The following is a 72089-nucleotide window of genomic DNA, read 5'->3' on the forward strand; positions in this document are numbered from 1 at the left end:
TGTAGCACCGTAGTAGTTGCGCAGGCACCCGCACTACTACTAGGCTTTTCCCTAGTAGTGATGGCAGCCGAGTAGTCTTCGTGCATGTGCCCCCAATGACCAGCGCCTTGGAGGAACTCAGTTGTCACTGTTTAACCCTCGCAGTGATCCGAAGCACATGACACCTAATATTGTGAGATGACAAGAAACCTTTTTTTAGATTTCTCATTAGAACTACAACCCTGTACAACACAGCCCGCACGATATGTAGACGATAGCCAATCCAGCCGTGTGTTGGAGTCTAGTCACATGCATGGATGAATTGATCTTCCGTGTCATGCAGGGATTGTCCAGTCACCGACGTATGTACAACACTGCTCCAGTACTATCTCTTGTCTCTCTCTTCTATCAACTCAGCTGACTTGTGGGGCCGGGGAGTGTGCCTATGGTCGGTTCTCAATTGCGGCCCCACATGTGTGTGCAAACGCAATATGATGTGTGTTCCATTAGGAGAGCGGTGTGCTAGACCGACCGACCGTCTGGGGTGCGAGACGAATGCGACGGGCGTGCTGTGTACATGTGTACCGCCATTTTCTTGAGGCTTTGCTCCATGGCGCAATCCATGGATACAAAATTATATTTAAAAGTCAAGGGCGGGGCTTTTCCTGCGCAGTAGGCGGGGTAGTTCCACCTAGTCGGTTCGACAGAAAGGCGAGAAGATGAGGGAGTAGGCTGCTGCAAACATAGAGCTATGTGATTTGACCGCGAGTTACTGCTAGACGGGAGGGGCCCTGTGATTTGACTTGTCATTATCATTTTAACTGCGGCGCTACGACCGGCATGAGTCTCCTGATTTCTGACCACCTCCATGGTATACAGGTGCCAAGTACTGTACTCTTTACTCCTTTTGGCAAATGCAAGAAATACTACTCACTCTCTCTCAGTTTACAATGCGTGCGCCTAGCCCTAGGTCATCAATTTGACCAACCTAATAGAAGTCAAATATTACAAAAAAAAACATACCATTATAAACTTCAGATGTTCTATTTTCAAACGGCATAATTTTTGTGTTATATAGTTTATATAAAGGTGATAAAATTGACAACCTAGGTATACGCGCAGGACTTGTAAACTGAAACGGAATGAGTACGAAGAAAGAGATAGAGAGAAGTAAAAAATTACTCTTATAGCTAACCTTGTTGTATGAGTGACCAAGTGATGACTATGTATGACATTCCAACATTAGATAGCCTAACGCACCTGGACGAAGGAAGTAGTTTCATGCATGTGAAGTAGACAAAAAATGCTCATTTATAGCGGTCTAAAATCTCCAATGGTGTGACTGCACGAGCGAGGCGACGGTCGTGGTAGGCGCGACCATGATACAGGCTGTTGATAGCCCTTGGATCTGAGATTGAACGGTCGCATGCTAAGTTGCTAAAAAATTGCAGAATAACCCTCTAGGATAGGATATTCACCCATAGGTCTAGAATCATGCCATGCAACCGTTTGATCTCAAATCCAAGGGCTCTCGGAAGCCCGTATCATGGGAGCATGGAAAGCTTCGTATCACATGTAATTTTCCCGATGCTTGATGTGCGAACACGCAGATGCATGAAGCCATTTAATTGGGGTCTAGTAGACATGACATCTAATTGGACCCCCATAGTATTGTGCATGAATCCATTTATCCATTGGGCAAGCCACTACCCTATTGTTCGCACGCCCCACTCAGCGGTTTTACAATCGGAAAACCGCTAGCAGTTCACGCCTACTTGTCCCCGGCCGTCCTTTAACATGACCGTAGTTCGCTCCTAGTCGTCCCGTCCTTTCACATTACAGCAGTTCCACTAATCCTAACCCTCCTCCCAAATTCATGGTGTCCCAAATCTCCATGATCGGCGGTGAGTACAAGATTAGAACCATCATCGGCGATGAGTTCGACGTCATCTACACCCGTTCTTCCGTGACGGTGAAAGTATGCCTTGCTCGCTTCAGACGCATGTTCGAAAAGTCAAAGGGTGACGAGTGGGTCACTGGGCTAGATGTTGAGTACACCACAGTCCTGGGAAAAGAGAAGAATCTAAAGGAGGAAAAGAAGAAGCCCGCTGTGATCCAGGTTTGCGTGCATCACTTGTGCTTGGTCTACCGCATATGCCATGCCGACGTTGAGTGTGAGGATTTTAAGAACTTCCTCGGGGCGGCAAAGTCAAATTCATTTTTGTAGACTTTACGAAGGACAAAGAATTTCAGGGTGCTTAGTTTCTTATATTGTGTGTCTACTGCATATGCCATGACGACGTTGAGTGTGAGGATTTTATGTTTCTTATAGTTCATCTTGTAGTTGGTAGTACTACCACTCGTTTCTTCACATTATAGACATACAATATATATGGACAACATCATATAGCCAGCAGTTTAGTTGTCAAAGAATTTTAGGGTGCTTAGTTTTTATTTGAGGGGTGTGTTGTGTTGGACACCATTATTGTGACTCAAATCTCTTTTGCCATATTATAATGATATAAATACCTATGAACCAACATGCCAGCTCTCCCTCTATCTCACTACAGTACGATAAAGTGTGGGGCCTACTTGATCCAATAGCGTTCTTATTTTCCTGTAAAATTATTCACTTGCTTACTCCTGACAAGCGGGGCCACACTTATCATTATGAGATAGAGAGAATCGACATGTGGGTCTTGGCTTATTTTTATCATATAACATGGTCAACGGGTTTGATGTGAAAATAACAATGTCTAATGGCATTTTTGAGCAAACATCTAATGGAACAATGGCATTTTTGAGATATCTAGTTGCATTTTTGAGCAAGCATCTCACGGATCGATGGCATTTTTGAGTAGTTGTAACTTCTAACTAGATCATTGATGGCACGCATTGCCGCGCCCGTACAGTTTGGCAATTGAATGATAGAAAACTACATAAAATACACACAAAACATGGATGTTAGATGGCTATATGTTTGCAAGACTCCCATTTGTATCATGTGATGGAATAATACTCATAAGAAATTCATAAAATATGGATTCATAAGAAGCACCAGTTTTGGTTCTGTTCATTGAGCAAATAAGATAATAATGGAGAACACTATTAGCTGTAACAACATACAATTAAATACAAATGGTCGATTTACATATAATTCACACTGTCATATAGTGGAAAATCAGACAATACAGTCCAGAATGCAAAACCTAAATCAAATTCCACAAAAAGGATAGAACAATGCCTCAATAGTGTCTCACTGCCTAGTTTACACTGCTTCATTACTAAAACTCCAAACAGGTTCTATCACCAAACTGTGCTATTCACACTCCTTTAAACTTGGAGTTGACGATCACCCACTCGTCTATGGAAACAACGTTAAAATACAACATCATCACTTTGGGAACCACAAACATAGATTAAAACCTACTATCTATCAGGATAACATAACACCTAGTCAATTTGTATCACTTGTAGTGTTTGGTAGTGTGGGTAAGAGCGCCTTCTACTATTGTGAGATTCTCCATCATTGCATATCAAAGGAGAGAACATAGAAAAGGATTGAGGTGATTGATGGCAATTAAATTAGTAGCTTGATTTCTTCAGCATTACCTTCCTTACACGCAGCGAACAGTTCCATCGAACATTGGTTTTACTAGCAAAAGAGTCTGTGTGTTGCAACGGGAGAGAAAACATAACACACACTTTTAACTCAACAACCATCACTCAAGACCACAATAGGTTCATCTTCTTTATTTTTGCGAGGCATCATATTTTTGTTGCCGCTTATCCTCCTTCTCACCCTCGCCGGCGATGGCCTCAGTGTTCACACAAAACAACAAAAAATGCGTGTTGAATATGGTTAATCCTAAGGCGTCTCTCTCTCCCTCTCTCTCTCGCCCGCTTTCTCTCGCTCTCGTGATGAGAACTCTATTGTTTTCCCCTGCGACATTTTTCAGAGCTATGCATGTGTAGTTATCGATGTTTTCTTTTCCATACGTGGTTATAGTTGGGTGTTTATTTGCAATCCGGATCGCCGCCGGTATGAAAAAAACAAATCTTGCGCTATAAATTATAAGGTTGCTTCCATAACAATATTTAAAAAATATTTAATAGGTAAAATTAACATCATATTTAGATTCCACACATTTTTATAAGGGCGTTGCTACGCATCCGCCGGCAGACGTATTGAAATTATCCGCCGCCTGGACAGCTGTTGGATCACTGAGCTGTTAGCGGTCCGATCTAGTGCGTGCGGCACTCTCTCATTATTCTGGCAACATGCGCGTTGTTGCAAAAACAAGACAACAAATTTGCTCCCCGCCATTACTGAGCTGCGCCCAGCGCGGCGCCGTCGCTAACCCACCCCCAAAATCAGCCCATCGCCATCATGCAGGAGCTAAATCAAATTTTCTGCAACACCATGGTGCACCATATCACGCGTCGGATGCTTGGATCAGGCGCAAATCGAGCTCACTGAGCGGCCCTGCTTGGAGACCATGTGCGACCTCTAGCATGACAGTGACAAGCTCCCACGCCGGGCACTCCTTTGATGATTTCTGCAACTGAATCTATGTTTCTGAAACATGAGTCGTGTTGCAATGCTTGGCCTCGTACGCTCTAGCATCATACACTCCTCCAACGCTTTCTGCAACCGGGGCTATGTTTCTGAAGCAAGACCTCTGTTGCGGAAGAAAAAATATATTCGCTGCCAAACCTTTTTTTTGAAACAAGACCTCTGTTGCAGAAACTTTCTAAAACTAGACCCTGTTGCAGAAAAAAAGTTTCACCACCGACTTATTTTTTCTGAAACAAGATCTCTGTTGCAGAAACTTTGAAATAATACGGCTGTTGCAAAAAAAATTGACTGCACTGAACTTGTGGCCAGCGTGAGCGCGGGATCAAGATTGATCCGACGGCCACCTAGGCGGCGGATGCTGGGCGTGCATCCGTCGGATGAACAATAGCATTTTCCTTTTTATAATGAAATTTCATATATAATATATTAAAATCAAAGTTGCGGTTTAAAAGATACAGATAATTTAGAAAATCATTTTGTTTGACTCAAATATATTTCAAATAATATTTAAAAATACTTAACAGGTAAAAATAATCTCATAATCATATTCTACATATTTTTCTAATCATATTTCATATATAACATGTTCAAATCGGAGTTACGGTTTAAAAGATATGGATGATTTTAAAAAGCATTTGTTTGACTTAAATATGATCCGCGGATGAATTATCTAAAACATCAGGGGGGGTTTCGAAAAATGTAAAATAACGGTTCAGATGTGACTTAAATCCGGATGGCGGGTTGATTTTAAGAAAAGACAGGGACTTTTGTGTAAATACAAAAATAACGATTCGTTTTAACTTAAAACAGGACTGTGGGTTGAATTCTCTAAAATGAAGGGACTTTTCTGAAAAATGCCATGACGGAAGAAAGAAACTCAATTTGCTTTATTATTAGGTAAAGATTCACATATCAGAAAGCCTTGAACCATGCAATAGATCAAAGGATGAGAGAAAAAATAATTTATTACATGCCAATGTACTAAACGTCTAAGGCCAATGCACAAAGGTAGATGATGATTGCACTCGGGTAAGCCTGCACATACCAAACCACTATAATTAAATGCTTTTGGCATTCAAATCATGATTCTGTGTATGTAACAAACAAGATCAAATACGTTTTCCATTGTTCAAATGGATATTTTATTAGAAGTAAACTTTCAAGATACAAATAACATGTTATTATTTATTGAGAAGACTTATTAATTTTGACTACATAGTCTTCCTACCTTGCATCAGAAGTACAAAATCTCCTAAGGACATTTTAGTGTATATAAATATTACCATGCATTGGTTGGTGATACATGGAATGCAGCAGCATCTACCTGTCAGAGGTAGCCAGAGATTGAATGTAAGATGAGTAAATTGTTAAGCACTTTAATGGAGAAACAAATCTAGATATATGCAAAGTCATTCATTCACCCCTCAGTTTTTATCGAAAAGAAGTTCCAAAAACTGACTCGTCGTGTACCATCAGCATCTTGCTTTTCCAGCCATTTAGCTGCAAGCAATATGAATTATGTATATATTGCCTCCTGGATTGGCTCCTGTCAAGAATCATTCACCCATTGGATGCCAACAGAGAGTAGCTAGACTGGAGCCACACCAATAAAGAAACATAACGTATCCATCGAGAATGTAAGCTTCATGCAATATAGCTACAATCGATTTAAGGAAAAGACAAAAAACGTGTAATTAACTAACGAATTAGGTGTTAGGATCCACACGATCCAAACAAGGACGAGGGTAGGGATGAGGCACACCTTGACTGTCATGTAGAACCAAACGGAGTAGAAGAGATCAAGCGCATCGTCCTCCCCCATATCCTCCTCGCACAGCTGAGTTCTTGCCTTGCTGAACCTGGCATTTACATTGTTACAACTCGCACCGAAAATAAGAATCGAGTACGGAGAGGAGAACATGTGTGCAGCTAGGATTCTTGCTGCAAGATCGAGATAGATGGGGCGAGGGACAAGATAAATGGTAAGCTCCAAACTTAGAAACTACATTAACAAAGGGCTTACAACATTTACATATCCAAACAAAGTGTGTCGTTCATGAGCTGCACAATTGTATAGAATTTAACAAAATGTAATACAACTCTGTCATATCAATGGCGAGCAGGTCCAAGTTCTTCAAATCATTTGGCCTATGCATGAGATGAAATTGCATGGCAAATGTATGCATACGTGAAGGCACATCAATAAGCCAAAATCAGAGTTGAACCTGCACAATTTCTGCATTTCTTTGCCTAATTTATTGTTGAGTTTATGATCAGTTTGACATCAATATGTTGCCAGAGAAATCACTGATAAATTGATGATACACTAAGGGAGCACCAGAAGAGTCAGGCAGTGGTTGCCGCCATAGATGCCAAGAAACTGTGCAACGAGGATGTCGCAAGTCTCCTTGACTCAAAGTGTTCTCATGCAGCTCCAAGGATTTCTCCCCCTCTCCTCGAAACTACCGACTTTTAGCCCACTTTAATCTCTCCAAGAATAGTATAACTGAAGAAAAATGGATAGCAAGTTCTACTTTTCTCCTTTTTTACCCCATGAAGGGAAGAATCAAAATCATTGGCACATGCACAATCATGTTACCAGAAATTTCTTCGTAGATCGCTCATGCAGCAGCACAAATGAAACAAGAATACATGTCAACATTTGAATAGGACACTGACGGGAAACAAATGAAACAATCAATCACACTTTAGGAGTTGAGGTGTGGGAAAAGAAGACCAATAAGTCAGTGTTGCTGCTGGGGTCGCCCATGAAGCTAAAGCACCTAGTCTCGGCGCAGCGTCGTGAATTCAGGTGATAGAATCGTCATGGTGTTGCCCAGGACCTATAGGATTTGGCTGTCATATGACAAAAGCAGGCATACCAATGTGATAAAGACGGATGATGGTGGACATATCATATATAAAGAAATGGCTGAAGATTAAGAGGCAAGGAACGCATCTGCACTTACCACCTATAGTTACGGAAGAAAGACTGTCAAGCTTCAACCCCGTCATTAAGCCACCGCTGTCAGTTTCAGGTCGGACAGTACACAGCGGCAAAAACGGAAGGGGCGCTCAGGCGCTGGGCTAGTAGCGGCCCTCAAGGATGAAGGTCGAATCGTGTGGAAAAAGATAAACATGGGATGCTTCGCATAAGGCTTTCACCGATGTGGTCATGCGGCCGTGGTGGCACATCAGGATCTGCCCCCACGCGAGAGACCTGACCTAGTGTCTTTTTTTGGATGCATGGACCGATATTGGTACAAGCCCATTAGGCCCAATTTTATACCAGATGCCCAAAAATGCGGCTGGAGCAGCGGCCCAACACGGTTAGCGCTTAGTTTCTAACGTGCGTGCGATTCAGAGCCAAATCCAACGGGCAAGAATGCTCAAAAATAATGATCGAACGACCGAGAATGTTGATGGCCTCAGAGGGCTGGAAAAGTGCGTAATTTTAATGTCTCTAAATGGCGAAACTGAGTAGTGAGACACAATTAGTGGCATAAATAATAAAAACCCAAGAATTAAATAGGTATGCTAATTTCTTTAATAGAATTTAGCACCCCATCTAAGCATGTACTAGCTTTTTTAATAGTATGCATAATTTGGCGACGAGCGCTCTCTATATGTACCACATTTTTTCTTTAATTTCATCTTGTTAGTTTTGCTCCATGGCGCAATCCATCGATACTACTACCGTACAAAAGTATACATTTATAAAAGGCTAGAGGGCGGGCAGTCTCGCTTGGTCGGTTTCACGAGAGGCGAGGGCCTTTGTGACTTGATGGCTCATTACTGCTGTAAGGTGGGGCCTTGTGTTTTGACTGCTCGTATAAATGTTGTTGACGACCTAAGGAGGAGCAAAGAACCATGCGGTATACTCAAGTTTTCCACTGGAGTACTAGTACGCCGGAGGAGCACGAAACACGGCAGCCTAGAGCGATATGGCGATAAAAATGATCTAATTTGCTAGTCATCGATCCCACGGTGCCGCTCATCGTTAGCGTTGTTCTATTCATGTCTCACAGAGAATGTGACATGTGCGGCGAAACACCTGAAGCAAAAGAAGAAACACAGGAGCAAAAGAAGAAGGAATATTACCGCCCCCCCCCCAATAAAAGAAGGAAGACGCACACTCAAGTCTGGGGCGCTGCTCTCTAATATATAAAGGGTTGCTGGCCGCGGAGTCGTAACTGCTTCATCACCTCCACGACCTCCATATGCTCGCGGATCTCCTCCGCCATCTTCTTCATTATGTCCATGACGCGGGATTTCTCGACGCGAGCCTTCATCATCTCTTCCACGGCCACATTATGTACCTTGACAGCAGTTGGGTGCTCGATGCGGAGCTTCGCCAACTCCTCCTTCTGTTCCATGATGAGGGCATGCAACATCTTCACCGAGGAACTACTCTTCTCATGCAGCTTCTTCCAGCCAGCGTTCTCCTCCTTCAGCAGGTCGAGTCGCGGCAGAGCTTGACATTGTCCTCTTGATGTTGAAGGATTTCGCCGGTCGCCTTCCTATCTTGGGCAATGCTCTTCTTCAGCAGTATCACCAAGCCGGCGGTCAACTCCCCCTGCTCATTGAGCTTAATGGGCATGTCGTCGAGGCTCTCCTTCAACAGCTCCACCAAGCTATCGATGAACTCCTTCTACTTATTAAGCCGATCGGGCATGTCATCGAGGGATAATGACTCCTGCACCACCAGCTCGGCATCTCCGCCTCCGCGGCTACGACGCTCCTGGGAGCCCTCACCTACCCATGAGAGATCTTTCGAGGTCTCTGCGAGGCGGTGAGCCCTCTCTTTTTTTCTGCGGCATTGGTTGCCGCTGCCTTGTTATGAGTAGTACTCGACCTAGAGCTTTGCACACCTGCCATGGCAAGGACGGACGAACAAGAAAGACTTATGAGGAGGAAGGTAGAGTAATTTTTGACTAGGTAGTTCCCCTTTTTATAACCTAGTACTAGCACTAGTACTAAAACCTGCATAGTGGAAACACGTTCAGGTTTGATACGTACTAGGTGTGAGTAGGTTTGCACTTAATTATAGCATGGTAGGCTAAAGATTAATGGATGTTTTGATTTCCAGGCCCAAAACGGCTCCCGATGAGTTTAGTGGAACATAAATTTCAAGTACTACTGCTCAAATGCGGTCACACAAGTCAGTGATGTAACTAGTCATACATGTCAGACCAAGCCAATACGTGTCCCTTCGATGAGATGCGGGTCCGACCGACCGTCTGTTGGTGCGACCGACCGTAATATTACACGATGGAGACTTCTGATTGTGGCTTCGGGTGATCGTCACGACCAAGCATTCAAAAACTAGTGATAAATCAATTACCATCTTTTTCAAAACGACCAAGTATTCTCACAGGAATACAATACATATGGATGGAGTGATTGACAAGGTTGCAAACCGACATGGCGTTGCAAGTTCACTGCAGCAGCAATCGAGTAGGTCACTACATCACTGGCGGGGAAGGAGGGCAGCTCACCTCGCCTATGATGCATGCCCAACAGCGCCGCTGGAGCTGGTCCCTGGATTTGGCTTCTCCTACCGCCCATTTGAATAGTTGCACCGGCTGCTCATGCCATTCCGCAAGCATGCACGTTCTTTCCTCCGCAGTCGACTATGAGAATAAGATCTTTGCCAATAGCCCTAGCTCGAAGTCAACGCAATGCTGCCAGATGCTGACATCCCACAGCGTCTCTCCCCTGAGATCGACTTGCGCCTCCGCCTTGTGCTTCGCCAGGCGCAGCTCCTTCGAACTTGTCTCCAATCGATGCGACGCTTCCTCGATCCGATTTGCCCTTGTTGCCCACTGATACGTCTCCAATGTATCTATAAATTTTGATTGTTCCATGCTGTTATATTATCATTCTTGAATGTTTTATAATCATTTTATAGTCATTTTATATCATATTTCCATACTAACCCATTGACATAGTGCCAAGTGTCAGTTGCTGTTTTTTACATGCTTTTTACATCGCACGCAATCAATATCAAAGGGAGTCCAAACGCAGCGAAACTTTTTGTGGATTTTTTTGTACTAGGAGACATCCAATGGGTCGGAGAAGCGCCTGGGGGTGCTCCGAGGGGAGCACAACCCAGCAGGGCGCGCCTGGAGGCCTAGGCACTCCCTGGTGGGTTGTGCCCACTTCGGTTGCCCCCGAACCACCTCTTTACTCTATGAATACCCCAATATTCCAGAAACCCTAGGGGAGTCAACGAAAATCAATTCCAGCTGGCGCAAGTTCCAAAAACACCAGATCCAATCTAGACATCATCATAGAGGGATTCATCATGTCCATTGGTGCCTCTCCGATGATGCGTGAGTAGTCTTTTGTAGACCTACAGGTCCGTAGTTAGTAGCTAGATGGCTTCCTCTCTCTCGTTTAACTCTCAATACAATGGTCTCTTGGAGATCAATGTGATGTAATTCTTTTGCGGTGCGTTTGTTGGGATCCGATGAACTTTGAGTTTATGATCAGATTTATCTCTTTTTATCCATGAAAGTTATTTGAGTCTTTGATTTCTTATATGCACGATTGCTTGTAGCCTCGTATTTCTTCTTTGATATTTGGGTTTTGTTTGGCCAACTTGATCTGTTTATCTTGCAATGGGAAGAGGTGCTTTGTGATGGGTTTGATCTGACGGTGCTTGATCCCAGTGACAGAAGGGGAACCGACACATATGTATCGTTGCCATTAAGGATAACAAGATGGGGTCTATTTCTACATAAATAGAGCTTGTCTACATCATGTCATCGTTCTTATTGCATTACTCCATTTCTCCATGAACTTAATACACTAGATGCATGCTGGATAGTGGTTGATGTGTGGAGTAATAGTAGTAGATGCAGGCAGAAGTCGGTCTACTAATCTTGAACGTGACGCCTATATAATGATCATTGCCTGGATATTGTCATGATTATTTGAAGTTCTATCAATTTCCCAATAGTAATTTGTTCACCTATCGTTTGCTATTTTTCTCGAGAGAAGCCACAAGTGAAACCACGCCCCCGGGTCTATTTCTCATATTATTTGCCTTTGCGATCTATTTGCCTTTGCTTTTATTTCCAGATCAATTAAACCAAAATGACCAAAAATACATTGCTGCAATTTATTTTATTTGGCATTCGATCTATCAATCTACTACACTTTATTCACGTCTGTTTGCCAATTTCACGCGCCATTACCCAAAAGGGATTGACAACCCCTTTTATACGTCGGGTTGCGAGTATTTGTTATTTGTGTACAAGTGATGTTTACATATTGTTGCTTGGTTCTCCTACTGGTTCGATAACCTTGGTCTCATCACTGAGGGAAATACCTACCATCACTGTGATGCATCATCCCTTCCTCTTTGGGGAAATAATGATGTAGTCTAGCAGACATCAAAAGGAATTTCTGGCACCGTTGCCGGGGAGACATCATCAACATCTACCGGGTTCCTAATCACAAATCTCATCTCCTCGCAATTTACATTATTTTCCATTTGCCTCTCCCCCACTTCACAAAAAATTGTCGTTTTATTCGCCCTATTTTTTTCATCATTTTCTTGCCGGATCTGTTTTTGGGTGCAATCTTGTTGCGTAGTCACAATGACTCAAGAGAACACCAAGTTTTGTGATTTCTCCAATACTAACAACAATGATTTTATTGGCACTCCGATTGCTGCTCCCGCCACTAGTGAGGAGTCTTGTGATATTAATACTACTTTGCTGAATCTTGTTATAAAAAAAATCAATTTTCCGATACTCCTAATGAGGATGCCGCGTCCCATATTAACACATTCGTGGAATTATGCGATATGCAAAACAAAAAAGATGACAATGATGTTGTGAAGTTGAAATTATTTCCATTTTCTTTGCGAGATCATGCAAAAATTTGGTTTTGTTCGTTGACTCGCCATAGTATCGATTCGTGGGATAAGTGCAAAGATGCTTTCATTACTAAGTATTTTCCGTCCGCAAATATTATTTCCCTTAGAACCCAGATCATGAATTTCAAGCAACTTGAACATGAGCATGTTGCACAATCTTCGGAAAGGATGAAAATGATGCTAAGGGATTGCCTAACTCATGAGTTAAATCTTTGGATGATCATGCAAATTTTTTATGCGGGGTTGAATTTTGTTTCTCGTAATCTTTTAGATTCTTCCGTGGGTGGTACTTTTATGGAAATTACTTTGGGTGAAGCAACCAAATTGCTTGATAATAATATGGTAAATTATTCACAATGGCATACCGAAAGGGCTCCAACTACTAAAAAAGTTATTTCGGTTGAAGAAATTTCTTATTTGAGGGAAAAAGTTGATGCTCTTATGAAATTGGTTGCTAGTAAAAGTGCTCCTATTGATTTTAATGATGTTCCTTTGTCTACCTTGATTGAGCAAAATAGTGAGGCCGTAGATGTGAATTTTATCTCGCGAAACAATTTCAATAACAATGCTTATAGGGGTAATTTTAATCCTAGGCCTTTTCCTAGTAATTCCTCTAATAATTATGGTAATTATGGTAATTCTTCTTCTTCTAATAATAGGAACACCTCTAATCTTTATAATAATATTAAAGAATTTATCAACACTTAGAAAGTTTTCAATGCTACAATGGAACAAAAAATGAATAAGATTGATGATTTGTCTAGAAGTGTTGATAGAATTTCTCATGATGTAGAAAATCTCAAGATGAAAATTTTTGTGCCTAAGGTTGAGGAATCAATTAAAGCTCTTTATGTTTCTATGGATGAAAGTAAGAAAATAACCGCTATGCTTAGAGCTAGAAGAGAATTTTTAGAAAAAGCGTTTTCTAGTGATTTCTTTCATAAAAGTGATGAAGATCTTAAAATGATTGGTGTTTCTTCTATTGATTCCTTGTTTAGTAAAATTAATATTGATGAAAAAGGGACTAGAGAAGAGTCAACTTTAGCTAGGAGGCGTCCCGATAATTCGGAGGGTGAAAATCTTGTTGAGAAAATTGATAAAAGTGGGTTTGAAGAGGTCAAAACTTTAACTAGTGATGTGCCCACTCTTTTGGATTACAAAGATTTTAATTATGATACTTGCTATTTGATTGATCTTATTTCTTTGTTGCAATTCATGATGAATTCACCCCATGCTTATGAACAAAATAAAGCTTTTACTAAACATATTGTTGATGCTTTGATGAAATCTTTGGAAGAAAAGCTGGAATTAGAAGTTTCAACTCCTAGAAAATTGCATGATGAGTGGGAACCTACTATCAAAGTCAATATGAAAAATTATGAGTGTTTTTCTTTATGTGACTTGGGTGCTAGTGTTTCTACAATTCCGAAATCTTTATGTGATGTGCTTGGTCTTACGGATATTGAAGAGTTTTCTTTAAATTTACACTTGGCGGATTCTACTATTAAAAAGCCTATGGGAAGAATTAATGTTTTTCTTATTCTTTCAAATAGGAATTATGTTCCTATAGATTTTATTGTTCCTAATATTGATTGCAATCCGTCTTGTCCAATTATTCTTGGTAGACCGTTTTTACGCACTATCCGTGTCGTGATTGATATGAAAGAAGGCAATATTAATTTCTAATTTCCACTAAGGAAGGGTATGGAACACTTCCCTAGAACAAGAATTAGGCCACCATATGAATCAATCATGAGGGCATCCTATGGATCTAGAAACAAGGATGACAAAACTTAGATCCTTGCTTTATGCCTAGCTAGGGGCGAGAAACAATAGCGCTTGTTGGGAGGCAACCCAATGAATACAATTTATTTTTGCTTTTTTGCTTCCTGTTCTTGAGTGTTAGCACAGTTACGCTACTATTATGATTGTGTTTTTCGTGTTTTAATTAGTGTTTGTGCCAAGTAAAGCCTTTAGGATCTTCTTGGGTGATAGTTGACTTGATCTTGCTGAAAAATAAAAACTATCATGCTCACGGAAATAATTTCCATTTTTAACAAAAGCGCGATAAAATACCAATTGTTCTTTCAGAAGATTAATATACAAATTTCTTAGGCCATCCTAATTTTTCAGAATTTTTTGAGTTACATAGCTATTCGGAATCTCCAGATTGCTACACTATGTTCTGTTTTTGACAGATTCTGTTTTCTTTGTGTCGTGTGCTTGTTTTGATGATTCTATGGTTTTGTTTGAAGAGTTTTTGCCATAGAAAAGTTGGAATACGGTAGATATAATGCAAGAATAAAATATGATGGGTTGTAATAGTACTTATAGTAGTGATTTGTTTTCTTATACTAACGGATCTCATGAAGGTTGTGTTGAGTTTTGTGTGATTGAAGTTTTCAAGTTTTGGGTGATGTTACAATGGATGAAGGAATAAGGAGTAAGAAGAGCCCAAGCTTGGGGATGACCATGGTATCCCAAGCTATTATCCAAACAGAAGCAAGCAACTAAGCTTGGGGATGCCCCGAGTGGCATCCCCTCTTTCTTCTAATGACCATCGGTCTTTTACTCAAAACTATATTTTTATTCGTCACATACTATGAGTTTTGCTTGGAGCGTCTTGTATGATATGAGTATTTGCTTGTTTTATTTGGTGTTTTAAGTCTTGAATCCTTATTGGACACACCTATTTGAGAGAGCCAAAATTATGCCATGACTTGTTAGAATTTCTCTCTATGCTTCACTTAAATCTTTATGAGGTATGGAATTGCTCTAGTACTTCACTTATATCTTTTTGAGCATGGTGTGCTTTAGTATTTTTAAGAAATTCTCTCTTGCTTCACTCAGATTAATTTGAGAGAAAGAAATATTATGCTCATAATCTTCACTTGTATTTTTTAGCTTATCAAAAGCAACACATAAAAATTAGTTCCAAAGTGATAGATATCCAAGAAGGATATAATAAAAACTTTCATGAAGATCATTGGACAAAATAAACTTGGTTCCTTGTAACAGTTTTGAGATATGGTGATGTGATTTGTGAGTCATGTTGATGAGTAATTATGCTTTAGTAAGAATATTGATGTTAAGGTTTGTGATTCCCTATCCAAGCACGAAAGTCAATAGTTATGCAATGAAATTACATCCTACTTGTGGTGCATTATTCGGTGTTAATTATGCTCAATGCTCGCTTATGAGATTATTCATTTCTTGGTTGGCCGCTTCTCAATCTTTTGCTGGCCTTCATTTTGCACTAAGTATGATCACTACTTGTTCATCCAAAATCCTTTAAACTAGTTTTGCCACATGAGTCCACCATACCTACCTATATGCGGTATTCTTTTGCCGTTCTAAGCAAATTTGCATGTGCCATCTCTAATTTTCAAAATAAATTTCTCTTTTGTGTGCTCGTACCGCTCATGAATCAGTAGGGGGTGGATAATATATTTCCATGCTAGATATGTTATTCACTTGTCATTGCACGAGAGTAAAGCAAAGGTATTAGGGATGCCCAGTCCCGAAATGAAAAATGAATTTACTTTATGTTGTCAAATAATAAATTCCTTGGAAAGTGTTGGTATGGAAGACACCCGTGGATACGGCTAGCCATGGAAAGTGAAAGTATGGTGGAAAAAGGAATAAACTTTAATTTCTTTTTGGGAACCGCCTATGATATATCTAGCATAGAAAGTATTGGGAACTTCTCGATCAATCTCGTTGACACGAAAAGCATGCCTCCCAAAATGTTTTTATCTCTATATTTTTCGCTTTGAGCTCTGGCACCTCTACAAATCCCTACTTCCCTCCGCGAATGTCCGTTCTTTTACTTTATACAATTTTTATTGTTTTTAATTTGAGTCTCGGTCTTCTCTTTTAAAGCACCAACTAGGGGGCACTATGATCGTACTTGAGCATTGGGTGTGGCTAATATGCGAGTGTGTTTGATGAATGGATCAATGATTGAGCTTGATGGGCTAGGGATATCTTATTTTATCGTTGATATTTTGAAAGACATGGTTGCTTGTTGATATGCTTGAGTATTTAAGTCTCATGTCAAAACTAGACTATTGCTTTGAATCATATAAAAGTCCAAATGTCCACACTATAAAGAAAATGAGATGACATGTTAGACATCATTCCACATCAAAAAATCTATTTTTATCATTTACCTACTCGAGGACGAGCAGGAATTAAGCTTGGGGATGCTGATACATCTCCAATGTATCTATAATTTTTTATTGTTCCATGTTGTTATATTATCATTCTTGGATGTTTTATAACATTTTATAGTCATTTTTTGGTACTAACTAATTGACATAGTGCCAAGTGATAGTTCCTGTTTTTTGCATGTTTTTTACATTGCAGGTAATCAATATTAAACGGAGTCCAAACGCAGAGAAACTTTTTGTGGATTTTTTTGGACCAGAAGACATCCAATGGGCTGGAGAAGTGCCTGGGGGTGCTCCGAGGGGAGCACAACCCACCAAGGCGCGCCCTGGTGGGTTGTGCCCACCTCGGGTGCCCACCAGACCACCTTTTTACTCAATAAATACCCCAATATTCTAGAAACCATAGGGGAGTCGACAAAAATCAATTCCAATAGGCGCAAGTTCCAGAAACACCAGATCCAATCTAGACACCATCACGAAGGGGTTCATCATGTCCATTGGTGCCTTTCCGATGATGCGTGAGTAGTCTTTTGTTGACCTACGGGTCCGTAGTTAGTAGCTAGATGGCTTCCTCTCTCTCGTTTGATTCTCAATACAATGGTCTCTTGGAGATCCATGTGACGTAATTCTTTTGCAGTGCGTTTGTTGGGAACTGACACATATGTATTGTTGCCATTAAGGATAACAAGATGGGGTCTATTTCTACATAAATAGATCTTGTCTACATCATGTCATTGTTCTTATTGCATTACTCTGTTTCTCCATGAACTTAATACACTAGATGCATGCTAGATAGCGGTCGATGTGTGGAGTAACAGTAGTAGATGCAGGCATGAGTTGGTCTACTAATCTTGGATGTGATGCCTATATAATGGTCATTGCTTGGATATTGTCATGATCATTTGAAGTTCTATAAATTGCCCAACAGTAATTTGTTAACCCACCATTTGCTATTTTTCTTGAGAGAAGCCACTAGTGAAACCTACGGCCCCGGGTCTCTTCTTTATTATATTTTCCTTTGCGATCTATTTTCCTTTGCTTTTATTTTCAGATCTATTAAAACAAAAACACAAAAATGACTTGCTGCAATTTATTTTGTTCGAGATTTATTTATCCCATCTATCATATTTTTATCATGTTCGTTTGCCAATTTCTGGCACCGTTACCCGAAAGGGATTAACAACCCCTTTTACACGTCGGGTTGCGAGTATTTGTTATTTGTGTGCAGGTGTTGTTTACATAGTGTTTCTTGGTTATCCTACTAGTTCAATAACCTTGGTCTCATCACTGAAGGAAATACCTACCATCGCTGTGTTGCATCATCCCTTCCTCTTTGGGGAAATACCGACGTAGTCTAGCAGACATCACCCACCACCTGAAACGCGGCCCTGGCATGTCCTCCAGCGCCACCGATTTGTGATTCCAAAGCAATGGATCCCCTCTGAAACACATGTGGGTTTCTCTCAAAGGCGGTAGTGCTGCGGGCCATAGCGAGAGGGTAGGCCATAGGATCCTGGGATCTACGAGATTATCCATGGCGGGATCCTCCATGCCGGGATCCGGTGGGCGAGGCGGGGAGGCGAGCGTAGGCGCTAGGAGAGCCCTATGAGGCTAAGGTAAAGATAGTACTACTCCGCTCCATCCATATTTAAATACAAAGGCCATCGACAGTAACCCAGACAAAATTGATCATCCTGCCTACATCCTGGTTTATTAGCCACCTTTTTATTTTGTGCCAATTTTTGACCAAAACTTTAACTAAAAAAATTCAAGCACTAGAGCCAAAGTTTTAGTTTGTGCACTTTATAAACCAAACAAGCAATCTAATCATCCTAAAGGCAAATCTTGGCACATTATTTTTATAGTACAAAGGATTTGTACAAGGGGGTAATTATTTTTGTTGAAAAGTTTCTGTAATCAAGGTTCACAAAGTTTCCATGGGCATGAACAAAGTTCAACGCTAGCACCCACTTTAACAATGCTCATCTTTCTCACTTTCGTTTTTATTTTTGAAAAGTTTTAGGTCCCCTCTATATTGTTTTGTTTTTAAACTTTTGAAAAGCACACAACAGAAAAAATGACTCTCTAAAACTTCTGGGTTGTCTCCCTGGCAGCGCTTTCTTTAAAGCCATTAAGCTAGGCATATAGTGCTCAAGTAATGGATCCACCCGGATCCCAAGGTATATCAAAGCCAATTTTAATTAACAATGATTTGTGATTTAGTAGTGAGAACAAAGTAACATATATCATGCACAAACGAAGTCTAACTCTCTTCCTATGTATCGGCATGTCATAAAAGAACAATTTAGGCACACGAAGTAAATGCCAATGCATAGTATAAACAGTTTCTTGCAATTTTATCATATTGGAAACATAGAGAGGCAGAGATGTAGTTCCTCACTCATAATAATTGCAAGCAGGAGCAACAAGCACATTCCTATTATATTTATGAAAATCATCATGTGCAATAGTAGAACACAACCCATCAATATAGTCCTTAATAAGCGCAAACTTCTCCGATATAGTGTAGTTGGGAGAATTCAAAAAGATAGTAGGACTATCATGCGTGGGTGCAATAGCAACAATTTCATTCTTAACATAAGGAACTATAGCAAGTTCATATCCATAAGCATAATTCATATTGGCATCATGGCCTCAAGCATAGCAAGCATCAAGTTCATCAAAAAGGGATATTTCAAACGAATCCAAGGGATCATAGCAATCATCATAGAAATCATCCTTCGATAAGCATGAAGGGAAATTAAACAATGTATGAGTTGAAGAGTTACTCTCATTAGAAGGGCACATGTAGCTAATCCTCTCTTCCTCCTTTTGTTCTTCGCTCTCCTTGTCATATTTTTCATCTAATGAGCTCACAGTGTCATCTATTTCTTCTTCCATAGATTCCTGCAAAATATTAGTCTCTTCTTGGACAGCGGACTTTCTCAATAAATGCATCAATATCGGAATTATATTCATAATTCTCAAAGCAATATTTAAGTTAAGCATAATTTCCAGGTCTGCAAACATCGTCATCATAATTTTCACACTTTTTAAACAAAGATTCAATTTCATAAGCACCCTTAAAAACAATGAATTCTTCTATTTGTTCCACATCATAGTAATCATATATACCATTAGCATAAGAAGCTAAGGTTTTATTATCATTAAATTTACATGAAAAGGGAAGGTGTGGAGCCTTCATCCTAGCACTACTGGCCGTTGGATATCATCTACATTTCACCAGATGTTGCCACATGTACAATCTGGAAGACACCATGGTTGAACTTAAGCATAATGCACAAACCTCAAAACACAAGCACTTCTCCTTTGTTCTAGAATCTTTCGTATCATAATTGCCCAATTTGTTTCTACATGAATTGCCATTATTTGTTTCTACTTTATGCTTTACAACGCACAATTCCATGAATCGTAAATTAGATTAGCTTTTTTATAAAAGCAAATTGATTTTGAATGAGATGAACTATAAGAATTAAACGAACATCTACATCATGCATATATGACTCAAAGCTTAAATGCTATAATGTGGTATTTTATTTATAATTTGGTTGCCAAATCTCATGTGTGCAATGCACGTGTACCTTACTAGTCTAAATGGTGTTTGTGTGTGTGTTGTGCGTGTTAAACACATTTTACGTAGTATCATACATGGTTTAGATTCTGAACATCTAGATAGAGCATACATGTACTATGATTTGAATTCAACATAAAATGGATACATATATTTGAATTTGAGATCGTATGTACATGTAGTTCGTATTTATATATGAATTTACTACTCCTATATTCATGTCATGTGTTGTGAAGATAATATTTAGATGGTTCTATAGCTAACCCAAGTACAATCCCATTCAAATAGGGAAAATGTACTCAAATTTAGTGCATATGCTAGACAACATGAATTGTTTCTTTATTGTGGAGGGAAGTGCAAATTGATTTGGTACTATACATGTTATGTTTGCTGTCCTGTTTTTTTTTAGTTTTTTTGTTGTTGTATTTGAATGCATTTCTAGTAATATAGTAAAACGGGACATGACTCTCTATAGTGATGAGGTATGAATTGTCTTTTTTTGTACACGTTAAGCTTGTTCTCCCGAAATTTTAAGTCGTGCCTTGTTATGCCAAAATTTCAAGCTAGCATATCTGTCTATCGTGCTACGAAACTCCCGCCTCTTCAAACCGCGCATTGTTACCCCGAAATATATAAGATATATATTTGTCTCGTTGTGCTCCAAAAGCTCCCTCCATCTCAACCCGTGCCTTGCTATCCCAACATTATAACGTGCACGAATACTCCCACCTCCTGCGAAATCCCGACACATGAAATGCCCATGATACCCCTGAAGCGAAAGAACCGCCTAGCTCAAATCGGTGGGGGTACTTTCGTTACTTACCCCACATTTTGGACAAGCGCATATTGAAAGTGCATTATATCGACTAGAGGAGGGTGAATAGGCAATTTTTACAAATTCTTCACTGAGAAATTTCATGGTGAGGTAATTCCTAAGTCACGAACAACTAGCAGTGAAATACGTACTCAGATGCAAGCATAACAGAGCAGTAGCACAATCATCGTGATGAAATGAAAACAAGCACATAGTACAATTAGCATAAACACAGGATAGCAGGCTGAAGACAAAGTGACTGAAGAAATAGGATTGAGGAAATTGAGGCAGTCTTTAGTCAAAGTCTTCAAACAGTAACGATCAAGTACTTCAACATATGAATGAGGAAATGAAAGGGTTGAGGAAATAGAACCAGTAGCTCGGTGAAGACAGTGATTTGGTAGACCAGTTCCAACTAATGTGACAGCCGTACGTCTGGTTGGAGTGGCTAGGTATTTAAACCTGAGGACACACAATCCCGGACACACGGTCCTCACCGTATTCTCCTTGAGCTAAGGTCACACAGACCTCGCCCAATCACTCGTGGTAAGTCTTCAGGTGACTTCCAAACCTTCAGAAACTCGGTCACTCGGCGATCCACAATTTCCTCTTGGATACTCTAGACCATGATGCCTAACCGTCTGGAGGATGCACAGTCCTCAAAAGTAACAAGCGTCGGTTCCACACAGGAACAATCTCTTCAGTGATGCTCAATCACTATGGGTTTGTAGGTGTTTGGGTTTGGGTTTTCCTCACTTGATGATTTTCGCACAAAGTCCTCGGAGGATGAGATGCTCTCGATGACAAGTGTCAGTTTCTCATGGAGCAGCCAACCAGCTAGTGGTTGTAGGGGGCGGCTATTTATAGCCTAGAGAGTAGCCTGACGTGATAAGACATGATATGACCGTTAGGTGGGTAGATATTTTGGGACAGCTGACGTGTAGCACAACAATGGTCGGAAGTTTGGCTATCAAATTCCTCAGGGCAATCATGTTCCTCGCTTGTAGGCAATCCGCACTGGCGAATTCCTAACTCCCGAGTCAGAACAAATTCCTCGGAGATCAGAAGATCTTCGCTCTGTCACTGAAGAAATTGACTGAACTGTATGAGATTTCCAATGGCTTCACTCGAAAGGATCGGGTAGGTGTAGGATTTTGAGATGAGCATCACCTGGAAACTTTTCCTTAGTTTTACCTCGACCCCCTTTAACAGTACGGTGTTTCCTATGACTCAAGAAATAGAAAAACGAAACTATGGAAACCAAAGTCTTCACGCTTCATAAACCTCGCATGAATATCAAGTCTTCAAGGTCACACCAAATTCTTCACTTTCAAAGTCTTCAGAAAGCCAAAGTCTTCAATTGAAGACATTCATTTTTAGGGGTCGACGTTCACTGTAAATATCAAACTCCTCATAGACTTATAGACATGTGTACACTCACAAACGCATTAATCCCTTAACATATAAGTCTTCAATACACCAAAATTACTAAGGGGCACTAGATGCATTTTCAATCTCCCCCTTTTGGGTGATTGATGACAATATAGGTTAAGTTTTCAACGGGGATAAACATATGAAATGTAAATAATGATATTGAGGAATTTGATTACAAGATATAGAAGAACTCCCCCTGAAGATGTGCATATGTGAGGAATTTGCCTTGAATAGCAATTGCACATTGTATAGTAGAATTATGGAGATCTCCCCCTATATCTTGTAATTCATACGCACATTTAACATGTGATATGAAGAATTTGAAATGCAAGATGAAATATGGTGTCTGATGAAATTCAGCATGCGTGCATTAACATATATGAGGAAATAGCATGCAAAAAAAAAACAGAGCAAAAGTATCAGACCACCATCAAACTTAAGTTTACAACTCGATCCAATAAATACTTCAGAAGAACGAGAGTTGTAACTTAGCAAAAAAAAGCCCATATATAGAGACCCGCTTGAAGACTAACTCAAATTTCTCCCCCTTTGTCATCGAATGACCAAAAGGGACGAAAAATGAGGACTAACGCCCCTGAAGAATATCATCATGAAGTCGATGGAGGAGCGCCAGCATTCTTGGGGTCGTCCGTTGATGTAGGGCCTGCCGTAGTGTCAGTTAAGTCTTCAGCTTCATCTGTCTCGCGTGATGAAGAATATGAGCTGGACACCAAGTCAGGAACATTGACCTTCTTGAATTTCTTCGAAGGTGGCTGAGACCAGTCAAAGTCCTACTTGAAGCCCATCTGCTTGAGATCTTCATCACCGTAGAGGTGAGACAGTACAGCCCAAGTGCGGTCAAAGACTTCATGCAAGTAGTAGTGGTTCTTCTTCACAGTGTTTTGCATGATTGTCATGTTCTGAAGAATTGAACCAAACTGACGCTTGACCCACTTGTGATTGTGATCCACCTTCTGATGAAGACTAAGGAGAAGCTCACGGCCAGTCATCACTCTTGGAGCAGTGGCTTGATGATATTGCTTTGAAGCATTTGTGGCAGTGTCATGTGTAGCAGAGTCATCATTGGTGGAATAAGATGCAACTTTGCGAAACTGTCCATCCAATGGGCGAGTGCCTTCATCGATAACAGCAGCCTTGCCCTTCTCATCAGCTGAGGAAATAGTCCTTTTGACGACTTCAATCGGGGGCAAGTAGTTGAGATGATTTTGACAATCAGCCTTGTAGTTGATTGAAGACCTTGATCTGATGAATCTCATGATCCAGGGAGCGTAAGGCTTCAACTCAAACGGTACAGAGCTACATTTGCCAAAGTCCTCATGAAGAAATCATGGTAGTTGATAGGAATACCATGTATGATGTTGAAAAGCAGATTCTTCATGATGCCAACAACTTCTTCATCATCAGAGTTGTGGCCCTTGATTGGACTAAGGGTTTTTGTCAATATCTTGTAGATATTCCTTGACATAAAGTAATTCCTTGACGAAGAATTTGGTTCTCGGAGCTTGGCCTAGCTTCAAAGGCTTCATCAACTCTTGCATCGGATGGTTTCAGAGCTCGGGTTCATCATAGATGCGCCTTGCACCTTCAGTTGGTGGACTGATTGGGACGGCGTGAAGCAATTCATAGGCCGGAGCTTTGTAGTGAGTGTTTTCAGTCATCCATTCCAGCACCCATGAATTGACATCTTCAACATTTCCAATAATGTGCAGCGTGGCAAAGAATTTAAGAATGAGTTCTTCATTCCAATCGCAGATGTCGGTGCAGAGGTTGAGCAGCCCAGCGTCATGAAGAACACTGAGGACTGGGTTGAAGCACGGTAGAGACTCCATATCAACATGAGGAATTTGCTCATGGTCAAAGATTTTGTCCTTATCAAATAGCAGCAAGGAATAGAAGTTCATTTGACTTGTTGTCCACAAGCACTTGCGTCGAAGTCTTGCAGAGTCATATGGATTGTAATCCATGAAGAAAATGTGCTCAGCAAAGAAGTCATCAGCCTTGAACTTCTGCTTCTTGGAGTGAGGATTCTGTGGCTTGGGCTGAAGATTTGCAGTTGATGTCTTCACAGCCTCTTGAATCATAGTATCTGGAGCCATAGGCTGAGGAATTTAAGTGGCAATCTCTTCAGCAACCTTGGCCTCCATTTCTTCAGCAACATTTTCAGCAGCTCTAGTGGCTGGAGCTTCTTCGGGAATAGACAAAAGTGAAGCTTGATGTCCTTCAGAGCCCGTATGAATTTCTTCAGTGTGGACAGTGGACTGGGGAATCTATTGCAGAGGAGTGAACAGTGGTGAATTGGGGTGATGACTTTCCCAGCAGTCATCATTCAGAATCGGTGTTGTGCACCCAATGTCCACATCTTCGTCTTCATCATCTATTTCTTCACCGCCTACCTTTTCAGCTGTGAACCGAGGCATGGGCGATGATACCAGTGGAGTTGAAGGGATGTTATCCACTTCAATTTCTTCATCCAACTGCTCTGTCGAAGCAGCAGAAGGATCTTCTTCATCAGATTCACTTGGAATCACATATTCCTCACCAAAGGGAATAATCTCCTTTGATGGCATGCTTGATATGGGAACACCATCTATGGGATTTTCATAGGAGCTTGTCAAAGTCTTCACTTTCTTCGGAGCTGAAGACTCTGAGGAAGCATATGCTTTCCTTTTATTAATAGCTGCTCGCACCGCAGCCTTGGTTTTCTTCGCTTCTCATGTAGAAGGAAGGTTGATGCTAGTCTGTGTAGGAGGAGCAGAGGAAATTGGTGCAATTTCTTTAGGCACAACTGATGCAGTTGTCATGGCTTGTTCAGTTTCTTCAGGCACAGTAGTAGATGCTTCAACTGGCCTGGCTAGATCTTCAGGCGCAACACTAGAGGTTGCCCTGACATTTTCTTCAGCGGCTGGAATTTCTTCATCAGCCCTGGTGCTCTCATTTTCTTCAGCAGCCTGATTTTCATTAGTGGTGCTAGCATGTTCTTCAGTAGGCTGAGCAGATGCTTCATCCTAAGGAATTTCATGTTGCGTTGGGGCAGCAACATTTGAGGTGAATCCCTTGGTCAGATTGACGAATCTGACTTTGGCTCCTAGCCAGTCAGCATAGTATCGGTCAAACTCATCACTGAGACCCTTGATTTCTGATCGTAGGGCTACAAGGTCATCAGGTGATAGCTTCAAAACATTTTGCTTCAGAAAACACTCTTTCTTGTACTAAGCTTTCTTCACCCTCCTCCCCTGTTAAAATTTCCATTTTTCCTCATCAATGAAGGTCGTCAACACATGACTTTCGCCAGGAGTGAGGTTCAGCTCAGGCGAAGGAGTGTTGGGGTCCTTATGCCATAGGTCGATGAAGTCTAGGATCAACTTGGGATCCAACATCAATGGCACATTACTGCCTTTGGCTCTAGCAGCCCCGTGTTGTCTGTCTATGATGATTTTAGCTAATTCCTCATCATCAGCTTCGTCTTCACCCGACGGCACTTGGTAGGCAACATGCTTCTTGTGAGGACTTGGCCTTGTGCCTCGTCTAGCAGTGGCCTTTTTCTTCAGCAGAGTTGGGCCTGTTGAGGACTGAGGGGGAGCTGAAGAACTTGCAGATTCTCCTAAAGCAATTAACATACCAGTTGTCCTTTGGCATGAGGCGAAATGCGTAGGTGCAGCGGACTTTGCAGCAGCAACTGAGGGTTTGCAACAGTGGGAACTAGAGCTGCTTGAGGAATATGTTGTGAGGGCTTTGATGAGCTTGGCCGTGAGGACATTGCTAAGGAACAAGATTTGTGTGCAGGCTTCTTGGGCATAGCCTTATTAGGCTTGCTAGCAGAGGCCTCGGCAACGGCAGCATCAGAGTCTTCATTAAATTTCCTCACTGCTTCCTTGGCCAACTTGGCTTGTAGCTTGGACCATTCATCTGGATAGTCCTCATTGCGCTTGAGGCTAGTGGGGTCAGCAATTTGGCCAGGTGCCAACGGAGGTCTTGGGAAAGGAGGTTGTAAAGCGAATTTCTTCATGTATTTTGGAGTTACATATCCGTACTCCCTCCATTCCCATGCCCATCTCCTTAAGATCCTCTGTGTGTGCACTTTGCGCTGATTCTTGTTCTCCTTGCCATGTCTGGCTTCATCAAGAGCGCAATAGTCCTCATAGATGTCATCTGGGATCTCAAAAGCTGTGTTTACTTCCGGTCTCTTCCCTCCCTCCCGAGGTCTCTTGCCATCAGCCATTTTCTTCAGCTAAGGAACTTGAACAGTAGAATTCTCTAAAGAGGTATGCAATTTGTCTTCGAGGAACGCTGCAAATGAGTTAAGTTGATGAGAACCTAGTGATTTAGGAGCGGACATGTGTACCTGTAAACAGAGTATAGGTGTGAAGAATTTGCAGAGGTCACATGCGTTCTCAGAAGTTTTTCAAAATGAACAAGTTTGAGGAATTTGACTAGGAGTGTTATGAGGAATTTCATTAAGCGGTCTTTGACTTAGGTTCCAGAGTTGTATAGATTGAAAATCCACACAATTAAGGAATCTTGAAGAAAAACATTGCTTAGGGAAATAGATCAAGAATGCATGTGAGGTCTTTAACGAGTGGGGAAGTTGAAGAATAAACATCTTTTGAAGATTTTGTGAAAATCATCAGAATCAACAAGGGAAGTAAAAATAGATTTTATTCACCCTTGACTTAGAACACGACGAACTAGGAGTTGTAGATGGGAAGTTCGTCCGTTCAGATCTTCCACGCCCTAACTTGGCGGCGGAAGACAGCTACGGTGGTGGCAGAGTGAAGATTTCCATGGCCGACGCGAGTATGACGGCGACGAGGTCGAGGCAGTGAAGCTCTTCCTCACTAGCGATGATGGAAGTAGCGGCGGTGCTAGGTCTGAGAGCTCGAGCGAGGGGTGTGAGGTTGAGCGGGGTAAATGCAGCCTGAGGAGGGTGAGGGGTATTTATAGCTGAGGTGAAAAATTGTTCGCCTGAGGAAGTTGGACGAACGTGCCCCTGGTCCTTCTCATACTAGTGACATGTGTCACCCACGCATAGTGAGGTGGAGATCGTGTGAGATCGTGGGTGAATAGAATAATCTTATCATGGGATGTGGAACGGTTTGAGCGGCAACAACCAAAAATTCAGATAAGAATATTTTAAAGTTTCGTTCGTAAATTCTTCAGCTGACAAGGACACAATGAAGATTTTGAACGGGTTTCAAATAGAACGCACATGAAGAATTTGTGAATAGACTGGGTTGAGTTTAGCATAGAGGGGGAAGGGTCCAATCACATTCACTTCGCATAAAAGTCAACTTGAAGAATTAGCAATGAGTGAATGCTGTAGAGGATTGAAAACTCAAATATATATATATATATAGCCAATGAAGAACACAGTCGGAAAGAGTGAATACTTTGCAAAGTTGAAGAATTTGAATAACTGAGGAATTTCAAAAATGAAGAAAAACTCAAATTGAAGATTTTCAACTTTTTTGGTGGCGTGACCCACCGTATAAGAATGATGATTTTAGATGCCGCTTACAATTGTCGTAGGGCTCTGAGAATCAAATTCTTCGTTACTTTCTTCACACTTAGAGGGTTAATCTTCATTGATTGAAGAAAAATGTTACTTCGTGTGTTGCACATCTAAGTCATCAATTTTGCATAAGTGTTAGGATGTGTGTCCTTTTCAAAGAAGATTCTAAGATATTTAGCTCACACCGCAACTTGCTAAATCTCTTCTCATCCAAGGCCTTTGTGAAGATATTGGCTAGCTGTTCTTCAGTCTGCATGTGCTCGATAAAGATGTCGCCCTTCAACACATGATCTCGAGGAAAATGATGACGAATTTGGATGTGCTTTGTCTTCGAGTGTTGAACTGGGTTATGAGCAATCTTGATGGCACTCTCATTGTCATAGTAGAGTGGCACATTCTTCACATTGATGTCGTAGTCCTTGAGGGTTTGCTTCATCCATAGCAATTGAGCATAGCACGAACCAACAGCAATGTACTTAGCTTCAGCGGTAGAGAGTGGTACGCAGTTCTGCTTCTTCGAGGACCAACATACTAAGGATCGTCCAAGGAAATGGCATGTGCCTGATGTTGACTTGCTGTCCACACGATCACCAGCATACTCAAAGTCAGAATATCCAATGAGATCAAAAGCCGAGCCCTTGGGATACCATAGTCCAAGTATTGGAGTGTGAGCTAGATATCAAAGAATATGCTTCACAGCCTTATGGTGTGATTCCTTTGGTGTAGCTTGAAAATGGACACACATGCAAACCAACGATGCCACATCTTTCATACCAAGGCCGGCATCAATGGACGATCCATCAAGGTCATCATCGATGGAGGGAGTTGTCATAATATAGCAAGTGAAGAACTTTGCTCCAAGCTCCAATTTCCCAAGACGAAGCATCCACATCCATACAAAGTGCAATGGCTTATTGACTCTGGCACCATCCAAGTCGAGCACCGAGTACAAGTCTCCTTCAAAATCGGCGCCTACGAAGACACCTTGGAGTGTGGCGTCGTTCCAATGACCATTTGTCATCTTCTCCTTGGACGACCATGGCAATTCGATAGAGGAGTCGTCCACAACAGCCGAACGAACCACTACATCTTCAAGATGAAGGGGAAGGAGTACGTCCTCCATCCAATGTCGCCAAGTCAAGTGATCGCCGACAAGCAAGAACCCATCGTGGAGATCATAGTGAGAGAGCGAGCCACCAAAAAGAGAGTGAGCGCCACAAGCACAAATCGAGTGCCTCCACGATGAGCGAAAACAAGAACCTAGTTCTATTTGCCACCAAACGTGAGATAAGAGAAGTGTGTGAGAACCCATCTAGTGTCCTACACTACGTCCTCGTGTGCAAGGACAATGCACCACAAACTAACACTTCTCACACTCTTCCTCTAGTCTTGTCTTCTCTTTTGCAGGAATTTCAAGATGTTTTCCCCGATGAGCTACCTCCGGGTCTACCTCCTCTATGAGGCATTGAGCACCGAATCGACCTCATCCCCGGAACACCTCTTCCGAACAAAGCTCCATACCGCATCAACCCCGAAGAAACCAAAGAAATACAAAGGCAAGTAAAGCATCTCATAGACCATGGACATGTGCGTGAAAGTTTGAACCCTTGTGCCGTCCCGGTCATTCTTGTGCTAAAACGTGACGGTAGCTTTCGCATGTGCTCCGATTGTACACCTATCAATGCGATCACCGTTCGCTATAGGTATTCCATTCCACGCCTAGATGATATGCTTGATGAGCTTAGCGGTGCCACTATCTTTTCCAAAATTAATCTTAAGAGTGGTTACTATCAAATCCGCATACAAGAGGGTGATGAATGGAAAACCGCCTTCAAAACCAAGTTTGGTTTGTATGAGTGGTTAGTCATGCCTATGGGTCTCTCGGAGGCACCGGGTACTTTTATGCGTCTTATGAATCATGTCTTTCGCCCTTACATTGGTATATTTGTTGTGGTCTACTTTGATGATATCCTTGTTTATAGCAAATATCTTAGAGATCATGTCACCCATGTTCGAACCGTTTTGCAAACTCTTCGAAAAGAGCATCTCTATGCTAATATGGAGAAATGCCTTTTTGGCGTTGACAAGCTCATTTTCCTGGGTTTTGTTGTTTCCTCCAAGGGTGTTCATGTTGATGAGTCCAACATCAATGCTATTAAGACTTGGCCGCAACCAACCAACTTGCATCAAGTGCGTAGTTTTCTTGGCCTTGCGGGTTTCTATCGTCGCTTTGTGAAGGATTTTAGCACCATTGCTTCGCCTTTACATGCTTTGAGCAAGAAGAATGCGCCTTTTGTTTGGGGACCACCCCAAGATACCACATTCAATGAGCTTAAGAATTTGCTTACTCATGCTCTCGTGCTTTCTTTACCCAACTTCGACAAGACTTTTGAGATTCATTGCGTTGCTAGTGGTAATGGCATATGAGGTGCGTTAACGCAGGAGAAGCGCCCCATAGCTTACTTTAGTGAGAAACTTTCCAGAGCGCAACTAAATTACCTTCGTCCCCATGAGTTTATCATTCATACCGATCATGAGACTCTCAAGTATCTTAAGGGTCAAACCAAGTTGAACAAGCATCATGCTAAGTGGAGTGAATTTATTGAGTCTTTTCCTTATGTCATCAAGTACATAAAGGGTAAAGAAAACATTGTAGCGGATGCTCTTTCCCGCATATGCATGCTTGTTACACAACTTGAGTTAGATGTCATTGGCTTCGAGCATATCAAAGACTTGTATGAGCATGATGCAACTTTTGCTACTCCTTATGCCAAGTGTTTGTAGCACACCTCTTGGGAATGCTACTACATAAAAGATGGATATCTTATGAGAGCTAACAAACTTTGCATCCCCGAGTCTTCTCTTCGTTTGTTGCTTTTGCAGGAATCTCATGGAGGAGGCTTAATGGGACATTTCGGTCACGACAAGAAGTTTGCCACGCTCTCCAAGAACTACTTTTGGCCCAAGATGTTTCGGGATGTCAATCATTTCACCAACCGATGCTCTACATGTCGCAAAGCTATGTCCAAAGCTCAATCTCATGGCCTCTATATGCCTCTACCAATTCCATACCAACCATGGGAAGACATTAGCATGGACTTTGTACTTGGTTTGCCTAGGACTCGAAATGGGAAAGGTTCAATATTTGTCGTTGTGGACCGTTTCTCAAAAATGGCACATTTTAGTCCTTGCAACAAGATAGACGATGCTTCACATGTTGCTAATATCTTTTGTAGGGAAATATTGCGTCTACATGGTGTGCCAAAGACTATCGTCTCGGACCGCGATGTCAAGTTCCTTAGCTACTTTTGGAAGACCCTATGCGCCAAGCTCGGAATCAAGCTACTCTTCTCCACGGCTTACCATCCTCAAACCGACGGCCAAACGGAGGTGACAAGCCGCACACTCTCCGCTCTACTTCGAGTACTCATCAAGAAGAACATCAAGGAGTGGGAGGAGTGCCTACCTATCGCCGAGTTCGCCTATAACCGGGCAAGACACTCCACAACCGGCAAGTCACCCTTCGAGGTCGTCTACGGATTCAACCAATTGTCACCATTGGACATTCTTCCTCTACCACTCCAAGAGCGCAACAATTTCGACGCAAGTGCGTGAGGGACACATCTCAAGAAGGTGCATGAAGATACAAGAAACACCATCAAGCGCCAAGTACAACGCCTTGCGACCAAGCTCAACGTCAACAAGCACCCTACGGTCTTCAATATCGGTGATCTCGTGTGGCTACACCTTCGCAAGGACCGCTTTCCCTAGGAACGCAAGTCCAAACTTCGACCAGGAGCGAACGGACCCTTCAAGGTGCTCGCATGCTATAATGACAACGCTTACAAGATCGACCTCCCCCGTGACAAGTACAACGTGAGCGATATCTTCAATGTCAAGGACCTCTCGCCTTTCCATGGTGATGAAGAATTTGATCCGAGGACGGATCTTCCCCAAGGGAGGGGAGATGATGCGGAGCATCCCAAGGTCATCCCCATGGACCTACCTACATCTCCCACGACACCACTTGGACCAATGACAAGAGCTCGTGCGAGAGCCATTGAGAATGATGTTAACTCTCTCCTTGTTGAACTTCCCTTTTACCCACTTGAGACATGGCTACTACCTCAAATGGAGATGCTTTGTGTGCTTAGGTACCATGTAAGCAACCAAGGAGAAGTCATGACGCAAGAAGGACATCAAGAGCATGAAGAACATCATCCCAGCTCAGAAGTCCCGGAACAACCGCCCATGCACCGCCCAACTACCGCCTGGGCGGTATAACCGCTCGACCACCGGTCAACTACCTGTCAAGCTTCTGACATCAAGTGGTGCAAGGCCGGTACAACACCGGTTTATCCCTGCAACAGCCACCTGACCGGTACAACCGCCCCAGGCACCGGTACAACCGTTGAGCACATCCGGAAACGCCTACAGGAACCAGTACCTGAGCTGCCAGTGGTACACCGCCCCATGACCGGTACAACCACCCTGCCTACGCGCAGCGACATGGGTTTCACACCATGTATCCCCCCGACTTACCCCTTGGACTATATATACTTGTCCCTTAGCTCCGTACTAGGGTTAGCAAAGGATTAGCTCATATTTGTGTGAGAGCTTTGCTCATCCACTTGGATACCTTCTCCACAGAGATTCGAGCCTCCATCAGAGAAGATCCCCCAAGCGGATTCAAGACCCCTCTTTAGGGAAGAACATCAAGACCTCCTCATGGAGAAGACCGATTACCGTGTATCGTCCCTAGTTGATCGTGGATCGTGTATCTTACTTTATGTACCCGAGGATCTAGCACATGTGTGACTTATTCATGTTGGTTTGAGTGTTCCTCTTCGTTTCCCCTTGTGTTTCTCTCGTTTGCCCCTTTGTCTTCCTCGTGTTCTTCGCGGGATTCCGCTCTTGTCGTGAAAGATCGGCCGGTTAGGGTCCCTACCCTACATCATTCAGGTCTCCAGCAAATTCTTCAGATGTTTAAGTTCGCCTGGAGACCTCACCCTACATAAGAGATTAGTTCTTTTTCTTCACAACCCACATCTGGAGGGGTGGCAAAGAGTTCATCATTATGTGAGCTCCATAAGAGAAAGGTGGATTAGAAGCCAGTCCACTTCGTTTCACATAAGAGGGGTTAGAGTAGGCATATGAATAAGTAGAGAAATTCTCCGAGGACTTATGAACATAATGATTTGAAGAATAATGCATATATTCATAACCCTTAGATCTTCCCTACGAGATAGAAGTGTTAGCACGGTGATGTTCATATGAGGATCTGGATCCATATGAGGAATTTGATCCATGTGAGGAATTTGGTCCATATGAGGACTTGGAACCACATGAAGACTTTGGTCCATATGAAGAGTTTGATCTGGGGTTCCTATTCTTCACAGGTGGTGTCATGATGACATTCACCTAAAGACTTTCAACACACCTTTTGGGAACCCAGATTTTCTTCATAGGGGGACCATTCCTGTAGTTCATGCCAACATATCTAGCAAATACTTCACCATTATGATTTTTGAACAGTTTATAGTTGGAGTCAAATGACTTATCATAAGAATATGAAGATTCACATGTAAAGCCAGATAAAGTGGATGGATCTACTGGAGGTCCTTTTGCAGCAACCCATGAGGTTTTGGGATACCGCTCAGGTTTCTAGTAGGTCCGATCAGCATTGAGTTTCCTCTCAAAGGCAATACCCTCTTTCCTAGGGTTCCTGTTGAGGATCTGCTTTTTAAGCACATCACAAAAAGCCTGATGCCCTTTGAGGCTTTTGAACATGCCTGTCACATACAATTCCTTCAGCCCTGCATTGTCAGTGATACTAGTAGAATCCTCCGATGAGGAATTTGTGATAGCAGAGACAGTTGAAGAATTTGCAGCAATAGAAGCATTTGAACTTTCAGGTGAAGAATTAGCAGATTCACGTTCAATGCATTTCAAACATGGTGGAATGAATTCAACCTGAGTGGAACTGATCTGTTGAGCAAGCAATGACTCACGTTCCTTCTGAAGATCTTCATAACTCACCCTTAGCTGCTCAAGATCTTGCTTTCTTTTAAGAAATTCATAAGAAACCTTCTCATGATCAGAAAAGAGAGTATTATGATGACTTTGAAGGTTGTCAAACTTAGTATGAAGTCTCTGAAGATTATCAGTCAGAGTTTGAGTTCGGTCCATTTCTTCACCCAACAGGTCATCGCTTTTGTCTAGCATATTTTGAACCTTTTCAAAAGCCTTTTGTTGTTTCACAGCAATCTTAGCAAGTTTAGAGTAGCTAGGCTTGAGGTTTTCATCAGATTCATCCTCACTTGATTCAGAGGAGGGGTATCTGAGTACCTTGGAACCTTTTGCCATGAAGCAATAGGTAGGAGTGTAGTCATCATCACTGTCATCAGCTGTGTTGGGAAGTCATTTTCCTCAGAATTGAAGATGGACTTGATGATGAAAGCAGTAGCGAGGGCTAGGCTCGCGACACCAGAGTCTGACTCCTCAAATGCCTCCTCTTCCTCATTTTCCGCAGATTCAGCTTCAGAGTCCATTTCCTTGCCAATGAATGCCCGAGCTCTTTTGGAGCTGCTCTTCTTATGAGATGAAGACTTTGAAGATTTTGGTGATGAGGATTTTGAAGATTTCTTCTTCTTCTTTGAGTCATAAGAACTGTAATCCTTGTATTTCTTCTTCTTTGATTCCTTCTCCCATTGAGGACAATCAGTGATGTAGTGACCGAGTTTCTTGCATTTGTGGCAAGTTCTTTTCTTGTAGTCACGGGATGAGGAATCTGATCTCATGTCATCACCTCTTGAGGATTTACCAAAACAACCATGTCTTGAGAACTTCTAGAATTTCCTCATGAGCATTGCTAGCTCCTGGTTCAGTTCTTCAGGATCACCAAGGCTGCTACTAGAATCCTCACCTTCAGATTCAGAGACTACCTTGGCCTTTAGTGCACGTGTTCTGCCATAGCTCGGTCCATAGAGATCTCTCTTCTCAGCAAGTTGGAACTCATGAGTGTTTAGCCGCTCGAGGATATCAGCAGGGTCAAGTGGCTTGTAGTCTCCACGTTCTTATATCATCAGTGCTGGAGTGTCAAATGAGGAATCAAGCGATCTCAACAATTTCTTCACCACCTCATGGTCGGTGATGTCAGTGGCACCAAGTTGTTGAAGCTCATTTGAAATGTCAGTGAGGCTATCGAAGGTTTGCTGAACATTTTCATTGTCGAGTCTTTTGAAGCGGTTGAAGAGATTGCAAAGAACGTCAACTCGAGAGTCATGTTGAGTTCAGACTCCTTCGTTGACCTTTGACATCATGTCCCAGATGAGCTTAGCTGTCTCCAAAGCACTCACTCTGCCATACTGCCCTTTGCTCAGATGGCCACATATGATATTCTTTGCTTGAGAGTTGAGTTGCTTGAATCTCTTCACATCAGCAGCGTTAATGGTAGGAGTGACGCGTGGAACGCCATTTTCCACAACGTACCAGAGATCATTGTCAATTGCCTCAAGATGCATTCACATCTTATTCTTCCAGTAGGGATAGTCCATCCCATCAAAGGTAGGACACCCAGAAGAGACCTTGATCATACCTGCAGTCGACATAACTAAAACTCCAGGCGGTTAAACCAAAATCACACAGAACAAGGGAGTACCTTGCTCTGATACCAATTGAAAGTGCGTTATATTGACTAGAGGGGGGGGTGAATAGGCGGTTTTTACAAATTCGTCACTAAGAAATTTTAGGGTGAGGAAATTCCTTAGTCACGAACAACTAGCAACGGAATACGTACTCAGATGCAAGCATAATAGAGCAGTAGCACAGTCATCATGATGAAATGAAAACAAGCACAGAGTACAATTAGCGTAAACACATGATAGTAGGCTGAAGACAAAGTGACTAAAGAAATAGGATTGAGGAAATTGAGAAAGTATTCTTCAAACAGTAACAATCAAGTACTTCAGCATATGAATGACGAAATGAAAGGGTTGAGGACATAGAACCAGTAGCTCGGTGAAGACAGTGATTTGGTAGACCAGTTCCAACTGATGTGACAGTCGTACGAGCGGCTAGGTATTTAAACATGAGGACACACAGTCCCGGACACACAGTCCTCACCGTATTCTCCTTGAGCTAAGGTCACACAGACCTCGCCCAATAACTCTTGGTAAGTCTTCAGATGACTTCCAAACCTTCACAGACTCAGTCACTCGGCGATCCACAATTTCCTCTTGGATACTCTAGACCATGATGCCTAACCGTCTGGAGGATGCACAGTCCTCAAAAGTAACAAGCGTCGGTTCCACACAGGAACAATCTCTTCAGTGATGCTCAATCACTTTGGGTTTGTAGGTGTTTGGGTTTGGGTTTTCCTCACTTGATGATTTTCGCACAAAGTCCTCGGAGGATGAGATGCTCTCGATGACAAGTGTCAGTTTCTCATAGATAAGCCAACCAGCTAGTGGTTGTAGGGGGCGGCTATTTATAGCCTAGGGAGAAGCCCCGGCATGATAAGACATAAATGCCCTTCAATGATATGACCGTTAGGTGGGTAGATATTTTGGGACAGTTGGCGCGTAGCACGCAATGGTCGGAAATTTGGCTATGAAATTCTTCATGGCTATCATGTTCCTCACTTGTAGGCAATCCGCACTGGCGAATTCCTAACTCCTCAGTCAGAACAAATTCCTCAGAGGCCAGAAGATCTTCATCTCTGTCATTGAACAAATTGACTGAACTGTATAAGATTTCCAATGGCTTCACTCGAAAGGATTGGGTAGGTGTAGGATTTTGAGATGAGCATCACTTGGAAACTTTTTCTTAGTTTTACCTCGACCCCCTTTAACAGTAAGGTGTTTTCTATGACTCAAGAAAGAGAAAAACAGAACTATGAAAACAAAATTCTTCATGCTTCATAATCCTCGCATGAATATCAAGTCTTCAAGGTCACACCAAATTCTTCACTTTCAAAGTCTTTAGAAAGCCAAAGTCTTCAGTTGAAGACATTCATTTTTAGGGGTCGACTTTCTCTATGAATATAAAACTCCTCATAGACTTATATACCCGTGTAAACTCACAAACACATTAGTCCCTTAACCTATAAGTCTTCAATACACCAAAATCACTAAGGGGCACTAGATGCACTTATAGATACCTAAGCCATGGTTCCCCCCTCCCATCCCATCCACTCACCCATTCGTACACCGAGGCCGCGAAAACCCGCGAAGCCGCACACCCTCCTCTGTCCACCACCCAGCCAGAGCCTCTTTCCCGACGATGTTGTCCACAGCAACACCTCGACGTCCCCCATCCACAGTACCGGATGAGAATCCGTCATCAATCTCGTCATCCCGCCGGTTCAGCCACCCCGTCCTCCACCTCCATGGAGTTGCCCCAACCTTCCCCTCATCTTTCGTGCCAGCTCCATTCCCATGCCGCCGTCTTCATCTGCACCACCAAAAGAGCAGCATCGTCACCGATTCCTCGGATGAAGCTGAGGCCTAATCGCCGCCACCAAAGAGGTTCTACACTAATCGCCGCATTTTCTTCTTGATTCGATCTCACGGTGTTGCCGGCGCTCGGTCCCGAGCCGACATGGGTTGGCTCCATCCACGGCGGCGTCATCGGCCACTTCCTCCATGGTGTCGCTCCCTCGGCGGCGACGTCCACATCAGTAGGAGCTTCTGCTGCTTTGGCTCTCGCTCGCCCTGGTGCTCTGCTCTTGCTCTCGGTCCCTTGCCTGGGCTGCTCTTGCTCTTGCTCCCGCAGCTGCTCTTGCTCTTGCTCTTGCTTGCGCTGTTTCTCTACTCTTGCGCGCGTTGCTGCACGAGCAGCAGATCCCGCTCTCCCTCGAGCCCCTGCAGCTGCTACCCGAGATGCTGCTACACGACCAACTGCCCTGGCTCTCGCACGTGCTGCTGCTCCGAGCATTGCTGCTTTTGCTACTGCTTTTCTGCTACTAGTGCATTCAGTTTCGACAGTAAAAATCAGTTTTGATAAAACATTCAGTTTCAACAGTTAAATTCAGTTTCGACAGTTAAGTTCAGAGATGAGCGGCTGATGTATTTTACATCTAGCACTTTGTGGTTATGTATTTTACGTCATCTATTGGAGATGCTATTAGAATTCCACTCAGGTTAAAGTTGTCTCTCTTGTCCTGCTTCAGCCTCGCCATCGTACAACTCACCGGAGCTGCTCCAACGATGAAACCCTCCATCACAGTGGAACAATACCCCGGGCTCCATCTCCAAACCCCTAAGATCTTCTTCCCCTCATCCGACAGCCAAATCAGCCAGAGCATCGTCAGCGACCAACCCAATCACGCTGAGGTCAACATGGCTTCGCCAAAGAGGTTGTACACTTGTTGCATCACTTTTTTACTCTACATGTTTATATATATTGTCCACTGAGCACATGTAGTAACGTGAAATACGATTAGTTTCTCCTACTATGTGACAAGCAGTGAGGTACCAGGCAACTTAGCTATGTGTGATGGACTCTCTTGAACGCCATCATTATTTATCTCTGTGCGTTTGAGCTGTGCATTTGTAGATGGGCTAGGAGTTGAGCTAGTAGGGCAGTGGCCTAGGTCCAAAGTAGTAGAAGTAGCACAAAAACATTTTTTGAGTGTAGGCTTTTCCCTGCTCAAGCTTGCCTACTAGAATCGCCAATGCTTGAAAGGAAAAGTGAAGGAAAAACATAGGAATTGGAAAGTTTCTTATGGTACTACTATTCATGCATTTGGTTCAAAGGAATGGAGCAAAGGAAAACTGTAGGATTTGTTCCTTTAGTGTCTCCTTGAAAGAAAAACCGTAGGAATTTTAATATCCACTTGTCCTCCTTTTCAAATTCGTATTCATGAAGCACAAGACTAAGAGATAGTAGCATAATAGCATTATAACCGTACATTTTCTTGTGGTTTGACTTAATCTCACCATGCTTCTTTGCATCATGTGATCTTCCAATTCTTGTGAACCAAACACCCAGATTGGCAGAAATCCTATGTTTTTAAATTCTCTGTTTTGCACGTGCATTCCTATCCTATTCCTGTGTATTTCCTATCCCTGCATTGTTAGAATCCTCAAATTCAAACAAGCCCTCACACAATTACTTATGTTATAGATATGTGTCAAAGAAAACCTTGTGTGGTTTGTCCCACTCATGATGCGTTGTGTTCCACCCCAGCTCAGCTACTCCAACGACGGAAGGGTTCACCACAACAGGGACGCGCCATCCAGACTGTATTTCGCCACCTCAGATCTTCTTCCCTGCCATCGGTAGCCACGACAACTGCATTACCATCATCAACTGAGCAGATGACCTTGAGGACTACACGGGTCCGCAAGAGAGGTCGCACTCTTTCGTGTCTGCTTACGTTATGCATCACTTAATATGATGGCATGCTACTTTATCATCCTGTTCACCTATTAGACTCCAAGTCAGGTCCAAACTAATGCTCAAACCTGAGTTTTGAAATGGTTGTGGGGTACATATTGGGGCAGCAATCAATACTATCTGGTTAACCTCGGGTGTCTACTATGAGTTTCATGTTGGGTGGAAACAAACATTAAAGGAGCCATTATCTATATTTTTTAACTAAAGCTATTATCTGCCTACTATCATTAGTTTTGGGTCTATCCATAGTTTGCTACCATCACCCTGGATTTGTGCATGCACTCCTTACATAATCTCACTATGTTTTATTCCTATGCATGCGAGTTATTGTACACAATGGAACTGAACATGTAGAGCAAAAGAGACAAGCCTTGCATGGCAATAAAATTTCATGTAGACATCGCTCCATAGTGGGCGCATAGGCAGCCCCCCTCGACCCATTTTGGATTGTAATCAAAAGGAAGATAACTGTTCTAAGGGGGATTCAGAAGGAGAAGACCACTCCTATTTACCCCCTTGAGGTCTTCGCTCTAACTTCGCATGCTGATGTTGGTAATATCATGCATATGGTGCCTTGCATTGCTTACTTTATACATCAAATATGTCATCTTCTTAGTTTAGACATGCTTTGTGTGAATGACATCTGTTTAGTTTCTTTATCGTATATGTGAATCATGCAATGCCATCTTGTTTAGCCAGACATCATATATGTGAATTTTGCAATGCCATCTTGGTTAGCCAGGTATCTTATATGTGAATTATATTATGGCATCATTTTTTATTACGTATTAAATTTGTCAACAATTCCAGTACATTCAATTACTCTTCCTGTGCATCAGCCATTCGACACGGTCATGGAAAAATCTGGAGTGGAAACAAGGTCTTCAAAGCAGTCAAAGCTATCAGACGAAGCACATGTCTTACTGGTTACGGGTAGCTCCTTAGAGGAGGATTCAGAGATAGATGACCAGTCCTATTCCCCCCCTGAGGTGCATGCTCTAACTTGGCATGGTTATATTGCTCATATCGTGCATATGATGTCTTGCATTGGCATGTCATTTGCTTAGTTTAGACATGCTTTGTGTGAATGCCACCTGTTTACTGTCTAATTACCATGTATGTGAATTTTGCAATGCCATCTTGTTGCAAGACATTATATATGTGAATTATGCAATGCTATCTTGTTACAAGGCATTATGTACAATGTCATGTTGTTTAGCCAAGAGTCATATATGTGAATTATATCATGCCATCCTTTTTTGTATTACTCATTGCATTAGTCGACAATGTTTGTATATTCAACTATTCTTCCTGTGCATCAGCCATTTGAATTGGTGATGGAGAAATTTGGTGTGAAAACAAGGTCTTCAGAGCAGACAATGCTACTTGCTGAAGCAGATATCTTGCTGGTTATAGATAGCTCCTTAGAGGAGGATTCAGAGGCAGATGACCAGTCCTATTATGCCCCTAAGTGTGTGCTCAAACTTGGCAGGGTTATATTACTCATATCGTGCATATGTTGTCTTGCAATGCTTAGTTTTTGCATCATATACACAATATTGAATGCCATCTCCTTAGTTGACACATCATATATGCGATTTCCCTCTACTCACTTAGTATATAAATCATATATTTGAATTATATCATGCCATGATGTTTACATAGACAGCATATATCTGAATTATGGCATGCCAATCCATTTTCTAAAGACATAATATAGCTATATCATCTCATCTTGTTTATATAGTCATCATATTTTGAATTATGTCATTCTATCCGTGAATTATATCATGCCATCATGTTTCCATCGATGGCATGTTTGTGAATTATGGCACGCCAACCACCGATAACCCACAAGTATAGGGGATCGCAACAGTTTTTGAGCGTAGAGTATTCAACCCAAATTTATAGATTCGACACAAGGGGAGCCAAAGACCCAAATTTATAGATTCGACACAAGGGGAGCCAAATAATATTTGAAGGTATTACCACCTGAGTTGTCAATTCAACCACACCTGGAAATTAATTATTTGTAGCAAAGTGATCAGTAGCAAAGTAATATGATAATTTTGATAGTGCTGACAGCAGCAATAGTAATGGTAACAGCGATAGCAGTAATTTTGTAGCAAGTGTAACAGTGATGATAGCAGTAGTAACTTAGCAAGATCAATATAAGATCAATTCATAGGCATTACATCGGTGACTTGTTGGATGATATTCTTCATGAGACAGTTATAACCTTGGGCGATACAGCACTAGCTCCAGTTCATCAATATAATGTAGGCATGTATTCCGTAAATAGTCATACGTGCTTATGAAAAAAAATTGCATGACATCTTTTGTCCTACCCTCCCGCGGTAGCGGGGTCCTGTTAGAAAGTAAGGGATATTAAGGCCTCCTTTTAATAGAGAACCGGAACAAAGCATTAACACACGGAGAATACATGAAGTCCTCAAACTACGGTCATCGCCGGGAGTGGTCACAGCTATTGTCACTCTGGGATTGCCGGATGATAACACGTAGTAGGTGACTATAACTTGCAAGATCGGATTTAGAACATGGATATAATGGTGATAACATAAACGTTCAGATCTAAAATCATGGCACCTGGGCCCAAAGTGACAAGCATTAAGCATGGCAAAGTCATAGCAACATCAATCTAAGAACACAGTGGATATGAGGGATCAAGCCCTAACAAAACTAACTCGATTACATGATGAATCTCATCCAAATCCTCACCAACCAGCGAGCCTACGAAGGAATTACTCACTCCCGGTGGGGAGCATCATGGAATTGGCGATGGAGAAGGGCTGGTATGACGAAGAACAAAGACCCCCCCCTCTCCAGAGCCCCAAACGGACTCCAGATCTGGCCTCCCGATGAAGAACAGGAGGTGACGGTGGCTCCGTCTTATGGATCGCGATAATTCTTTCTCCCTGATTTTTTTGGAAAAATAGGTATTTATGGAGTTCGAATCAGGGTCTGCGGGGCCACCAGGTGGGGACAACCCACTTGGGTGCACCTAGTGAGGGGGCGTGCCCTGGTGGGTTGTCCCTACCCAGGTGCCCCCCTTCGGTATGTCTTGGCTCCATAAATTCTCTTTTATTATATAAAAATTCCTCGCAAAGTTTCGTTCCATTCCGAGAACTTTTATTTCTGCACAAAAACAACACCATGGTAGTTCTGTTGAAAATAGCGTCAGTCCGGGGTTAGTTTCATTCAAATCATGCAAATTAGAGTCCAAAACAAGAGGTAAAGCGTTAGGAAAAGTAGATACGTTGGAGACGTATCAACTCCCCCAAGCTTAAACCTTTGCTTGTCCTCAAGCAATTCGGTTGATAAACTGAAAGTGAAAAAGAAAAACTTTTACGAACTCCTTTGCTCTTGTTTGCATAAATAAGCTTAAACATCACCCAGGTATTCAGCCAACATTATAACTAACCATGCCGACAATAACTCTTAAAGATTATATTAACTCATATCAATGACATAATCAACTAGCGAGCAATAATAAGACATCTCAAACGGCAACACGTTGTCAGAACAACCATGATATAATATGACAATAGTGGTATCTCGCTAGCCCTTTCTAAGACCTCAAAACATAAATGTAGAGCACCTCCAAAGTCCAAGCAGCGACTAAACATTGTAATTCATGGTAGAAAAGATCCAGTCATGATGCACCCAACATTAGCTACACACAATGCATAACTCATGACAGATGTGCTCTCAGGTTCTAGTGCTTGTTGTAGAAGCTGATGACACAACATAAAAGTAAATAGATAGTCCCTTCGCAGAGGGAAGTAGTGATTTGTAGAGGTGTCAGAGCTCAAGTTTTTAAAATAGAGATAAATGATATTTTGAGACATGCACCCTTCTCATCTACTTCACGACTATCAGTTATAAATACCTCCCATGCTAAACAAGCTAGTGGCAGTTCCCAAGCGATAAAAAGTAAAGGTTTTGACTCCATTGGGAGTTTTTGTTTGATTATTTGAGCGATTAACTCTTTTTGTGTTTGTGGTTTGTGACTAGGCATCCCTATTACCGCCCTTTTATCATGCAATGGTGAGTGAATAGACACTCGACCTAAGAATAACCTTCTTAGCATGGAAGATACCGACCACCTCCCATCGTTCCATGAATGATCCAGGCACACAAAAGGATATATTTTTAGAAGTTTCTTAGAGGTGGCACATGCAAATTTACTTAGGACGGCAGGGTAATACTACATATAGATAGGTATGGTGGACTCATCTGGAATAACTTTAGGTTCAAGGTTTTTGATGTACAAGCAGAATTCCCACTTAGTACAGGCGAAGGCTAGCAATTAGATTGAGAAGCGGCCAGCTAGAGAGCAACAATGATCATGATCATGCATTATGCATAAGTAACATTGGACACTAGCATGAGTAGGATATGATCACCATGAACATAAATGTCATAGAGGTTATGTTGGTTTTGATTCAAGTACATGCATGAACATGTGCCAAGTCAAGCCACTCGAACATTTAGAGGAGGATACCATATCATCATACTGCATCACAATCATTTTAACGCAATGTTGATATCCAAGATAAATCATTTCACTCCCAGCTACTTATGCATGGCATGAGGAACTATAATCTCTAATTGTCATTGCAAACATGTTTAATCATAATGGGCTGAATCATGGATGCTAGGTTAAACATATTTACACAAAAAGAACAAGTCGAGTTCATACCAATTTCTCTCTGCCACGGCATGTTCATCGAATATCGTCATTATTACCTTTCACTTGCATGACCGAACGATGTGAAAATAATAATAGTGCAAGAGTGTCATGGACTAAGCTGGAATCTGCAAAACATTTTATTTAACATGAGAAGACAAGGTAAAATGGGCTCTTTATTAGTTCAACAGTTATTCATATGAGAGCCACTCAACATTTTCATCGTGGTCTTCTCCTCGGTACAACTCGAATAAAAGGAAAAGAAATTCAAAGAAACACACTGAAATATTTTTGGAGTTTTTGTTTTCTTGAACAAGCAAATAAAAGGAAAAAGCAAAAACGTGAAAAAGTATTTACACGAGAAACCTTCCAACAAGCAAAAGAAGAACAAGGGAATCTTTTTGGGTTTTCTTTTTAATACTACAACTAAGCATGCACAGAAAGTAAATTAGCTACAACTAATTTCTTTGGTTTTTCTAAAGTTTTTGAAACACACAAGAAGAAAGCAAGAAAAATAAAATTTAAACATGGATGATACGATGGAAAAGTGTGAACACCGACAAGATGAATAAGTGGACATGAATGTAATGTCGGTGAGAACACGTACTGCCCCAAGCTTAGGCTTCTGGCCTAACTTGGTAATCGGTCAGTAGTCTGGATAGTAGTTGGCCTAACTTGGTGCGGATGCCTAGGCCTGCCGTGCTGCCTCCACTGCTGCGTTGTGAGCTTGGGCCTCGCTCTCCAGAACAAAATATCTTCCTTTGTTGTGATAGTCAAAAAGAGCAAGCACAGGCAAATATGTGTGCACAATGGATTTTTGGTTAAACAATAGATTATAAGTGAAGTTGTCAACCTTTCCCTTGAGAATCTTATGTTCTTTTAAAGTGTCAAAATCTAAATATTGCGTGGGTAGGATAGGCTGAAAGGGCAAGGGTGCAACACCCAGCCCTCATGCTAAATGCGTGGCATATATTCCACCATAGAAATAGCCACTGTTAGTGTTGTGCTGAAGTCTGCGTGCAACGACCGCTCCAAGGTTACAATTCCTTTCACCAGTGAGAGTGGTGTGTATGAGGCTCAAGTCTGGAGCACAAAGTGTACTACAGTCTTGCTTTCCTACTATACATTTTCTGTTAATGCAAAGTACTAAATTGTGGGAAAATGAATGCTCTTTATTCTACCTTGTGTCACTTCCCTCGTCTCACCGTAACAAAGACTAGACAATAATGTTTGATACTCAGCCCTTGGTGGTTCGTCAAGCGAACCCCGGAATGGGAGTTTGTAGTGGTAAGCAAAATTCTCTAGTGATATAGTGAATGGATTATCATAAAGCATAAACGGCACCCTAGACTCACGGGGAAGGAATTTAAATCCTTTGACAAATGATTCAGTGAGAAGGTGGTGTTGTTCACACTTATCTGAAATGTAGGGACCGAGACCGACATTGTGAACATATTGTTCAAATTCTTCTTTAATACCCACACGCATCATATACTCATCGCAAGGCCATAAGCATGTCTTGGTGGTGGCATCTCGAGTGGAATTTTCACTTGGTTCAACATATGACCGGCGAGCGAAGCTGTCACTAGAAGATGCCCCCGAGGATTGCCTCCTCAAAGAACTCCTTCCAAACAAGTTCATCATGTTCGCGTACAATTTTTTGAAATTTTTTGAGTGACAAAAATTTGTCAACAAAACTTTATATGATTGGTAGCAACTACTCATAGGGATACATAGAGGCCATAGCAAGCATTCAAACTACTTAGAACACTAAGAATTCAACATGCAAGCTCATCTACAGCAACACCAAGAGTAGATAATTATTCAAAATATAAACCACTAAAACAAAAACTATTTGGACAAACGGTGGAGTCACATACCAAGCAACAATTCCCCGAAACAGTTTCGGAAACGGAGCTTCGAGCAAAGAGATCGAAATCCGTGGGTTTGAGAGCAAGAACACGGGAGAGAGCAATGGAGATTTTTTCTGGAGGTAGGTGATGATGTGGTGTAAAGAGATAAGTGACGGGGCATGTGGGGACCACAACCCACCAGGGCGCGCCTGGGGGTCCTGGCACGCCCAGGTGGGTTGTGCCCACCTAGTGCACCTCCCTCTGATGTTATTTGCACCAAAAATTCAAAAAAAATCGTATTAAATTTTCAGGGCATTATGAGAACTTTTATTTTTGGGTCATTTTTTTATGACACGGGAAAATCAGAAACAGACAAAACACAACATTTTATTTTATTTAACTAATAAAAACAGAAAACAAAAAGTAGCGGAAGAAGGTAGTGCTTACTAAATTTATCAACTTCATACCGCTCAAAAATGATCCATCAATAAGGTTGATCAAGTCTTATTAACAACCACTTTCGATTAACATGAAACCGAAGAACTTTTGTAATCACTAAGTTACGTCAATGGGGATCTGAATGTCCCCAACAATAAGCATTTCATATTTCTTTTTGACAGCAGGTAGAGGTATTTGAAAACTTCCAATAGTGATTGTCGGAGATTTTTCAATAACATTAATACCATTCACTTGGAATTGTTTCTTCGGAAAGTGCACCGTATGCTCATTACCATTAATATGAAAACTGACCTTGCTTTTATTGCAATCAATAACAGCCCCTGCAGTATTCAAGAAAGGTCTACCAAGTATAATCGACATGTTGTCGTCCTCGGGCATCTAAAGTATAACAAAGTCAGTCAAAATAGTAACATTAGCAACAACAACGGGCACATCCTCACAGATACCAATAGGTATGGCAGTTGATTTGTCAGCCATTTGCAAAGATATTTCAGTAGGTGTGAGTTTGTTCAAATCAAGTCTTTTATATAAAGAGAAAGGCAGAACACTAACACCAGCTCCTAAATCAAACAAAGCCGTTTTCACATAATTCTTTTTGATGGAGCAAGGTATAGTTGGTATTCCCAGATCTCCAAGTTTTGTAGGTACTCCATCTTTAAAAGTATAACTAGCAATCATAGTGGAGATTTTAGCTTCCGGTATTTTTCTTTTATTTGTGATGATGTCTTTCATATACTTTGCATAAGGAGGCATTTTCAAGATATCAGTCAAGCGAGTACGCAAAAACACTGGCCTCAGCATTTCAGCAAAGCGTTCAAATTATTCATCATAATTCTTTTTAGTTGACTTAGGTGGAAAAGGCATAGGTTTTTGAACCCACGGCTCTCTTTCTTTACCGTGCTTTCTAGCAATCAAGTCTCTTTTGTCATACCTTTTATTCTTAGGTTGTGGGTTATCAAGATCAACAAGTGGTTCTATCTCAACATCATAGTCTGGTTCTTTATTATTTAGTTGAGAGTCTTCATGAACATCAACATTATCTTTTTCATTATCACTAGGTGAGTGTTCATTACCAGATTGAGTTTCAGCATCTGAGATAGAAACTTCATTATCATTGTCAGGAGGTTTTTCTATTTCAGGTTCACTAGGAGCATGCAGTCCTATCATTTTTATTTTTATTTTTCTTTTTAGAATAACTAGGTGCACTAATGTTAGCTCTTTGTGAATATTCTTCAATTATTTTTGGGTGTCCCTCAGGATAAAGTGGTTCCTGAGTCATTTTACCTCCTCTAGTTGCCACTCTAACAGCAAAGTCATGCATATTATTATTCATTTCATCAAGCAATTCTCTTTGAGATTTAGCAACTTGCTCTAACTGGGTTTGAACCATAGAAGCATGCTTTCCAACACCTCTAACATCATTTGATGTTCTAAATAACAAGTCACTCAAGCGAGCAATCATATCAGAATTGTATTTCAATTGTTTCATAACATTTTCATTGAACTGATCTTGCTTTCTAATGTAATTTTCAAACTCGTAAAGACATTGGCTAGGGTGCATATTGTGAGGATTATCATTATCATTGAACTTCATTAGAGAATTTACCTCTACCACCTTAGGTAGTGGTGGTGTATTAAGCCCATGTATTTCTTCAATAGGAGGTAAATTTTTAACATCCTCATCTTTAATACCTTTTTCATTCAAAGATTTCTTTGCATCTTGCATATCTTCAGGACTGAGATATAATATACCCCTCTTCTTCGGAGTGGGTTTAGCCGGTGGTTCAGGAAGAGTCCAATCATCATAATTTTTCAATATGTTATTCAACAATTCTTCAGCTTGTCCAACAGTTTGTTCCGTGAAAACACAACCAGCACAACTATCTAGGAAATCCCTAGAAGCATCGGTTAGTCCATTATAGAATATATCAAGTATTTCATTTTTCTTAAGTGGATGATCAGGCAAAGCATTAAGTAACTGGCAAAGCCTCCCCCAAGCTTGTGGGAGACTCTCTTCTTTAATTTGCACAAAGTTAAATATTTCCTGCAAGGCAGCTTGTTTCTTATGAGCAGGGAAATATTTTTCAGAGAAGTAATAAATCATATCCTGGGGACTACGCACACAACCAGGAGCAAGAGTATTGTACCAAGCTTTAGCATCACCCTTTAATGGGAAAGGAAATAATTTGAGAATATAGTAGTAGCGAGTTTTCTCATCATGAGTAAAAAGGGTCGCTATGTCATTCAACTTAGTAAGATGTGCCACAACAGTTTCAGTTTCATAACCATGGAAAGGATCAGATTCAACCAAAGTAATTAACTCTAGGTCGATAGAGAATTCATAATCCTTACCATCAATAAAGATAGGTGAAGTAGCAAACTTAGGATCACAATTCATTCTAGCATTCAGAGAATTTTCTTTATACTTGCACAATAATTTCTTAGATCATCTCTATCTCTGCAAGCAAGAATATCTCTAGTTGTCTCCTCACTCATAATATAACCTTCCGATACCTTAAGCAATTCATATCTAGGAGGGCTAGTTCTAGTAGGTGTTTTGGGAGTTTCAGTTTCAAGCTCATCATCAGATTCAACAACATCATGTTGTATAACTCTAGCAATTTGTTTATCAAGAAAATCACCAAGTGGCGCATCATCATTAAGCAAGGTACTAGCATCATCATAAGCATTATCCATAGCAGAAGTAGCATCATCAATAACTTGCGACATATCAGAATTAATAGCATGTGGTGGTGTTGCAAGTTTACTTATAACAGAAGGTGAATCTAAAGCAGAACTGGATGGCAGTTCCTTACCTCCCCTCGTCTTTGAGCGAAATATCTTAGTCTTAGCATCCTTCAGATTCTTCATAGTGATAATATGATAATAATCCAAAGTGACTCGACAAATATAGATATGCTCCTTTGCAATGATGCCATAAAAAGGTCTTGATAACCCACAAGTATAGGGGTCGCAACAGTTTTCGAGGGTAGAGTATTCAACCCAAATATATAGATTTGACACAAGGGGAGCCACAGAATATTTGAAGGTATTAGCAGCTGAATTGTCAACCACACCTGGAGATTAATTATCTGCAGCAAAGTGATCATTAGCAAAGTAATATGATAATTTTGATAGTGGTGACAGCAGCAATAGTAATGGTAACAGTGATAGCAGTAATTTTGTAGCAAGTGTAATAGTGATGATAGTAGTAGTAACTTAGCAAGATCAATTTGTAGGCATTGGATCGGTGACTTGTTGGATGATATTCATCATGAGACAATTATAACCTAGGGCGATACGGCACTAGCTCCAGTTCATCAATATAATGTAGGCATGTATTCTGTAAATACTCATATGTGCTTATGGAAAGAACTTGCATGACATCTTTTGTCCTACCCTCCCATGGTAGCGGGGTCCTATTGGAAACTAAGGGATATTAAGGCCTCCTTTTAATAGAGAACCGAAACAAAGCATTAACACACGGTGAATACATGAAGTCCTCAAACTACGGTCATCACCGAGAGTGCTCCCTGCTATTGTCACTCTGGGGGTGCCGGATCATAACACGTGGTACGTGACTATAACTTGCAAGATCGGATCTAGAACATGGATATAATGGTGATAACAGAAACGGTTCAGATCTGAAATCATGGCACCCTGGCCCAAAGTGACAAGCATTAAGCATGGCAAAGTCATAGCAACATCAATCTAAGAACATAGTGGATACTAGGGATCAAGCCCTAACAAAACTAACTCGATTACATGATGAATCTCATCCAACTCCTCACCGACCAGCGAGCCTACAAAGGAATTACTCACTCCCGGTGAGGAGCATCATGGAATTGGCGATGGAGAAGAGTTGGTGATGACGAAGAACGGAGATCCCCCTCTCCGGAGCCCCAAACGGACTCCAGATCTGGCCTCCCAATGAAGAAGAGGAGGTGACAGCGGCTCCGTCTCGTGGATCATGATAATTCTTTCTCCCTGATTTTGTTTTCTGGAAAAATAGGTATTTATGGAGTTGGAATTAGGGTCTGCGGGGCCACCAGGTGGGGACAACCCACCTGGACGCACCTGGTGAGGGGGGCGCGCCCTGGTGCATTGTGCGCACCCAGGTGCCCCCCTTCGGTAGGTCTTGGCTCCAGAATTTCTCTTTTATTATATAGAAATTCCTCACAAAGTTTCGTTCCATTCTGAGAACTTTTATTTCTGCACAAAAACAACAGCATGGTAGTTCTGCTGAAAGCAACGTCAATCCGGGGTTAGTTTCATTCAAATCATGCAAATTAGAGTCCAAAACAAGAGGAAAAGCGTTAGGAAAAGTAGATACGTTGGAGATGTATCAACCACTTTAATAGACACATCGTGTAGTTATATCAAGTCATCATATTTTGAAGTATGTCATTCTATCATGTTCAGTTAGCCATCATACATGTGAAATTGTGTCATGCTATCACGTTTAATTAACCATGATATATGTGAAATTATGTCATGCTATTCTTTTTGGTTAGACAACATAAATGTGAACTATTTCATGCCCTGTTTTCATCCCTAGTATCCATTGCACCTGTCTATCTTACAATGTCTGTACATTCAATTACTTTTCTTGTTTATCAGCCATTTGAATTGGAGGGGGTGATGGCAGTATCTGTGGGAGTAAAAACATAGTCTTCAGAAAAGATCATGCTACCTGTCGATGTAGATAGAACCACAATTGTACTTGCCCAAGAACCAACCCCACCACACATAACCCAGACTCACGCAGATTGTACCCCTACCCAGTTGGACAGAGAACCAGCTACACCCCTTCTAATGACCCCAACCCCAGCAGATAGTAAACCAGTTCTAGTTAACAGAGCACTGTCTCCACCATAGAGCACCCAAACATGAGCAGTTAGTAAGGCAACTGCAGTGCCCAAAGCACGAGGACCACCACTCCAAACCCCAAGTCAACGCTTAAAGCAGAAGAAGAATTGTTCTCGGGTCAGGTTCCATAGCTATGACTCATACTCCTTTGCTCTTGCATCATTGTATTTACTCATAACAACTAATTTAAAATTTGAAGGATGCAATTGAAACTCTAATGGCGCAACAGGTATGCTTTAAACCAGTTTCTTTAACGTGTTTGCTGTTGTAACTTGCTCTACATTGATTTCAGTTTCAATTGAATAAACAGTTATGTTCTCGTGCCATGCACATTACAAGTGTTGTTATTGCTGTGTAGTTTCCCACACTTATATTTTTTCTATGCTGCTTTGTCTTAAATAGATATGATTTGAACTGTCTCTATCTTGATTTGGCAACATAAACGAGAATGATATAGACCACACAGTGACCATACTACATAGATATATGTTTGTTTCATGTTGTTATCCTGTCCACCTTACTACTGAACTGGATTACCAAAATGAGTTTCATATACAACATGGTAAACCAGTGATGTGTCTGTTTTTTCTCTTTTAGAATGCGGATAAAATATTGGAGAAGAGTACCCCGTTATGCAATGGTAAAGGAAGTAATGCAGATAAGGTTCAAGATAGTGTGACATCCCTCTTGGTCTCCAAGAAAGCTGATAAAAACTATATTGAAGACACTAAGACAACCCCAAAGTCATGTCTTCATGTAGTGTTCGAGTTACTAGCCACTACTGCTAGCACCAGCTCTTCGAACTCGCTGCCTGAACTTCAAGTTGGAAGACATAGATCAGATGTTCTATGACGGGAAGCCGAAGGACTAAGGAAGTCCTTGTAGAATTCATATGCATACTTTCTGGTGCAACAACAAGCGCTGGATGATTTAACCGCCAAACAATAGAAAGTTAATAAGCTTGCTTAGCATCTTGCCAGCATTATGAGTACCCAGGATATTGTTTCTTCAGCTCTTCTGAAGTGATTTCAGTTCTGGACTTGTTTTGCTGCGGAGTTTATTTGCACCGCTCGCCAACTTTGACAACCAGTGTATGTGATATGTTGCTTTATTCCCTATATTTGCACTGGTCGCGAACCTTGATGCCCAGTGGATGTAATATGTGTAATAGCCATGATAGCCTAGCATAAGATGATTGCTTATTTATTTCCTTGTTGTCTTGTTTATTTGTTTGCTTGTAGTCAGTGCAGTTCTTTTTCCGCGGTTTCCTAGTGGCCGCAATAACCTGTTTTTTTAACTTGGCCACAATAACCATGGGCTACATATTTACTGTAGTGACCATGGGCCTTCTACGGGGCATAGCATCAATGGGCCTTCTATGGGTTGTATGATCGATTGGCCAAACATGGGCCAATAACGGTCCGCATTATGGGTCGTAAACGGGCTAGAGTTGGAATCATCCGTTCATGGGCCAACCATAACAGGTCGTCGTTAATCAGCCATATTTGATGACGCTATGAAAATGACCCAATGGATTGACGAGTGACAAACGGGCCAACTGTAACAATGGGCTGAATTTGGCCCACAAGGAGAAAAGGCCAGTAATGGGCCGTAAGTAACCGAATGCTGGAAATGAGCCCAAGAATAAATGGGCCCTGAGAAGGCCGAAAGATAACACGGGCTGGAAATGGCCCAATGGAATAATGGGCCATTAATGGGTATAAAGTGATACACTGTTCATTACGGGCCAGTTTCACCATGGGCCGTTAATGGGCCAAGAGTTACAAAGGGCCTCATATGGGCTGAAAGACGTCATGGGCCATACATGGTTCGGAAGTTACAACAGGCTGGAATCATATTGGACGGCCCAGATGACGCTATTGGGCCTAATTCGGATAGGCCGTAATGGGTCCTGACTGAGCGGGCTGTAAATGAGCTATATGCGAATAGGTCGTTAACAGGCTTTCCGTGGGCCGGCCCGCTACCTTTTGACCAAGTCAAATGGGCCGGCCTTTTCACCGGAATGGGCCTCTATTGGGCCGTGCCACATGTCGACGTATCATAGGAGCCTTCAGTCCAATGAGTGGATGACATCTGTCCCAATGGTGAGCCGACACGTGGTTCCTCTGGCCATTGAGAATTTTACATGTGGAAAATCCCCATTAGTCCGGGATGTTAACGGGTTATCGGATCCAAACCGGAACCCCATAGCTTAACGGCGACCCGTTACGGTGGATGCCACATGTCGGTTGCCCTTGACGAAAGCAATTCTATGACATGTGATTTATCATCGTGGAAGTGGACACTTCCGTGATGATAATTTTAGTAATGTCATGGAACACTTCTATGACAACACAAGTATAAATATCTTCATTCTGTCATGAAATCGTCATGGGTGTACATGCATGACAGAAAACGTGACCTACTGTGACAAACACGTATCATCACGAAAGTGTATTTTTTGTAGTGTACCCCACTGCGATGCCCTATCGACAGCACGCAAGCGCTGATGGATCCGCTCTTGCTGTGCGGCGCGCCGCGCCTCTCGCTCTGCAGCGCTCCAACAGTCTTGCTGTGCGGCGAACTGTAGCTTATCGATGCGGACGCGCCTAGCTTGCTCTGCGGGGCTGTGATGCCCGGATAATTAAGCTGTAGTAAACCCCTGCTAACGGTGTCATGTCATCACATTACTATTGCTAATCCTCACTTGATCCAAATCACTGTTCGAAATTCAAATTCAAATTTAAAGTTAAAAATTCAAATATGTCAAACATGGAAACTAAAGGGTTCAAAGTGTGGAAAATGATCCCTGGATATTTGTCATGTTGAAAACACATTTTTATAAAGTTTTAAATGCTCTTAGATGAATAAAACAGGGGCTAAAACAATCATTAAATACTTTTAAATAATAAACAAATGTAAAACTATTTTATTTAGTTGCCAAATTATTTGTCGCAGTAATTGTATTACTAATACTAATTTAGGGGCTAGTTGTATATTTTACAAAAACTAAAATGAAAAGAACTAATAGAAAACATAATAAGCTATAAAAGAGAAAAGGAAAATACAAAATAGCAAAAGTAAAAGACAGAAAAGCCCCCCCCCCTCACTGCCCTAGGCCTCAGACCACAGTAGCAGACCCCGGCCCAGCCCCCTACTCATCTCCTTCCCCTCCCCCTGTTCATGCGTCTGGGCGCCCGGGCATGTCCCCGCCGGACCAGGTGCGTCGCCCCAGGGTGCCACGCCGACGAGGAGACGATAAGGGTGCCACGCCCGCGCCTACTCGGGCTCCCCTACCCACTCGACCACCCGCTCCCTCCCAGATCTCGCCCTCTCCATCCTCGCCTCCCCTACTCCGCCCATGTCCGAGCGGCCTTGCCGCCACAATGCCTCATCACTGCGGCCACCGTCCTCCGTCTGCTGGTGTCTGGGAGGAGCGTCGACGCCGTCCCCATCGACTACGCCGCTGGATTCGGATCGAGGAATGCCACCGACGTCGCCTTCGACTTCTTCCTCCCCGGTGTCGTCTGCCACTGCCGCCATCAATTCCACCACCCTACGATAACCGCCGGCCTCCACCGGCCTTCCCCAAAATGACAGTGACACCGCATCCCTCCCTTGCCCTCTCCTGTGCCCTTCAGTCGTCCCATCGACAAGCGCCATCCGCCGCCGCCCGCGAACTCCAGTGGTTGCGCTTGCTGCTGCTCCCGCCCTGCCCAAGCTCGCGTCCGTGCCTCGCCCGGCCGCGCGCCCATGCGTGCTCACGCCATGTCGGCTTCCCCGTGCGCGCTGCACTTCCCTTGCCCTGCTGCCGCTGCTGCCTGTTGGCCGAGCGCCAGCCGCCGCTCAGCTCGCCGCCGCATGCCACTTCAAGCAGCCCCGCGAGCACCATCAGTCGCGCGTGCCAGGGCTCCGACCAAGCCCTGCACCGTGCCGCCTGCGTACCCTCGCTCCCGTGCGCCGCCGGCCATGATCGTTCGCCGCTTGCCCCTGCGGCCGTCGCGCCTCGCCCGTCCGCCTGCTCTGCCCGCGTGCTATACCCGCTGCTCCCCGCGCCCACCTTTGCAGCCTGCTGTTGCCACGCGCCCCGGCGTCGCCCTGCCGTGGGCTACCCTTTGCTGCCTCTGTTGGCCGGCCTTGCCATGCCCGTGACTGGCGCGCCCCTGTCTGTCGATCTGGGCGCCAACGCCCGTTTAGCCCGCCCCGTTAGGCCCCTGGGAGAATGACGCGTGGGGCCTAGTCCTAGTAATAAAAGATTTAAAAAAGAATATAGGAAAATAATAATTAAAATAATTAATTAACTTAATTAAGCATGTCAATTAATCCTAATTAATTTTGTTTAGTTAACCAAATTAACTAATTACCTTTGTTTAGTTAATCAGTGTCATTGACAACCGGGGCCCATGTGTCTTTTGACCCAGTCAACGGTCAATGTTGACCGCTAACGTCCTACTGACGTTACGCAGATCTAGTAAACATATTTTCGAATTAAATTAATTCTGTTAATTTCAAAAATCTTTAAAACTTTGAAAAATCATATAAAATAAACCCTATCTCGGATGAAGAAACTTTGTACATGAAAGTTGCTTAGAACGACAAGACAATTCCGAATACGCAACCTGTTCGTCCGCCACGCGTAGCTAGCATAGGAAACCTGCAACTTTCCCCCTCCGGTTCATTTGTCCGAAAACCTCAAACACCGGCAATACTTTCCCGGATGCCCCCCTTTGCCGCCATCACCTATCCCTGCGTTAGATCACCCCTGGCACTGCGTATTGTCTTGTTATGTTTTGTGATGCTTTGTTTGCTCCGTATTTACTGTTTCTTCCCCCCCTCTTCTTCTCCGATAGACCCCGAGACCGGCACTGATGCCACTGAGTACGACTACATCATCGACAACCCCTCCTTCTTGCCAAAGCTTCCAGGCAAGCCGCCCCCTCGATCAACCCGATATCACCTATTCTTCTCTCTATTGCTTGCATTAGAGTAATGTGGCATGTTGCTGCTTTTCGATAATCCTATTCTGATGCATATCCTTTCTTTGCTACTACTGTTGTTACCTTTACTTGCAATCCTAAATGCTTAGTATATGATGCTAGTATTCCATCAGTGGCCCTACATTCTTGTCCGTCTACCATGCTATACTATCGGGCCGTGATCACTCGGGAGCTGATCATGAGTATATACTTCATACATATTATATGATACATGTGGTGACTAAAGTCGGGTCGGCTCGTAGAGTACCCGCAAGTGATTCCGATGTGGTGGCTGAAGAGGCAGGTGGTTCCATCTAGGTAGTGGTGGGCCTGGGTTCCCGACGGCCCCCGACTGTTACTTTGTGGTGGAGCGACAGGGCAGGTTGAGACCACCTAGGAGAGAGGTGGCCCTGGCCCTGGTCGGCGTCCGCGGTTACTTCAGAATAACACGCTTAATGAGATCTTGGTATTTGATCTGAGTCTGGCCACTGGCCTATACGCACTAACCAACTACGCGGGAACAGTTATGGGCACTCGACGTCGTGGTATCAGTCGAAGCCTTCTTGACGTCAGTGACTGAGCGGCGCGCGCCGGGTTGGACTGGAACGCCTGCTCTTGTATTAGGGAGGCTAGGTCTGCTTCCGGCCGCCCATGAAACGTGCAGGTGTGCAATGGGCGATGGGCCCAGACCCCTACGCGCATAGGATTTAGACCGGCGTGCTGACCTCTCTGTTGTGCCTAGGTGGGGCTGCGACGTGTTGATCTTCCGAGGCCGGGCATGACTCAGGAAAGTGTGTCCGGCCAAAGGGGATCGAGCGTGTTGGGAAATGTGGTGCACCCTTGCAGGGATGTTTATCTATTTGAATAGCTGTGTCCCTTGGTAAAAGAACGACCCGGAGTTGTACCTTGACCTTATGACAACTAGAACCGGATACTTAATAAAACACACCCTTTCAAGTGCCAGATACAACCCGGTGGTCGCTCTCTCACACGGCGACGAGGAGAGCATCGCCAGGTAGGATTATGCTATGCGGTGATACTTGGTTAACTTACCATCTACTCTCTTCTAATGCTTCAAGACGGAGGCTGCCAGAAGCGTAGTCCTCGGTAGGACTAGCTATCTCCCTCTTATTCTAGCATTCTGCAGTTCAGTCCACAGATACTACCCATTTCATTGATACCAATGCATATGTACTGTAGATCCTTGCTTGCGAGTACTTTGGGTGAGTACTCACGGTTGCTTTGCTACTTCTTTCCCCCCTTTCCTGGTTATTGCGATCATATGATAGTGTCCAGGAGCTAGAGGATCCCGAGGATGATTCTACATGGAGTTCAGCTTCGAGGAGTAGTTAGGAGGTCCCAGGCAGGAGGCCTTGCCTTTTCGATCGTTGATATTTTTGTGCTAGGCTTCTTAAGGCAGACTTGTTTAACTTGTGTGTGTACTCGGATATTGTTGCTTCCGCTGACTCTTGTATATTCGAGCTTATGTATTCGAGCCCACAAGGTCCCTGGCTTGTAATATAAAGCTTGTATTATTTTAATTTATGTCTAGAGTTGTGTTGTGATATCTTCCCGTGAGTCCTTGATCTTGATCGCACACATTTGTGTGTATGATTAGTGTATGGTCGAATCGGGGTGTCACAAGTTGGTATGAGAGCAGACTGCCTGTAGGAATCCCCCCTTCCAAACTCCTTGGCCAAAGTTGAGTCTAGTCATTGAAAAAGTTTTTACTAACATGGCTGTGCGGCTTACGGGCCCACGTCGCCATTGGGTGGTATTAGGATCTTTCATTCCTCGCCTTTACTCTGGGACTCTGATCTCTCTGCTATTCGGGTTAAATGAATGTGCTAACTCTGACATTAGGATCTCGTGATCACATCCACCCGGAGAGCCCCCTATTACAGAGGATCACCTGAATTTGCTGCATCAGAAGATTCTAAAGATACTCTCTGATGTTCTCTTGAGACTCTCTGCCTGTCGCTTTTGCAATCCCCTACCACTGATACATCCCTATGGATAATTACTTACACCGGTCCTTCTTACTTTCATTCCCAGATGCTCTTGTTATTACAAGATGCATCGAGTTATTCTTCGACTTTTAAGAATCTCTTGAACCATTGCCTTACAGATCTTTGCCGCATGAATACCCCTATGGATAATTCCTCACACTTATCGAGTATCCGCTCACCCCCAGTTGATTCATGTATTTCACAAAAGTCTTCGAAATACCATTCAATTTTCCAAAAATCCTCAACAACCTATTGCGCTTGAAATTCTTGCTCGCTTGCATTATGATTAATCCGATAAGTCTGGTGATCTTATTGGCATCCATTGTCATTATCATTTTGAGTCCTTTGATTCAATATGTTGTGAATGCTCGCAATCCTTAATCAGATCATAGAATTCATCCTTCCGGCTCAGACGTTTTTTTAAAACATGGGCTGGATCTCGACCAATCAATTGCCATCGATTGTACCCCTAAGCCTACTCAACCTATCCATCCTTAACCAGAGTGTTGGCTACTGATCCCTTGATTTGGAAATCATAATTTCGTTGTAGTTAAGCATCAAATTATTTAGATGTTTTAATAATCTGATGCGTTTGCATTCTTTCTTCTTCTGGTTGGGTACCAATACTCACATCAGATCCCTTGTGTAACGCCAAATCCATTGTTGGATTATTATCTGATAGAGTCCTTCATATTCAATAACTTTGTGAGTTTTCCTCGGTTACATAATGCCTTTTGGTAAATCGTGTCGTATGCCTTTGGAGACTTTGTATCCTTTGCTTTGTCAACCGTGCTCTACTTTCGAGCTTGTGCTAATTAATCCTACAGTTTGTGGTATATGTTCCTAAGATGCCCCAATGGGTTGACCATATGCCATCCCTAATCTATGTGATCCCAAGAGTTATGCGGGTTATACCCTACCGATGCTTCGTCAGATAACTTTTCAACACTACAACTTCGAAAATAGGAGGTAAATGTAAGGTTATGCATTGAAGAAGTGGGAGTTGACCTTGAACTTTGTGTTCATGCCCATGGCCATGATGTAGATCCTATCATGGAAGCTTCTTGCAATAATAATTATTTCCCTGATATAATATCATCTGGTATTGATGAATTGATCATTTGCAATCGTGGTTCCAACCATATTCTCTCCTTGATACCATTTCTGGGATAAGGTGAAGTACTTGTCTTCTATGGATCAATACACCAGTCCAACCTTTACTTTGATCTTTCGCCGAGTATTACACCTGGTATCTCGAGAGTATCACAGGACTGCATAACTTCTTATGAGTTCTCCATCAAGTACTACATTATCACTGATTCCAAAAAAAAATCCTGGGCTCTGAGTCATTAAACACTCAAGGACACCGATAACAGAATCGAGTCCACATCATGATTAAACAGCTAATAGTAATCTTCTTTAATTACGAGTTTGTACTCGATCACATCATTTCTAGCCTGATCGACTATATCATTATCATGCTAAATTTTAACTATGCTACTTGGTCCTTCTTCATGGAGCACAATTTTCGATCGTTGGCTAAGCTTACGTCGATTTTCCTCATCATATCATTTCGCCTTGAACCGCAAGCTTGATTTCGAGTTTGTGTCATAACCATGGTTCCAATAACCTTCCACTTCATCATTCCTTTGACTTGTTGTCGTCGCTGATTCATTGCATCTTCATGAAATCTCTCGAAAAATGTGTTGTGATCATCATCAACCTAATGAGCTCTTCCATGATATCAATCTAATTCATGATGAGAAATACCATCCTTGCCCTTGATGATTTGTGTTATCATCAGCCACTTTATTGCCTTCCCTCCAACACAAACTTGATCGTGTTTTGTGCTATACCTTGAGTTCCTTGCTATCCAGCATTTGTTCTTCTTTACCTTGGAATATTACCACCTTTTATGTCAAGAATGTCGTGGGAATTTCACCACCTCTCGAAAATTCTTGATGCAAGCGATACTTATCACCATCACCACTCTTTTCTTGGTCCCCGTGTTGTTTCTAACCGGGATACCAACAAGTGAACGGTGATGTTCTGATTCTGTACTTCTAGCAACCCAATTGCTTTGAAGTTAATGGTCGATAGTTTAATCTTAGACTATTGGTTATTGAATCACCATTCTAACATTGATCATGCTACCTGAGCCAATATTTTGGGTGCACCTTTCAACCAATGTTTAATTGTGTATATTTTCCTCGAGCATACAACATTACATCATTTGATCTGGCAAGTGTTATCTCCTTCACATAATGGTGGAAATCCATCTTTTAGTAAAACTCGAGGAATTGTCGCTGAGCCCATCAGCCACCCCCTCATCATTTCCTTGGTTTAATGATGAAATCTTGTTTCGTAACTCGCCTCCGTAGTTCATTTCCTAAGAATTTTACAATGTCATCTCATCAATTGTGTTGCACCTTTTCTTCTCAGGCATCCTGAGTCTGAGGTATCCTGACACCAATCAGGTCTGAACCTCGGTCAGATACAATGGTTGGGACATATTTCCAAGAGTTATAACATTGGTCCTTATATATCAGTAAGGTGATGTCATGCCTAGCAGACCTGTCCGGAGAACCTAGTGTTATAGTTTCCTTTTAGCAAGGTTATCCATTCTTCCATGAGGAAATTCTATGAATTATGCTCTAAGTTGTTCCTGATGGATCCTTGGTGCATCCAAAGTCTAACCTTTGCTTGAAAACCATGTCAATGCTATCTGGAAGCATGTCTGTGGTACTCCAATTTTCAATAAAAACATTTGAAGCCAAATGCTAATGTTTCCTGCTTAATTATCCAAACACTGATGTATGGGTAATGTCATGAAATTTCTCTCCCCTTACCTAAAGAGTTTTTTACATTATATCTCGTCATGGATATCATGCTCTGCTTGTCCTTGGGAAGGATATACCCTTGAAATATGTGCTTAAACAAATTTTCCTTTCCATTGTTCTGTTTAATTTGATAATCATAGTTTCCTTTCAATTGTTTGGTTTAACCTTTCTTGTGATCTATATGATCTAAACAGTAATATTCTCCTGCTTATGTAAATACCTCGGCGTACAATTCTGTCAGCAAGAACCTGTTACTATTGTTGATGACATTCCGGTAGACACCGATGGACAAGAACTTTGCCTATTGGTCCGCCTCGTTCAACGAGCAGGAAAACGGTTCTCTTCGTCTCTCGCCCTTGGTACCAACGTTGTTGCCAACATAACTGACAGGCTATTCTCTAGCATGCCTTGCTATCATTATCGTGCAAGATGGCAGCGCTCTCCCTACTTTTAACCCACATGGTGGGCCCATAACCCACAGTTCCACAGGATCGAAACATGACTCTCATGTACATCCTTGTTCCCAAAGTCAATCCTCATGTTTGGCTTCGTATGTAATTCATGGGTCACCTTCCTAGTGATCTATTCTAGAATCAGACACAATACGTATTCCTGTTGCTTTGAACCCCTTTCATGCCATGTTTCAGGCATCAAAAGATTGCCTGCCCGCTCGAAACTTCCCATGATACCTCCTTAATTTGCTCTTGATATTTTTCTTAAGTTTCAATTCGAGAGTTACTTTCCGCCACCTTCCCCGATGTTATCAACCAGGTAGTCAACTTTGCAGAGGTCCATTCTCCCGGAATAACCACCCTTTATTCTTTCGTAAGTACGATGGAGCTCCCGAAGAAAGGATGCCGACTTCACAATATGACCTGAAGCAGAGCAATGAAGACATCAATGTATTGGATCGGCCTCTTTGAGAAGAGCAAGACAGAATGAGAAGACCCGCTAGATTCGTTACCAAACCTTTCCCCCTTTCACTACCTCTTAAATCCCGGGGCGAGATTTCTTGTAGTGGAGGAGAATTGTGACGCCCGAATAATTAAGCTACAGTAAACCCCTGTTAACGGTGTCATGTCATCACATCACTGTTGCTAATGCTCGCTTGATCCAAATCAATATTCAAAATTCAAATTCAAATTTGAAGTCAAAAATTCAAATTTGTCAAACATGGAAACTAAAATGTTCAAAGTGTGAAAAATGATCCCTGGATATTTGTCATGTTGAAACCACATTTTTATAAAGTTTTTAAATGCTCTTAGATGAATAAAACATGGGCTAAAACAATTAATAAATACTTTTAAATAATAAACAAATGCAAAACTATTTTATTTAGTTGCCAAATTATTTGTTGCAGTAATCGTATTACTAATACTAATTTACGGGCTAGTTGTATATTTTACAAAAACTAAAATGAAAAGAACTAATAGAAAACATAAACTATAAAAGAGAAAAGAGCAAAAGGAAAATACAAAAGAGCAAAAGTAAAAGAGAGAGAAAAGCCCCCCCCCACTGCCCTAGGCCTCAGACCATAGTGGCAGACCCCGGCCCAGCGGCCCAGCCCCCTGGTCGTCTCCTTCCCCTGCCCCTGTTCATGCGACCGGGCACCCGGGCGCATCCCCACTGGACCGGGTGCGCCGCCCCAGGGTGCCACGCCGACGGGGAGGCGATAAGGGTGCCACGCCCACGCTTACTCGGGCTCCCCTACCCACTCAACCACCTGTTCCCTCCCAGATCCCGCCCTCTCTTTCCTTGCCTCCCCAACTCCACCCATGTCCGAGCGGTCTCGCCATCGCGATGCCTCACCACTGCAACCACCGTCCTTCTTCTATTGGTGTCCGAGAGGAGCGCCGACGTCGTCCCCATCGGCTACGCCGCTGGATTGGGATCGAGGAATGCCACCGACATCGCCTTCGACTTCTTCCTCCCCAGCGCCATCTGCCACCGCCGCTATCAATTCCACCGCCCTACGACAGCCGCCGGCCTCCACGGGCCTTCCCCTCAATGACAGTGAGCACCGCATCCCTCCCTTTCCCTCTCCTGTGACCCTTACTCATCCCGTCGACGAGCGTCGTCTGCTGCCACCCGCGAACTCCCGTGGTTGCGCCTGCTGCTGCTCCCGCCTTGCCCGACTACGCGCCCATGCCTGCTCGCGCCACGTCGGCTTCCCTGCGTGCGCTGCACTTCCCCTGCCCTGCTGCCGCTACTGCCTGCTGGCTGAGCGCCAGCCGCCGCTTAGCTTGCCGCTGCATGCCACTTCGAGCAGCCCCACGAGCACCTTCAGCCGCGCCTGCCAGGGCTCCACCCAAACCCTGCACCGCGCCGCCCGCGTACCCTCGCTCCCGTGCGTCGCTGGTCGTGCTCGTCCGCCGCCGCTTGCGCCTGCGGCCGTCGCGCCTCGCCCGTCGGCCCACTTTGTCCGCACGCTATACCCCACCGCGCCCGCTGCTGCCCTGCGCCCCGGCGCTGCCCTGCCGTGGGCTATCCCCTGCCGCCTCCGGCGGTCGGCCTCGCCACACCCTTGACCGCCCCCCGGTCTGTCGATCTGGGCGCCAATGCCCGTTTAGCCCGCCCCGTTAGGCCCTTGGGAGAATGACGCATGGGGCCCAGTCCCGATAAAAAAAGATTTTTTAAAAAAGAATATAGGAAAATAATAATTAAAATAATAATTTAACTTAATTAACCATGTTAATTAATCCTAATTAACTCTATTTAGTTAACCAAATTAACTAATTAACTTTGTTTAGTTAATGAGTGCCATTGACAACCAGGGCCCACGTGTCTGTTGACCCAGTCAACGGTTAATGTTGACCGCTGACGTCATACTGACGTTATGCTGATGAAGTAAACATATTTTTGAATTAATTTAATTCTCTTAATTTCAAAAATCTTTAAAACTTTGAAAAATCATATAAAATAAACCGTATCTCGGATGAAGAAACTTTGTACATGAAAGTTGCTCAGAACGATGAGACGATTCCGAATGTGTAGCCCATTCGTCCGCCATGTGTACCTAGCATAGCGAACCCGCAACTTCCCCCCTTCGGTTCATTTGTCCGAAAACCTCACACACCGGGAATACTTTCCTCGATGTTTCCCCCCTTTGCCGGCATCACCTATCCCTATGTTAGATCACCCCTGGCATCGCGTATTGTCAGGTTATGTTTTGTGATGCTTTGTTTGCTCTGTATTTACTGTTTCTTCCCCCTCTTCTTCTTTGATAGACCCCGAGACCGGCACTAATGCCACTGAGTACGACTACATCACCGACGCCCCCTCCTTCTTGCCAAAGCTTCCAGGCAAGCCCCCCCCTTGATCAACCTGATATCGCATATTCTTCTCTCTACTGCTTGCATTAGAGTAGTGTAGCATGTTACTGATTTTCGATAATCCTATTCTGATGCATAGCATGTCTTTGCTACTACTGTTGTTACCATTACCTGCAATCCTAAATTCTTAGTACAGGATGCTAGTATTCCATCAGTGGCCCTACATTCTTGTCCGTCTGCCATGCTATACTATAGGGCTGTGATCACTCGGGAGGTGATCACGGGTATAAACTTCATACATATTATATACATGTGGTGACTAAAGTCGGGTGGGCTCGTAGAGTACCCGCAAGTGATTCCGATGTGGTGGCTGAAGAGGCAGGTGGTTCCATCCAGGTAGTGGTGGGCCTGTATTCCCGACGGCCCCCGACTGTTACTTTGTGGCGGAGCGACAGGGCAGGTTGAGACCACCTAGGAGAGAGGTGGTGTCGGTGTCAAAACCGGCAGATCTCGGATAGGGGGTCCCAAACTGTGCGTCTAAGGTCGATGGTAACAGGAGACAGGGGACATGATGTTTACCCAGGTTCGGGCCCTCTCTATGGAGGTAATACCCTACGTCCTGCTTGATTGATATTGATGAATACTAGTATTACAAGAGTTGATCTACCTCGAGATCGTAATGCTAAACCCTAGAGGCCTAGCTTGTATGGCTATGGTAATGAGTATTCGGCCTATCTACAGACCTAGCCTTCCGGTTTATATAGACACGGGAGGGACCTAGGGTTACACAAGGTCGGTTACAGAGAAAGGAATCTACATAGTTGGTCGCCAAGCTTTCCTTCCACGCAAAGGAGAGCCCCATCCGGACACGGGTGCAGTCTTCTGTCTTCGTATCTTCACAGCCCGTCAGTTCGGCCCATGGCTAACAGGCCGGACGCACGAGGACCCCTTAGTCCAGGATTCCCTCAGTAGCCCGTGAACCTAGTTTCAATGACAAGGTATCGGGCGCGTAGATCTATCTTCGGCATTGCAAGGCGGGTTCCTCCTTCCAAACTCCAAGGTTGTCTCCGGATGTATTGAACGTGTCCGAACCTGTAACACACACACCACACACAACCGTAGAGAGAATATAATATTCCAGGAGTCCAACCTGCTGTCAACTTTTTACAACGTGACATCACGCTCGCCCAGTTTTTGTACCGTTTCTTGTCCCGCCGTTCCATGTTTTGTGGCACGGTTACTATTGGCACGTTCTGTCGAAGCAAAGATCGTGTCCCCTTATCGCGGGATTCTTATTAATACGAGCGCGGGTAACCCAACCGTTCCGTTGGAAAGATTTCTTAGGAATAGGCAGGCTTTCAGGCTCAGGAGGAGGCGTTTAATCCCCGCTGCCTTTATGATGGAACCAAGGGCCGTCTTTGTTACGCCAAACTTCTCCTCAGCCTCCCAAAACTCGAGTTCTAGCACCCAAGATTCGACTTCCTTGCTTGAAGCTTCCCCATTATGTCTGGACCCAACCTTCAAGGCCGATGGGCGGCTTCCTCCGTTACAGAGGAGGATATTGCGGAGCTTCGAGCGGCCATATACCTGACTGCGGAGATCCACCGCAGGCTTCCTGCTCAAGGGCAGGTTATCCCGACCCCCAGATCTGGCGAGAGGGTCGTATTCATCTCACACTTCCTTCGAGGTCTAGGGCTCACTCTTCACCCCTTAGTCTGGGGGCTAATGTTCTAATATGGACTAGACTTTCACGATCTAGCCCTGGAGTCTTTCCTCCATGTCTCGGCGTTTATCATTACGTGCGAGGCCTTCCTCCGAATCCCCCCACACTTCGGCTTATGGCTCAAGACCTTTAGTGTGAAACCAAAGGTAGTCAACGGAGAATAGGTGGAGTGCGGCGAGGCTGTAGTCAGCCAGCTCACCAACACTCCTTGGCCAAAAGGATCTTTTGTCGAAACTTCCAATCAATGGTGGTGCCGGTGTCAAAACCGGCGGATCTCGGGTAGGGGGTCCCGAACTGTGCGTCTAGGTCAGATGGTAATAGGAGGCAGGGGACACGATGTTTTACCCAGGTTCGGGCCCTCTTGATGGAGGTAAAACCCTACGTCCTGCTTGATTAAAATTGATGATATGGGTAGTACAAGAGTAGATCTACCACGAGATCAAGGAGGCTAAACCCTAGAAACTAGCCTATGGTATGATTGTTGTCCGTCCTATGGACTAAAACTCTCCAGTTTATATAGACACGGAGAGGGCTAGGGTTACACAGAGTCGGTTACAATGGTAGGAGATCTACATATCTGTATCGCCAAGCTTGCCTTCCACGCCAAGGAAAGTCCCTTCCGGACATGGGAGAAGTCTTCAATCTTGTATCTTCATAGTCCAGGAGTCCGGCCGAAGGTATAGTCCGGCTATCCGGACACCCCCTAATCCAGGACTCCCTCAGTAGCCCCCGAACCAGGCTTCAATGACGACGAGTCCGGCGCGCAAATTGTCTTCGGCATTGCAAGGCGGGTTCTTCTTCAAATTCTGTGTACCTGTTGAATAGTGTCCGGTTTCTTGTAAATGTAGTGCTCCTTGGCTTCTACGCCCAATAATGGCCGTTTCCATGTGTCAAACGAATACGAAAAGTCAGGGTGTTTTTTATATTTACACCCCTAGCCGCGTGAATGAGCCGCCTATTTAAGGGGACGAGGATTTAGATCCAAACCACACCTTCTCCCTTCCGCGAGTATTCATCAGAGCGTATCCGACAGAGGTCCATTCCATCATGGCCGGCCGCTGCAGCTCCTCTTCTCGCCCTTCCAGCCCTCAGCCTGGAGATTGGAAGAGGTGCTCCATCCCGCACAGCGAGCTAGTGACGCTCCAGACCAAGGGATTTCCCCCCGGCTTATATGGTCCCGGTTCGAGCCGGACTTGCCACCTATAATGGCGGAGAGCAAGCGGAGAGCGCCCCCAATCCCTCCAAAGGAGAGCGGGTATGCCTTGCCCCTTACTTAATAAGAGGGCTCGGATTTCCAATTCATCCGTTTCTCCGGGGCTTCTGGAGTTCTATGGCCTCCAGCTGCACAACCTCACGCCTGCCTCCATATTGCATATCGCGGGCTTCGTAGCCCTTTGCAAGCTGTTCTTGGGCTGCGAGGCTCATTTCGTGCTGTGTAAAAGGCTATTCTGCCTTGTGCTCCGCTCTAAGGAGGGGTCAATATATCAGGTGGGTGGAGCCGAAGTGTGGCGCATCACCGGGACCGGATATATATCCAGAACCCCAAAGAAGGCGTCCGAGGACTAGCCTTCGGAATGGTTTTATATAGAGGATGTCCCGCTGCCGGATCCTGTCCGGATCGGCCTCTCTGAGTTCGACAGTGCTCCCCTAAAGAAGCGCCTAAGCTGGCGTCCATGGAGCCCTCAGAGGGAAAGTGACAGGGACGTTATTTACCTGATGGGCCGGATAAGGTTGTTAGCTAATTCTGGACTGACCATGATCGGGGTCATGGCCGCATGCATCATGCGAAAGGTGCAGCCGCTTCAGTATAGAGGCCACCCCATGTGGGACTTCAACGGGGAGGACGACGCCAGCCGCTACGGTCGTAAGGGGCCGGATTCGGCTGCCGCTCTAATAAAGACCTTGTTCGCTTTGTACAAGGGAGAAGAGGAGGAATTTCTCCGCGTCAACCCACGGGGTGGATTTTCTATGTACAATCCCCCAAGTTGGGTAAGTGGACACTTTTACTTGCCCATCCGTTTTATATTCCCATTGTTAAATTTTCAGTCTAACGACTTCAATGCAGGAACTGCGGCTGTTAAAGAAATAAATAGCCCTCCTCCACAACCCGAGGATCCGGGACGGTCCCTCGACCCGGCCTCTCAAGAGGATTCGGACTTATCTGTGGAGCTGATTGATGGAGTGTTTCATCAATTGAGCAAGGACAACGCCTTGGTGGCCATTACGGCCGATTATCCAGGGCTACTCCCAGCCTCACAGGTAACTGAGACCGGAGTCCCAGCACTTTGAAAAGGGATATGTCCTCGCGTGTTTTTGATTGCCGTATGACAACCGTGTTTTGCAGGGGAGGTCCTTGAGACGGGAGGCCGAGCCTGCGGTGACTAGCCAACGAGGGGCGGCAAGGCCCTGCGAGCTGAAAAGAAGTGCCGTCCGGACTGAGGCACCAGTGCAAAGGTATAGCGCGCCACCTTATTCCCAGGTGTTATTCCTTCGAGGCATATTAATGCTCGTGCTCTCTTCAGGACGAAGAGACCTCACCGGACTATATCCGGAGAGGCTGCCAATCGCGCCTCCACCAGCCAGGCTCCAAAGCCTGGTCCGGAAGCGGAGGCGAACACGAGGCACGCACCGGATGCTCCTCCGACGGAGGATGCGGACAGGCTGTCTGCCACCAATTCCAAGGTGGAGAGTGCCATGAACCACAGGCGTCGCCGGATAGTTCTTCGCGATGCTTGTTTCTCCTAAGAGGCATTGGATGCCTTCAATTCGGGAGACACGTACCTCCGTGCCGCTCAAAATGGTCTAGCCAGAGCCACTGAGCAGTATGTGAAAGACATATGGGTAAGAAAATCTTGGTAATTATATATATGTACCAGTAGCCCTCGAGACTTGAAACAGTTAGAATAACTGATTTAAGGATCATCTGTTATGCAGGTTCTTACAGAAAAGAATACCCTGCTATCCCAGGAGCTGGAAGAGTGCAAAGCCCAACTTGAGGCCGCACTAGCCGCGGCAGGGGAGCCCAAGGAGACCCCCTCTGGTAATATACGCTTCGAAAGATAAGTATTTTGCGAAGTGCGGCGTGGGTGCAAATCTGACAAATGAAATTGCAGATGGCGCCGGATTAAATCCGGAAGTGCAACAACTCCGACGCCAGCTGAAGGCTGGTGAGAGCGTGCTGACAAAGGTGAGGCGGGAGAAGAACGATCTCCAAGATGCCAACACCAAGCTGGGCATTGAACTGAAGGACGTTCGTGCCCAGCCGTTGGATTCCGTGAAGGAGAATCAGCGGCTTCGACGTGGCATATATAGTAAGTGCTTAAACGAACTTTGAAAAAAGAGTTCGGCGAGGAAGTCAACTAACAGAGTAATGTCTGTAGGTATGCTAACAGGTCGTCCTGCAGAGGAAATGCCCGGTTCTACGGGTGACCTTCTTCCCGAGCTCTCACAACTGCACGAGCGAGTTTGGCAGGTGATGCAAGGCGTCGCCCAGGCTTTGTGGCCATCTGTATCCATGCCCGAAGGCCTTGGAGAGCTTGTAGAGAAGCTGAAGGGAGCGCGGCGGCACTTCTGATTGTGGAAGATGTCGGCCTGCCGTCAAGGCGCTAGGGAGGCCTGGGCCATGGTGAAGACACGGTACACGAAGGCTGACCCAAACCACATGGCCGAGGTCGGACCCGTAGGGCCCGATGGGAAGGAGATCCCTGTGAGCGTAGTATACGGCCAAGTAGAGTTCGCCGCAAAGTATTCCCAACAGGATTGTAAACTAGACAGCCTGTTAGATGGTATTGAAGAGGAATACAATCAGTCAGATTGACTATGTAATTTTAATTGACATGTGCAATGCCTTCTAGCCGGATTGTAGATCGTATGTCATGGCCGACCTTTTCGCTTCAACCTCGGGACCTAACAGTCCGGAGTGTGTCCGAATACCCTCGCGGTTATATAAGAACCGAGGTATGCATGGAGACCAGGCGTAGGGGTCATTAGTGCTTGAACAGACAAGTGCCCAACTAGTTATGTTATATTACATGGTTAGTAAGAAACATCTTCCAGGGAGAATAGTTCCGTTAGGGGTTCCTTTCCCTGGGAGGCATGCCCTAAAGTGCATGTCCATTCTGCGAAAAGAGGTGCAGGAAAAACATCTAGGGGCATATAGATAAAAAAGATCATCTTTAGTTCACCGACCGAATATTCCCTTAAGAACGCTAGCTTTCGGCTTCACCCAGTCTGAGGTACACATCCGGCTGACCCGGCAATAACAATCGCAGAGGTGCTCCCTTTACCACCTAGCCGAACAATCGGGAACGTAGGGGTAAGCACAGGAGCCAGGCAACCCAGCTTGGCCAAAACTTAAGTCATATTGATGCATATCATGGCGAATAAAAGGTACATGCGGAAGTGTGACACATGTGTTGGGCATGAAGCCCGTATAAATAAGCTTCTGTTTAAAGAAGCCCCCAGGTTTAATGAGCGCGGATAGCGCGTCATTTTATGAGCCTTTAAAGGCTATAAGAGAGAGAGAGGAGAAGGAGAGAAATGTAAGACAGAAAGTATGTAAAAAATGGAAAAAGGAAGGAGACGAACACAGAGTCCGCGCTAGGCATAGAATCTTCGGAGAAAGGCTGCATTCCATGGGTTCGGCTCGAGTCGGTTATCCGATGCATCTCGCAGGCGGTACGCTCCACCAGTCAAGACTTGGTCAATTATGAAGGGACCTTCCCACTTGGGCTTGAGTTTGTCCTTTTTCTTGTCCGGTAGGCGTAGAACTAATTCGCCAACGTTGTAATTTTTGGCCCGTACTTCTCTGCTTTGGTATCTTCGAGCCTGTTGTTGATAGAATGCCGAATGGGCTTTTGCCATGTCTCGCACTTCCTCCAAGGCGTCCGAACTGTCCTGCCGATCGAGCTCGGCTTCTCTTTCTTCGTACATGCACACTCGAGGTGAGTCATGAATTATGCCGCAGGGCAAAACTGCCTCTGCGCCGTACACCATGAAGAATGGTGTGTATCCGGTGGTGCGATTCGGCGTGGTCCGCAGCCCCCAGAGTACGGAGTCGAGCTCCTCTACCCAGTGCGTATTAGATTCCTTGAGGGACCGCACTAATCTGGTTTTGATGCCGCTCATGATAAGACCATTTGCACGTTCAACCTGGCCGTTGGTTTGTGGGTGATAGACGGAAGCATAACCGAGCTTGATGCCCATGTTTTTGCACCAGAGTTTTACCTCATCGGCCGTAAAGTTCGTGCCATTATCAGTGATGATGATGTGGGGGACGCCGTAACGGTGTACAACCCCGGATATAAAGTCTATCACCGGTCCGGATTCGGCCGTCTTAATAGGCTTGGCTTCTATCCATTTGGTGAACTTATCCACCATGACCAGTAAGTATTTTTTCTTGTGGGTTCCGCCTTTAAGGGGTCCAACCATGTCAAGCCCCCAGACCACGAAGGGCCAGGTGATGGGGATAGTTTGGAGGGCGGTGGGTGGCATATGGCTTTGGTTTGCAAAAAGCTGGCAATCGACGCATCGTTGGACTAAGTCCTGGGCGTCTGCCCGGGCCGTCGGCCAATAAAAGCCTATACGAAAGGCCTTGCTTACAAGGGACCGAGCTGCAGCGTGATGTCCACCGAGTCCGGCATGAATTTCAGCCAGGAGGTTCTGCCCTTCCTCTTCAGAGATGCACCTTTGAAGGACTCCGGTAGTGCTTTTCTTATAAAGCTCTCCCTCATGGACTTTATAGGCTTTAGATCGCCGCACTATGTAGCGTGCCTCATTTTGGTCCTCAGGGAGTTCCTGCCTGGTAAGGTAGGCGGGGAATGGTTCTATCCACGGGGCGATGACGGCCATTATTACGTGGGCTGAAGGTGTTATTTCATTGGCAGAGCCTCCAATTATGTCAGAGTGTTCGGTGTTGGGCAGTGCGGTTGGGTCCGGGCTATTATTGCCAGGTTCCCCTTCCCATACTACGGATGGCTTGAACAGCCTT

This window comes from Triticum dicoccoides, chromosome 4A, assembly GCF_002162155.2.
Source record: "Triticum dicoccoides isolate Atlit2015 ecotype Zavitan chromosome 4A, WEW_v2.0, whole genome shotgun sequence".
Classification (NCBI taxonomy): domain Eukaryota; kingdom Viridiplantae; phylum Streptophyta; class Magnoliopsida; order Poales; family Poaceae; genus Triticum; species Triticum dicoccoides.